Here is a 61,363-nt window from a genome sequence, read left to right as displayed (position 1 = left end):
GTGTACGAGTGTTTACATGCATGAACTACTGAATCACAACAATGCCTACATAGGGGGGTTGATTCGGCTAGAGCTAGAGATCAAGTTATAATAAATCAATAAACAGTGACATGGCTTTTTTTCTGGTGTAGAAATATTTCTACAATCATATACTTCTCTCTGGAAATTGGGCACTTTTGAATAGCAGAGTCGTTAAGGGAGGGTCGAACATTAAGTTACACGATCGCGATCGACACTGCAGCTCGGCCAATGCAATAATTACGAAAAGTCTACCAAATTGACTAATTAAAATGTACATAGAAAACGAAGAGGGAATCCAATGGAGCGTGGGGCTTACAATTGCTACCTTTACATACCAATATAAGCTCAACCGTCCACACAGAATTCGTATTTGGGAAACGTACGTCAAGCTGAGCAGAACGTTATTACTAGAAATCAGTTTTTGGGAATTGGCATAATATAGAACTTATGTCTAACTGGGGTGTTGGTTGCAATTGTCTCCCTGTTAAGCTGACGTATCGGCTGGGCCATTGCTTTCTTCCAAAGTTGGAGTCGTCTTTACGCCCGCGATCCCTGCACATTTTACCGTTTTCCCTCGTACCACCTAATGCATAAACCACTAAACGTTACAACCGTCACCAATGATCCTTAACAGCTAGGATAATCTTATCAGGGGTACGATAACGTTAAAAGAAAGAAAGAATTTCATTGCTCAAGAAAGACTTCCATTGCTTAGAGCGATTGGTTTGTCATCGGGCTGGTGGTGGGGAGAATTTTGCTGGCCGCTGCTCCAGGTGAAGATTTACCCTTTCTGTCTATGGTTTAATTCAATAGTTACTTCGAAGGTAAGCCATGCGTACTTCGAATGCGGCTATAGGAGTGTCCGCGACTATTTCTGGTGCGGTCGAATTTATTTCGAGGACTTACAGGTGAGCAGAGTCTGCAAACGTAAGTGCCTGAGAGGTCAAGCTCCCCAGCGTCTGAGTAACACATCGTGTGCAGTAACCACGAAATGTCATTGGACGCCTAGGTTCCTGTAGACCGACAAATTGACTATCCGGTTTCGAGGCAAAGGCCACGTGTTATGTTTCTACTAGCACTCTTATTATTAAAAAAATGGACATGCGCCCTGTATTCACTATGATTGGTATGATCAGTTATATAATTTTCAATCATATCAGATTAAATAAAGTAGCTAATGTCTCTATTTTTTTTTTTAGTGAAAGGCTATTTATCTATCGTAAGGCAGTATTACCAAAGCAAATAGTAGGACAATTGACTTTGTAGCGCATACGGATCGGATGCATGCAATTTTTTTGCCTTTGTAGAAGGCAACACTATTCAATATACTAACGCCACTTAATCAAGTGGTATGTAATGGGATCAATTTATTTTTGCATAATAACATAATAACATGTATGTACGCATTAACGTAAAATGTGTTTCGTTCGTTTGATTTTAATTACTTTGCCCTGCCCCATATTATTATTAATTTTATATCGGTGATTTAATTTATATATATATTGGTGTTATTTATACATATTTAATTTATATATATTGGTGATAATCGAGCGAAGCTGGGCATATTTCGAAGGACAGTCTAAACTATGAGAGTGGAAAAAGTATTTGTATCAGCACATCTTGTCGAACCGTTCATTCATGAACTATCGATGATTCTTTCAAGAACTCTGCTTCCGCACGACGTCTCAGGATTATTTTACTTCCCGTTTGCATAATACGTCGGTGTCCTTATTTTTTTTTGTCCTTCTTAAATCCAACCTGTTTTATCTTGTTACCACTTCGTTGGCTGATTATATAGATAAGTAGTAGAACGTTAGAGCGTCACCGTGCAGCCGCGCTGTTTCAGAATTTACCGCCAATATGTCATACAGGTATGGTAGTTTATCTTGATTATGGTTGTCGTTGTCACTTCTGCTACTGTGATCATTGTTACAATTGTATATACCTACAATTGCGTATCGTTATAACGTTCTGGATCGCGATGTTTGTGGTCGACCCATAAGTATGCCTTTGCTGTCGAGAAATAGGGCCCAGATTGAGGAAGTATCTCTTGCTATGTACTCTGTATTCTCGGAACCGGTTCCGTTACGTGCTACAGCGCTTTACGGTAATTTTATATTGCTGCATAGACGCTATAAATCGGCCTGATCGGCCATTTTCCCGTTCTCACCTCGTTTCGATTTTCTGACCTGTTCTATGTAATGTAGCAGGCAAAAAAGTGACTAAGATAATTCAATTTGATCGCGCCAATTACATGAAAGAAACTTTTGTAAATATTAGACCTAACTCATTTCGATTGATTGTCTTTATTGAGGAGCATTTGAAAAGCGTCAACGGCTCACTTCATCGGTATGCATATCTTCTCAGCTTACAATTATGCTTAAATATGTCTATGAATCTGTGAAGATTAGTCGAATCTAAACAAAATAGTCGTAATTAAGAGATGGGTCCCGGCAAAGGCAACGTATACAGAATCACGTTAAGGTTACGCGGTCGCTTCAGCAGTTCTCGAATCTGTGATGTCCGTTCCTCAGTTAAGCAGCGCTTCAAACGACGGATTTATCCTCGCGTTTCTTAACTAGCTGACCGGCGCGCTTTTGTACTGGGTCCCTAACCCAGCTCAGGCATTCCTATGTCTAGTGAACAAACACACGATCGTTGCGCACTCACAGAGATGTGTACTTTTTTTGCGGGAAATAGCAAAGCCAGGATGCACCTGAAGCATCTAATCATAACTCTGGGCATTTAAAGCGTATGAGCCGGTTGTCCGGTATAGTATTTCCTTCAAAGTCCCTCTTTCAACCATAAACTAGTGAAGATGCTTGCGTTCTGTAAAGGAAATCATATCTTCCTTCGTTGATTTATTGGCTGAAATGATTCTAGTGCACCGATTCGAACAACAAATGATGATAAAATTGATGAAACTTGCTAACTTAGCCTGAAATACAAATATCGCTTTGTTTCTTTCCTTCGAAAATCGTACGCAGTACAATTTTCGCTTCTATATAAAAGCAATTGTAATCTTTGGGATCGTTTATAGCTAAACCATAGACGATTACAGTTCACACATGGTGATCACATTTGTACCCACAGTGGGTGTCTATGTGGAAGACCAATATAGTCGCCGTCCTGTCGTAGACGCTGTTCACCATCATCATCATCGACTCTCATGGTAACAAGCATTAAAATCGCTTGTCTAATATTCGATAGTAGCACGTAGCCTTCAGAAAAGTGCGACTTGTGCGTGAGTCTTTCGCAGAAATCATGTCAACCAGTACAGATAGCGATAATGGTTGTAGCGCAGTTGTTTAGGCGCTTCAGGACGCGGCTATGTGAAACAAGCTGAATCAGTCGCTGGGAGTCGCATCAGTCAGCCGATGGGGTGACTAAGTGAATAGGGGGTTCGGTAATGCGTTTAAGGCTTTCGTATTATTATGATTAGTATTAATCTGTACAATATGTTGCCGAACAGTACGATCACGTTCTGGTTTTCTTAGACGAAGCCTAACCTATCAGAAATCGCCTTCCTAACAAATCCGAGGTCCGGAATCACGCAGATAAATGGAAGTTAAATAGGAACCACAATGGATTTCGTGCTTGGACGCTAGTCGTTCAAGGTGAAAGGGGTTCAACTTATAGCGACAGCAACGTACGCACCGATCAAATCTTTATTCTTCGATGAACAAATCCGCCATATCTAAATCGCCTGTAGCAAATGATCTGAGTTTTCCAGAGAGAAGCCTTCTCAAACTTTGAAAGTCTCTTCCCCAAAATCGGGTCCGTAGAACTAAACGGGGTGTAGCAAATCTTTCTTCAAATAAACGAATTCGAGTACAGGTAGAGGCCAGGTGCGATTTTTCGTCGATACACACGAAAGCTCTGCAACAGATCTTGCTACCAAAAGCGATTTTACTCATTGCTACGTTAGCTGTGTAAGGCCATTATAGACTCCTTCGTCTCTATATAGATACAGTAGTTACCATTGCGCAAAAAGAAGAAGTTTCACACTGCAGTTACCTACAGCGGGGAAAAAGCTAGCCGTAGCAACGACGACTCGACCGAATCAATGAACAGGCAACATCTGCCCTGTCTCAAAAATCGCTAGTCACCGGCAAAAGTTTAAGTTGTCGCATTCAACGGCTATCTGAGACCGACCTGATGATTCTGTGATACAAGCAATGAGCAACAACTGGCCAGCTTACTAAAACGGAATGATAGTCAAATAATAATAACCCGTTTCTGTGTTGTTAAGTATATTGCGGGTGGTATAGATAGTGTACCTTGCCCTGATCTACCGCAACAACAGCAGATAAGTAACTGATGAGTGACACACAGTAGTAAGCACATCCAGTAAAGGGGGCTCGATCAGTCTATATGTCGGTGGCTTGGTCGAGAACTTCGCTGTGTGTCATAGATAAATGTACCAGGATGATTCGTTTCTAATAACAGTTTCGCTGCGGTATAGAAGGCATACATCTAAAAACATGGCGAACACAGTTTTTATAAGGAGCCGGATGGTTAAGACGAATTCAATTCTGGTACTCAAACTAGCTTTCAGTTGACATGTGGCAACGCAGACTGGAGATCTATGTGGCTATTTAGACTATTGCTGATGGAAATTATCACCGTTATTATATAGTGCGGTATAATGATTAACTTACGATTAGCGTAACGGCCAATGAGTAATATATAGATAATTACCATAAGCCGTATTAAGTTTCTACGTGTAATCAACAAACAATCATATGCGGATAAAGTGGTCCCAGGAGCAATGTTTCAGAGCCCATATTTACGAGGCTACTAACCTCGTATTAATATGACCAGAGACCATATGGGATCGTGTGTAAGTAAACCCCTAGAAGTGAGTTGTTGTATGCTGTATAGATAACAAAATGTTAGCTTTTTTTATGTTATTCTTTTAGCCCTCCACTTTATCGTGCACAGGGGTAGTTAGAAGTGCTGGTCGAAAAAGCTTGCTCAGCTTCAACATGAAATCCCGGACACGGCAGATGGACACAGCCCTGGCCGGCCATGCAATGTAGTTAAAGGCCCAAGATAGCAAACAACTTGTTAACTAAGCAAGAAGGTTAGTTTTAGAAATGAGCCCATTGTTAGACGTTGTGAATGTATGGAACTTTACGAAAATTTAAAAGCCTGGTTCGTTGTGAGGGTCGAAAAAATGTGTCTTCTCTTGAGAGCAGCAAGGGCTATGCTTAACTCTGTAGGACATAGCTAAGGCCAGAGATTCCGAACAGACCATGATTGCGTTTCGGGGCTCTGCAGCGGTCTTGTACAGTGGGAAATCCTGGTAAACATGTAGGAAACGATCACTAATGTGCTTCGACTGCGTCGACCTAACGAGGCCATCTAACGACGAAGGCCCGATAGACGAGGCAGAGCTACCTCTCCTCATAGCACCGCCCCTTTTTAATTCAACCTAATCATTTATAGCTATTTTTTCCATTGTTGACCGGAATTGCGCCTAAAGGAATCGTCCTGCTGCTAGTCGATAATGCGTGGTGGCGTTTCTTTTGCTTTTGGCTGTATGGACGGCGTCGCCTCGTGCGGTGTAACGTTATCGACTAACAGTGAACAAAAACAGCGTATGATCCAGTAAGTGCTGAGTTCAGTCATCGCCCACAGGCCCAGCTACCGCCCACCGGGTCGCTGTGCAATGTTCAATTAGAATAGAATGCATTCAAGTGTTGCGTTCAATTGTGAGTTCTAACTTTTCATGCTGAATTCATATATTACAAAACGGCATGCAGAGAGAAACTAGGCTATATACGGCGTCGCCCGTGTCGAGCCATTTCACCTTGACGGTCCGTTACAAATTTACCTGCCAGCACCACAATTTTAAAGCCAACAAATCGCTTCATCTAATACAACCCTAGTAAATACTTCGAAAGCTGCCAACGCTTTCGTTGACAGCTGTGGTAGGAGTGTTTAACTGACCACACTTCTGACATGGGCCTAAATGAACGCTTGTAGAACTATCAATATTTTTATTAGCTGGCCAACCTGCATTACGTTATTACTTAGTGCGTTATATATATAAACGTTATATGGAGTAACAGGCACAATAGCAGATTGTTACTATCGCAGATTTGCAGAACACATATAATTAAGGATACAAAGTTAAGATTGACACAGGTCATCACTATCTAGTTTTGCGACTACCTGTACTACGTATTAGATTAATTTTTAAGTGTGAATACCACAATCAAAGGCCTAAATAGCATTTGACTTGCTTGGGATCTCTGACTACCTGATTGTGGTAATAAGCATAAATTACGCTTTTTTTTTGATATCTTTCTTCTAATTCATTCAATTGAATATTCTAGCATGTCCATCCTTCCCTCCTGGCAACACCGCACAGTATTGGCGTTCATCGGCACATAGCCTAATTACTGAGTACGGTTTCAAACCTCTTGCATCCTTAATTTTTTCTAGTGTGCCTTTATTCGGGTATAATGTACAAGGCGGTCGCTTAGTGTCAAGGGCGGCGTATGTCTGTTAGTATTAGATTTTTTGTTTACTAGTTAGTTTTAGGTGTTTTTTTTTTGGTGAAAAGGAAAAACATATAACATAATATTACTAAACTATATTATATATACTATTTTTGGCAATACTATAATCGCATCAGAGTACAACGTTTTCGGGAACAAGATTATGATTTTTGCATCCGTACATTACAGCTAAATGAACACTATTAAGAAAATTATGCAGAGATCGAAACAGGTAATAGCTTTAAAATGTCATGCCAAAGCTCGCTCAGTTTTTGTGGGGGGGGGGGGCATTGTCCCGGTGGAAAACGATGGCCACCCTAGTTGCGGTCGATCTTTCCCAATGGCTTGTTGTAATCTTCTTCATTGCTGGCCCTAATCAATCATATTGCAATGCATTGGCAACTCATAATGTACGAATTTTTCAGTTCCAATCCCATAAAGTACAACGAGTCACCTCTTTTGGCTACCGATTGTGAAGTATTTGGTCCATATTTTTGTTACATTTAATGTCCTTTTGGTCATCCATGATCAACTACTTTAGAAATGGCTAGGGTTAACATGACTTGACCAATGTGGCACTCTTTTTTTGTAGCCAGTTTTTTCAAATGGTTCAAAAGTGTTTAGCTTCTTGGCCAACTGGTCGACCGCTATAATGAGCGTTTCCTACATCGAAATTTTCAGAATTGTCTTTCGGACGGTTTTTCCGCTAGCGCATTTTGGTCGTAGAAGCCACGAGTGTTTTTTTCACAGGCCTACGCAGCATTTGTGCTTTTAAATATTTAAATTATATAAATGTTATCATAAATCATAAATTTTACTTACCCTCGTAATAAAGGCATTTCAACGATGTTAGTACATACCTTTTAAAATCTCCGACGCCGACCTAATGCGACCTATGTTACCTTTTAAAGCAATCTAGTTAGAAAACGGTCAACACCTTCTCGAGAAGGCAGTATCTATCTCTATTGACAAGTGAACATTGCTTGCCGAACTTCCACGCCGTGAGCTGCACTTATATATTTAGAGTACGATACGTTCCGGGTAGCAATTAGGGCAGCTGACGACAATAGCTTTCACTATTTGTGACCAAAAACGTCGACAAAGAGGCCTTGAAGACAACTTGCGCTATAAAACAACATAAGACAATGGCTTGGCCGTTTCAGGCAATCGTATCGTTTTTTCCTTTTTAAAGCATTGTATTTAAATTGACCCAGTGAATATACCGGCGATAGATACTTTCTCAATACAATGCCTGAATTTCAGTAGCTCCTCGTCTCTGTATTTATTACGATACAGTATAATTATTTGTTTATTAAGAAGAAATAACTTGAAGCGTGTTAGTTGCGTGGATTTAAGTTGCCCTACGGCTAGACCTGGTCTGTTAAGTGCAATATTCATGAGCGTTTATTATAGATATTTCCGACACACTCCGAAAGCGCGAAGGTGAATTTGGCCTTACCAGCAGGTACCTAAGGAGGCCTTCAACTTATGCTCAAATATAAAAAAATAACCATATATTTTAATAAAATCAGCGCATTTCGTTACCATTCGATCCAGACATTTAAAATAACTTAAATTTGCCATGACTAAATGAGACAAGTTGTCACCGTACGCAGTTAATTCGTGCCACGTAAGATGGCTTATAAACAATGCCATGGGACCTTGAAATTTCCAGCGGCCCGCTTCTTATTAACAACTTCTCGAGAAGGACGATTGCCTCTACGAGGACAAAAATAAAAAATAGTCGACTCATCTGTCGAGGTCTAGCAACTTTCAAGGCCTAAGCCACATACGAGATCATTGTTACGGCTGTACTTGGGTTTGCAGCCAGAGTTAGGACGATCGACACCATCGCCTAGGCGTTCTTCGCTTCTCCTAAATAGTCGCAGTTGAACTACGGATCGATCTGTGGCTTTCGTTCAACTGCTTGACTCATTCCGGACCGCCGCCTACTCCACGATATAAACGGCGCATCTTTTATTCGCATGCGTATAATACGACTATTGGCTTTCCGTATGCACGAAACGTAAAGATACAAAATCCCCTTGAACTCGACGTCGTCACTTACCGATACAGCGACAGAGTTGTAATGTCGGCAAGAGAACTGTACACTACTACTTACATGCTTCATGTGCTATTGCTATGGCCGCTGCTGACCGCCTGGACCGGTACGTAAGCCTGTCTCTTCGTAGCCAGAAGCAACTTACTGAATCTAGGAAACGGTGGCTTATGGATTCTGGCCATACATATATATGTATGTATATAGAAGAGGGGCATGTTCGATCGATGCATGACATACTTAAGGTAACAAGCGTCTTCTATACTTTTAAATAGGGACGCATGTAAATCTGAGCACGTATCAATACGTTATACGCTTTACTGCCATTGGCGATGTGTACAGCGAACAGAAAACATTACAGTTGCGTTCATTTGTTCATTCTACGCGCAAAGGCACGTATCGTCATCGATTGTACTGTAACCATTAATCAACGCTTCTTCTGTCGTCTGCTAGTCAAATAAAAATTCAATTTAGTACCGCCAAAGCGACAAGACCTATTTAGACGATAACGACGTTATCCATTGTTCATATTATTCAGAACTCCCGATTTTTCGAAAATAGGGGGTAAATTCTCGACCTTAAGGAAAATGTTATGCACTTATTTCTGTTTATAACTATGTATAGATGATAAAAGAATTATTTGACATTAGAAGTCTTCGGATAAAATAAAGCATCACGTATCTCATGACCATAATTGGCAGCAGCTTGTTAGAAAGGCTTCTACGAGCCAAGTGGGAATATCCATTTTTTTCCAAATGTCTCGAATGTGCCAAGTACGACTGTTTATATTCTAGGCGTTAATACTAGAACCAGCAGAAGCGAGTGTTTTTTTTTGACAGGCAGCCTATTTGGTAACGGGATTGTCATATACACGATACGTTTTTTTATCAATAAGAAAAAAAAAATCAGTTGTTTAAACATCTTTTAATCAGATCTTTTAGAACGCTTTTGTGACTTGCGTGCGTTCTGTTCGGAGTAGCCTTTCAAGACGCTACTGTTTAAAAATCGGTTTTGTTCAATGTTAATTAGAGATATTCCTTCGTACAACTCTGGCCAGGACCGAATGATGTAGATAACGACAAGGGTACCTTCGTTTACCATATTTAACCTGCAAGTACGAGCGTATATGTAACAGCGTCTTTACGCCATACATGTAGAAAGCGTATGAGGAAGCACACTTACGTAAGCGGATGAAGTAACGCCATAAAATAGCGCACTGTAATCTGCCCTAAGGTAAAGCAAAGGGTCAAAGTCGTCTCGATAGGAAAAGAGTAGAGCTTTTTATTTGTCTTATAGAGTCATTCTTCCAGCTTATGACGATCATTGATTTGTCTCTATCGTTGTACGTACTCGTTAACTCGTCAACATCGTTACGGCTTTAGGGAAATTGTATTGACCAGCTATAGTCTGAAGCCCGTAGCATCTGACTACGTCCCAACAACAAAAATTACAAATTTAAGAAATCAAGGAAAAATCCATTCACGTGTGAAAAGACGACAAACTTAGTCGTGGCAACTGACTTAAAAATCAGTTCATTACTTAAATGAAAAAATAAATATTGCCGAGAAAGGGTACGTATTTGCCCCACGGCGTGCGTATGAGGATATTGTGATTCAAGTCCAGCTGGGAGCGTCTGCAAATAGCAAACGCTACGTAGATGAATATGTGTGCGCTGAATATTGTAAAAAATTTTGTGTCTGTTGACAGTTCTGTTAAGTTATGCCTGAACACACAGTAATAAACTTAACGAGATGCTGGGGCATGGTTAAATTTTTGATGGGCAGGCGTATAGTTACGTATTCTTTGCGTCCATCTACTATTCTGTGTCTATCCTATTGGTGATGGTGGGTATTATTGGTAGCATTCGTGTTACCATATCAATGTGTCTTGACTTATTATATTGTTGTTACTACTTATTATATATTGGGCCGAAAATCACTTTTTTTCTCTCGAAACGGAAATAGTAACGGCAAATCCGACAGTACCTAAACAGCAGAAGATCTCAATATCTAGCAGTATAACTTTTTTGCTATGATGGGGTTTTATTAGCAACCCGTTGAGAAGCTACAGTCCGATTCGTCTAGCGGTCAAATCCATATACTACCAAGCCAGAAATTATATGCTGCTATAAAAACGGCAAAGGTGTACCAAACGTTAAACTTAGCGCTACTGAGAAATTTTATTACTCACAGAAGGGTAGAACTCGGCGACGCCAGTAGTTGACGCGTTAATTGGTCCATCATAATTCCGATTTCGACGCGTTCACCGTAATAGAAGCCTTTGGGTTTTCTTTTTGATGTCTCAAAGCGCGAACAGCGTTTTTGATTTGGGATTTTTTTATGCTCTGCAGATAATGCTGGGTCATAAAGGCTCAGCTCGAACGAATGTCCCAGGCGTACAATAAAACGACAAACGATGATCCAAAGTTTGATAAAAAAAAAACTTCGTGTTGTACTAGAGGCATCATCGTCATGTAAAACACACGGAGTGTGAGGTCTGATTTCTTGCGCAGGATGCTGTCACGCAGTGTTATTGAAACTTGTTGTACTTCCCAATCATTTTGTGCCCTGCGACAAAAACTCATAATATAGGTCATTATAAGTTGTCTATTCATACCAAATTAGTTACTAGCTACTGCTATTGAGAACGCCCAGAAAAAAAAAATAGATAAAAGTCACTTTCGATGTTCTCCTGAAAGCTCCTAGACACCTCCGAAGATGTAAACTTTATTTATCGTCAATTCCCCCGTCCCTGCTATCGCTTCTAAGTAACATACGCTTAGTTCCATTTGTAAAACCAACTTCTACAAAAAATCGCTACCAGTCATTTGGAAAATCGACGAAGTTACCTTCGTACATTGCCGCTTTCAGAGTTTCCAACTGACACTTTGCTAAATTAAGTTGAAATTCATATTGTAAGTCAACACAGCTTTCTAATAAAAATTCAATGGAGGTATCGGGCCGAACCGGAGCTTCATTGATACATGAGCGAACCCGCATTGAAATCAAAGTGGAATAACACATAGATTAACAAAAGATAACTATTAAAATAGTTTTGCAATCCAGCTTACGCCTAATATTTTCGAATAATAAACCGAAAGATAATCTTAAAATTGAGATATATCGGTATTCAGTCAAACGTTCAATATAGCTAGCCAAATAGAGATACTAAACATGATCTTCCTGACGAAAATGTAAACAAAGAAATCAAACAGATTTTAAACCCAATAGCTTTGAAGTCCTTCCACCATTTAATAGTTCTTTAAACGGCATCGTCGTTACGACATATACATATAGTGCGGGCGTTGTGAAGTAGTCTTAATGTCTGCGCCGTATCTAGTAGATGCCGGCTAAATCAAGCAAGTAAAGGTCGAGTCCCAGAAATCGAGTCGCACAGAGACCGGCAGTTGGGAGTTTCTCTTGTCGGCCACATCGTACCACGATAGCCGCCATCAATAGTAACAACACCTTTGACCTTGCAATTACGAGTTTCATCATCATAATCTCGATGTTGGATGGAAAACTCGTCGTATTTCAAGTTGCGGTGTGGCACAAGGACACAAAGTGACCTTGACTCCCCTACCGACCACGACGAATGTGAGCCAGGATCTGTTAACTTTAGATTCACGTTCCGCTGTCTTCGAGCTCATACACGAAGCTAAAAATTAATGTTACGCGCACATATATATTACACACGAATGACGTCCAAACTGTCGGTCTATATATAGTGTGAGAATATGATGCAGTTTTCCCACTCTCTCCCCTCCCCCTCTCCAAAAATACGTTTCTCTTTTGTATTTTTGAATTTTCATATAAATATTAAACGAATTGTCCTACCGGTTCGTTAGCGGTCAGTGGTTGAAATCGTGCCACATAATCACTTAATAACAATCACAGGCCTCGCCAAATTGTTAGTAATACTGTAAGTATGATCATTCGAACGTCTGTTACGTTCGTTCACAGACTCCCATTTTGCGACGTCGCTACGTAGCTGGTTTGCTTCGCTCCGGTAGTTTTACGCGAATCAACGGCTGCCACCTTGATCAGTCTGCCTGTACTTAAACGGTACGTAAAAAAGCGTTAGTGCCAGACAGTCACTATGCATATTATATCTCTCTATCCAAGTGACGGGCTGCTACTGAGCGCTAGCTGATTCCATAGATGAACGAATGGCGTCCGCCCTATTCTGGGGTATCGGGGTACCAGCAGCCCTCGCAACAATAGAATGCCATTACGATTCGGATGAAAGAATGAACTAATGTTTAGGATGCTAAGGTTCAAGCAATTATAAGGACCCGTAATGACAGCAGTTAAAAAGGCCACCGTTTACACCAAAAACTAGCCCTGATTACAAATAGAAAGATATGTTCTAAAAGTGAAATGATAACTGGCAGACGTATGTACGTACACCAGATCATATACTCGTTGGCCATTATGAACTGCTTAGTTTAAGCCCAGACATAATCAACTTCGTTTCACTGCACTAGCTATAGAAAACAGGAACTATGCTACAATGAATCTTAATGTGAAATCTATATAATGTGTATTGATACTGGACGAAGTTTATCTATCAATACTTTGTGATATTGCGTATGTTCAGTGGTTAGCGGCTGCTATCTGTCAATAGCAGAAAAAAGAACTGGAAGGTTTCGACGCTGAACGCGGCTGAAGTTGCTGCGCTTTGAATGCTCTATATAACGGAGCTAGCTTATGCCGTCTTTTTGACGAGCTCTCATAGGATATTCTGCCTCATCCGATCCTGCTCGATCCATAAGAATCGAATGAACTTGTCATTGAGCGCTTGTTTTCGTAGAATGTTGCCGAAAACCTGTCCGTTATATGGGCACCCGTTTCATCACAAGTTGACTTCGGGCTCGAACGAGGAACGCTGCTAAGATTTAACACATTCCCATCTTTAGAAATGCTTATAGCACAAGATTGTGTTTATTTTAGTAAACAAAAACACTCCTTGAAATTGTGAGGCACACAAGCATTCGGGCAGCCAGCTTTTTTGAGTCGAATATAATTTAAGGAGAAGATCTTTCCAATTTACAGAAATATCTTGTTCGAGCCGCCGCTGGTAATAACCGTCAAATCGTCCAGCTGTCTCGTTGGGAAACTTAATTTCTTTCCGGCTTAAAATGTCGAGAAAATTTAGAGGCTAGCTTATATCTCTCGGAACAAGGTTGGTATCGTAACCTGCGATACGGTTACGAAAACGAACCTACCATGCATTGAATAAAGTTAGATAATAAACATCAAAGAGGCTTTCTACGGCTCATAGAGTGTGAGCCACGCGTAAATCTACAGTTGAGTCAAGCTCAAACGACCCTGCAAAGCGAGCAGTTTGCCTATCTGTTTCGATATGGCATCACTGAACGAAGAAAATGAATAAGCAGCTAGGTTTGTGTCACATTTAATAATTTACGATGATAAAGCGCTATCCAAACTACATATGCTAAGCACACAAGCAAGCAAGTCTATCTGCCAAAGATGCGGATGTACCTTTGTAGTGACTCTTTTGTATTCAGTAACAAGTGTCTCAGGGAAATCGTGGACTGTAGGATAGACCATGTAGATATATAGCACAGCACAGAACTGTGCTGCAATAAATTTAGGGATCTGCCAGCATTCATAACCTGTACCCAGTCATATGCCCTCAGCGGGACATGGTACACCTTCTTTGGCCCTCTTCTAGATACATCGAAATAATATTCGCGCTAGCAGCTCGCTGTTTTAGATCTCCTGATGTGAGGCCAACATCCCCTCTGTGACCTTCCGTCACTTGGGTGGAATCATAGTCAGTCAGTGATTTCGTCTCATCCAGCCATTGGATACGTAAACCATTTTACTGCTTAGTTAGTTAGTTAGATAATTTACAGACCCGTGTTTTTTACGTGCAGTTAAGGATCGATAACATGCTAAGCATGAAAATGCCAGTGCCAGTGTGTGAGCAGAGCTAAAGGAAGCAACCTTAAACAGAAGCTACGGTAGCACAGAGAAGATCGATAAAAATACATTCCACCAAAGAAGCTCCTAGCACGCCGCTTTTAATCTAAAGTAGTCTGCCACGTTCAAGTGCCAGAGATGGACCATGGCGACCGCTCGTCGCACAGGCGTCAAACGTAAAAACAGAAGAACAGAATAATCGTGCGTTGCTACGTAACTGCCAGTTGACGGTACCAGATCCCTTCTCCTTGGTGAATGTAGGCTCAACATATATAGTAATATCCACATCATAACGCACCAACTTCGATAGATACCCGCCAAGCCACGTATACGTGTATATGGTCTAGCCTTAACTCAATACAACGCTTCATGAGTTGTAGTCGCATCCCCGGCCGCATTTCATCTATGAATTCCTGTTTGTGCCGCCCGCTTTCCTCTACCCTTACATTACACTTGTGCTGGACGAACAGCAGTGGGATGAAGTGCCAACATTTCATCCCGAGGCCCCGCCGACATCAGGGGTCGGTCATCGGGTCAGCAGCCTTCAATGGCGACAATGATGATGACTACGACAGCAGCAGCAGCAGCAGAAGTGGCGGCCGAACGACGGCGAGCGGAACCAGCGAGTAACGGTGTAAACGGTACACATATTTGCTGACGCGGTATCATAATTTGGACAAGGCTAGTAATTAACAATTCGCCACACAGACTCTGATGATAACAGTACAATATTTTAACGAAAAACAACAAGATTGTCATCTTCTGTGCAGTAACAACAATAGAACGACGATAAGGATGAGGATAATAATGTTCTTGGAACAAGAGGACGACAACGGCCACGAAGAAGAAGACGTTTGAAAGGGGAGAAGGCCTGTGGCGATGCCGCACGTGCTGCTGATGCATGCAGAAGGTTATGAAAGCAGATGTCAGACTGTTGTCTTTGCAGGCAACAGTTAAAACAGTAGCACAATGGGCACCGTCATACCTCCAGTTTAGTCTGCCATGGTCGCTTTTGTCGCTAGTTTTCCTGTTCTATATCGGCCGAACACGTAGCGTACCACAGGCCAGGCATCGGTGACATAATGCCGCTGTCGTCATGAAAGATCACTGCCTCCGGACCGCTAGAAGCCTTACCCAGATCAGCACGATAATATCACACAGTTATAGATGAAATGTACACTGTGCATTGCTATTAATGGGTATTTTGTTTTCTCGATAACATTGACAGTACTATAAAAGGGCACTTTCCTTAACAGCGCATAAATATATCAAAAGGAGGGAGTAAGCGTTTTACTCATCTAGCTAGCCACCTAGTTCATCCATAGCAATACTGCAGCATGGCGCCACACTACAAACGCATCATACTGAATGAGAAGTATGCCGAATTAGAAAAAAAAATGGGTTCAACGATCTACGAGTGCTCCGCACATACCCATTTTTTGCTAGGGCTATTAGCGTATAGCCCTCTTCAAGGGCTAGACGAAAGCTTTGCCACCTTTGTCGAAATCCTTCGGTTCGACCCTTATTGATGGCCACCGCTTGAACGTTCCGCGCATCAATATAGTACTAATAAGCATAAATATATTAGTTAATATTATTACTCAGCATTGTTTCAAATTCGAACGAATGTTTGATTTCATAATATAAAATAAATAACAACAAACAATATAGTTACGGATATATTTATTTATCTGCTTATAATCAACACTGTTCTCAGTAAAATACAAGCTATATATATATATATATATATAGGTGTATTTATCAACATTTTTACGATTTTTTTAATCGGTAACATTTATTTTGTCACTTCGCTTTCAACATATATATGTATATACATACATATATATATATATATATATATACATGTTGGAAAGGTAAAAAAAAGGACGAAAGGCAAGACGAGAAATTACTGTATACTACTGTGAGCAGAACCTTACAAGAACAGAGAGTTTAGGCGTGGGGGGCGATAAATTTCGGGGGGTCAAGTGAATTTGTTCGATAATGGTTCTTGGATTCTGTACGGAAGCTTTTGAATATATTAAAACTTGCTTCTACATGCTCAAGGTCGCATCTGATCGTTCTCACTATAACGCAATAATACTACCTACACCTGTTCCTCTACTCATGGGAGCCATATATATATAAGTATATATATATATATATATATATATATAAGAGGGACATTTGAACGAAACGATTGCTGGTCTCAAGTGGCAACTCCATAAAAAAATAAAGCGAGAAATAGTCTTTTAGTTCTAAATGTACGTGACGCTGGCTCGTTTACGGTTTCGAAAGAAAGCGTTGGCTCGAAAAGCCGTCTCATGTACTGGGCACAAAAGCCATATTGGGGTCTCGGTAGAATACGATTGATTAAAGCTAAGCTAGGGTACTGTTCAGTGAGAACCGCTTCCAAGCTTTAACTTTGTGTAAGTTCGATTGTCCCAAGCAGATCGGAAGTAAGTTAACTACTAGTTAAGCTTTATTTGATGGCATTGTCTTTGCTACTATCGACTGCGATTAGCATTTTTGCTGCTCAAAGCATCTGTTTACTTAGTATAGTTAAAACTTTTCAGTAACCGAAAAATCAGCTCGAGGAGAATGTTCACCCACGAAGCCGAAACGAGATAGGAGAGAACTAAATAAACCATGGCGTTGAGAGATATATTCAAGATACGCTTTATTTAACCTTTAAATGTGAATGAGCCGTTGGCACTGCTGAGACTCTTCATTGATACCATCGTACATAAAGATGCTTTATCATTAAGTGTACCATCGTCTGTCCTATTGTCTGCCGACCTGTCTGTATAGAGTGTTGATAAAATGTGTTCGAAAACGATGGACGGGTAACTGTCGAACGCGCACCGCAGTGATAGCAGACAAATCATCTACGGTTCACAGGAAGTGATGACAGTTGACATCGCCAACATACGTACCGTTACGCTTTCGATTGATTGGTCAGTGTGGCGTAAGCAGGTGGCATATACTTAGGCTGATGGTTCATAGGCGTTGCGTTTAAGGCTTATGTTGAGTGGCGCTGTTGATCGATGAATAGCGATTATGACCACATCATGGCCAAGGATGTTTTTTTAAATGTTTGTTTTCCATTGTTGTCACTGTGTGCGGTACTGGACCTGATGACAGCTACTGGCTTGTACGACTATAAAAGCATGTTCCAATAGATCTATCTGGCTTATGAATCTACCTAGAACGCGAATTTCGGCACCACCGTTCCACGCATTGTATATTCCAGATCGCTCAATGTAACTTCGTTCGAACGCTTCGCTTTTTTCCTGAAAGCACCTAAAGTAATCGGCGATGATGTCACTGCGGTCCGAATTTCTCGGCGTTTATGGATCAATGAAGTTCCTAGCTCAGGCATAACCTCTCCATCAGGAGCGTCACCCGGACGTAATAATAGTCGATAACCAGAGACGGGTTCGTTGACAATGGCGGTCATCGCATGGGTGTGTCGAGTTCACTAAGTCCCTAGTGTCCCTCCGTTTGGCTACTTGGCCGTCGATCGATGACAAAATCACAAATTATCGGCACTTAATCGGCATTGTGGGTTCCGACTATCGGGGCACGTTCAAAGGATGACTGACTGCCTGGTGGAAAGCAGCAATTAAGCTCTCATTGAAGGCTTCGGAATGGTTGTACCTTTCTGCTGGCTAGTCAAAAGGGAATATCTACACGCAGTCTGATGATGCCATCAGCGCCTCAGCAACGAACGATTTGATCGGAAGCGTGATCTATTCTAAGCGTTATGCACATGGCAGCGGACCCCTAAAAAGTTGTAACGCTTTACGACAATGCTTATGGTGTTCAGCTCGTCGAAACAAGGAGTGATACTTTGTCAGATGGTAGTATCTTCATCGTTCGATAAACGGCAACCGGACTAGATATCGCATGGCAGCAGACGGCCATTGACCTCCCTGCTGGTCGAAAACCACTCAGACCATCGCGTGACAATTTCATAAAAACCAAAAAAGCCGTTTGTATGGTCGCCGCATAACGTTGGTAAATAAATAATTTTCGAGCGGCTAGTATACTTGCAGTGTTACAAATGGAACGGTCGGTGTCCTAATTAACCAATGTATTTACCCTTTTCCTCAATAGTTTATCTAGAGGTCAGTCCTTCAGCTGGTCTAGAAAAGGTAGAGCTATACTTGTGAAGTAGAGTAAATCTGACGTTTCGTAAATACAAGTGAAAAGTTAGGCAAAACTGGAGGCGCTCTTGGCCTGATTGATATTCTGTATTTTATCTAATCTATAGAGCTACTATACATAGATGTTCTACGTAGGTATTTGTATAATAGATAGATTTAGCTCGTTAATGAGGCCTCAGCCTAATGAGCGTTATACGTCGCAGGTCTATTAGCGTCGTCGACTTCGTATTAGGTCATTGTCGCCATCTATTATGTATCTATTACATTTGCCTTCTGCGGTGCAGTATTATACCACGGCTATGGCAAATGGTGTAAAGGTGTGATTGAATTGTCGATTAATTGATTAGCATGAATGAGGGTCATCAGCATTTTATTCTATCTAGAAGACTTTTTGATATACTCGAATGGAGAATGATCTGCCAACGATTTCGGTCTTCGTGATGGCTCAGCGACAAAGGTTTGAGCTTGAAAATCACCCACGGATGCTTGAAGAGCCTGCGTATTCGTCGTCTTGACGACGTCCTCTTGCGAAGACGCCTGCGGCTGTAGCGAGATGTGCCCTTGCTGAGCTTCGAAGTGCAGGGGTAGTGGTCTGAACTGCACTGGCTGCTCCTGCAGCTGGGGGTGAAGAAGGGGCTGTGACTGAAGAAGTTGAGCTGGTTGATGTTGCAACTGGGTCGACCGAATTACATGTGGTCCGAGTTGCGACACCGCTGATGGTGAAGGGGTTGAATGAAACAATTGAGTTTGTGGGATAGACCGAAACTGGGGAGGCGAACGCGTTTCGATATGCTGCGGAATAGGTTGGGCGAGAACTTGGTATTGCGATGATCGACCATGGGTTAGCAGGTGTTGTTGAGAGCCAATGTTCAGGGCCTGTAGAGGTTGCTGCAAGTTGGGTGGAAGTAAATGCTGCAAGCTCGGCGCACCGCCTTGCAAATGCTGTAAAGAAGTATGCGACAATTGTTGAGTCAGCGGTGTCTGTAGCGTCTGCGAATGTTCCTCTTGTAGGCCATGGGCTCTTGCAACCTGCTGCGGAGCCGACAGGTGCTGCGGGGTTGTTTGAAGTAACTGAGTGGGTGGGTGCTGTTGAGTCTGATGCTGTGGCTGAAACGTGGCCACAGGTGGCTGTTGGTAGTGTGGGGGAAGAACCTGCGAAGGAAGGTGTTGCGATGGATGTGAGGGTGCATGTTGTGTAGAGGAAACTGGAGCTGCTGGAAATGGCGATTGCGGAATTTGAGGAGATTTCGCATAGCGCTCTGGAGTGGTGTGAATATGTGGTGGCTGCGAAGGTGGAACGATAGAAGGAGAACGCTGTTGATGATTGGAAGGTGGCGCATCCTGAAGAGTTTGTGGCTCTTGGAAAACGCCTGGTCCTTGATTGGTTAGGGAAAAGGGTTGCAGCGAAGGGGGAGGGACCGCAGTTGGAGGATCATTAAACGTTTCTGGAGACAGTGAAGCTTGAGGCGAGGGTCCCTGGATGTTGTCTGGGGATGTTCCTTGATGGTAAGCGATATGGGGTCTAGGATGTACGCGAGCTGCAATTTGAAGCGCTGACTGGCTATGTAAATGCTGCGAAGCTAACTGTGTAGGAATAAATGCTGCATGGCCGCTAGGGAGTTGTTGCGATACTTGCGGGGGTCTCGTATAAAGTGGCGCTTGGTGGTGGCGGTCATGTTGGGGCTGATGATGTACGTTGGCCTCGGCATGTTTAAAACTAGCCTCCGTAGTCTTGTACTGTTCAAAACGTGGCGCTGGGACAGTCAGAGCTGTATTGGTGAATTTGCTAACGATTGCCTCTTGGTTTTGGAGAAATGTTGGCGCTTGCTTAGCGAAATATTCTTGCAAAGGAGTTTGCGGAAGGCCTGAAGGAGAGCTAGCTTGAGGAAACTGTACGGGTTCTGACTGGCGATAATATCCAAGGTTAGGTGCTGGTGCGTCGTGAATAGTTTCAGGTTCTACGTGGTGTCGAGGAAATTCTCGCTGTTGAGGCACGATTTTTAACTCCGGACGCCTCTGCTGATCGATTGCTTGCAATGGCACCTCTTTCAAAGGTAGTTGGATATGAAGCGGTTGCTGAGCAAGCTTCAATGCCGCAGCCCGTTCAATCTCAGTCAGCTTGGGATATAAGGGAATCTTCAGGGTTTCCGTGCCTGGAGTTGCTTGAAGAACGGATTGAAACTGAGGCGTTGCGGGCTGTTTAAGACGTGTTTGGTAAAGAGGTTTAGGTTGTAAATGAGACGGCGCTGACGGGTAACTCTGACCTATTAAACCAGTCTGAGAACCACTTGGTGATAATTGAGGGGTGGGCTTATGGACAACAACAGCAGTTGGCGTCCGACGTGGCGGAGCTACAGGCGTAGCTTGGTCATGAAGGGAAGCCTGGACTGCCACTACGGAATGCACCACCGGTTGGCTAAGAGGGCTAGGCTCTGGAGATGCAGTTTTTGGTGGCCGAACTAGCTTGTAGGCTTCAGAAGGACCGGCCAGCTTTCCTGGTGGGGGTAGAAACCCAGTAACTGACGAGCCTTCGAATAGCGGCACTGGTTTAAGATCACCAACTGGATCGTCGTATACAACAGGTTTAGAACCAGTGAGTGGTGAGTTAAGTTCCCTTGCCGGTGTTCCATCGCCATGCTGAAGAGGCTGGCGCTTCTTTTTAAAGATTGGTTTCGCCAATCTTCGCCTTACGGGAGGAGCGTGTTCTGCAGGTACGTAAAAAACAGTAGATTGATCACGAATGGTCTGACTTAATTCCAGTCCGTTTTCCGTGGTCTGGAGACCTTCATCAGAGTTTAGGTTTAGTTTTTTTTTGCGAAGGACTTTTCTTCGTGGCAGTGACTTTTTCGGTGGATCATCATAAATCAATCGATTGGGCGGCGGGCTTTTAAGAGGTGCTCGAACGTATGCATGTACAGGCCCATCATACATTTTTGGACCATTTGGTAGAAGCGTAGTTTGGTACATAGAAGAAAGAATGTTAAATTTTGAGGGGTCAAATTTGGGGGAATTAGCTTGAAAGTTCTCTTTGCGGATTATTGACGGGTGACCTTCGGACTGCTTCTTAGTGGAGCTAATTCGCAGCGGTTCGAAGGTTGGCGAAGAGTGCTGTACGACAGTTAAAGGTGTTTGTTCCAGGTAGTTGTTAGGAATCGGGATGGGTGCTTGATACTTCAGTGGTACCACCAAAGGTCCTGTTGGATCATAGCGTGCCACCTTCACTGGCCCCAAAGGAAGAATCGGGCTTTGCATCGGCATTGTGATTGGAGTTCCGATTATATTAAGAAGAGGCCCGATCTGAATAGCCTTTGGATGTGGCTTGTACTCAATACTTTGAGAAGCCGGGCTTGAAAAGTAAACTGATTTTCCTGTTTCATACATCCTCACCGGGCCGTTCGGTAACACAGGTGCATGAAAGGACGACGCTGTAAACAGAGAGCCCTTAAGCTTCACTGAAGGCTCGCGTAGCTTCACTGAAGTCTTGACAGGAAGAGTCATAGGCGAATCCTTGTCATCGAGGAGTACGATCGTTGGCCGTTTTTGCACAAGTGAAGCTGCAAACAAAATGAAAATTGTGACAGGTTTGATTTAATTCATGGCGAATATCAATTGAATTTCATCAACCTCTAACAATGTTTTTTGAATGAGTCCTAATAACTTAATTATGGCTGCAAATCAAAGCATCTAATCTAGTATGTGTTTTGATTGTTTATTTGCCTGTGGAATACTTTCATATTAAAGTTATCCCTGTTGCATCACTTGGTGGCTGGCTACTTGAGAGCTCAGATTAGTGCTTTATCAGAGCACATAAGTAACAGTTAGTTCAAAGCTAACATTAGCGATGAAATATCAAACATAACATAGATGATAGTTTAGAAGTTAGAAACGTAGTACTGCCTTCGGCGCAAAAGGGACAATTTTATAAAATAATAATAACCTCTCTTTTGATCGTCTTGATTGCGTTGTGATTGTGAGGGGCATTCATTGATTATTACCTTCGAGTATATCCATGATCGAACTTAACCAAAAATATGTCTCGTGAGTATTCAGGAAAGTGAACGTCCATAGTCAGTGTTGGAAAATATGACTAAGGATCAGAGATGGACTATATAGAAACTTTGCTGAACGCACTCATTTTAACTTGCGCCTATAAATTTTGGTGGTTAAAGGCTGTTGCTTAATCTATTATTTTCCAGTAAGCAGACGTTATCTAGGAACTATCACTCTGCTGAAAGGTCAACATGTGTCTACGCTCAAATCGTTTCCGTGCTATCTATTCAATTAATAAGCAAGCTGTTGCATTACCGCTATAAGAAACTTGTACGAATGATCTCTTCTCACGCCTAATTCAATAATTTACCTGCAGTCTGATGCGAGTTAGTACCGGGTTCGTTCGTTTTGATTTGTACACGAAACCCATTTTCATCAGCAACGTATTGGACAACGCGCTGGCGGCCGTCGGCATCAGTGAATCCGTAAGAGCCAATTTTTCGTCCGTTTCCATCGCCAACTTCTTTGTGAAACTTGTGCGACTTATCTCCATCTCCGATTTCATAGCCAAAATTGTAGTTATCACCATTTACAGGTGATGGTGCAGAGGCAGCAGGAAGTGTTTCTGGCCGGTTCCTAACAATTTTCTGTTGAAATATGAAAAAATCACTTTGTCAGTCGATTCTACTAGGCTGTTACGGATAAATCCGATAAACCTTGATACTGAATAACTTTTGAACTACGCGCCGTTAGCAGACGGAATGTGGCTGGTGAACACTTTAATCTTGCAAGTGAAAACTGATTGAAAATATCTTAGACGAAATGAGTTCGGAAGCAATTACATGTTTTAGTCTCGAAAATCAACGTTTAGTGATCAAGTTTTTGTTTCTCGAAGGCCACAACGTTGTAGAAATTCAGCGAATACACTAGGTAAAAAGGCCTTAAGCGAAAGCAAAGTACATGAATCACCAACCGCTTCAAGAACGGAGCTTGTAGTGTAAATACCATCGAAGAGATGACCCGGAGGACGAGAGCGCGTTGCCGAAATCGAGAAGGCTTTTCACGTAGGCAGAGCTTGGAGTCTAAGGGCCCTATCGGCCAATATTGGCATTTCACATGTACCGTGTTCTAAAATTACTACTCATTTTACAAAAAAAAAATCGGGAATTGAGTAAAAAATTATTTTTTCGTGAATTGACTCCAAGACAGTTAGAAATGTGTATGGTGTGTTACACGTTGCACAGCTTAAATCACTATATAGGCCAAGCATATCCCGTTATCCGGCATATCCCTCTCCGAGAAACCATAGAGTGAAAGAAATTACATATGGAGACACAAATGGTAGGCTGCTGAGAAACTGCTGAGACAGCCGGATCAGCTTGTAACGACTTAATGCCCTATTAAAATTGACTATATATTGCCTAGTAACCCGTAAAAATGTACCCATAATGTATTCAAAAACCGACTGTTACTAAATCATAGGAACTGTACTGTTTATTGCAACAGCATGGGCTCTAAGAGGTTCTAAACCTTACAAAGGTACCAGTGACAGAATTTCTAAATTTTAATTCAATCAACATGCTCTTGTAACAGGCCCTGACGGAACAGGTAGACAGAAAAATTGCAAAAATACTAACTTTAGCAGTTCGACGATAACTGTTTAAAATATGAGTGCTTATAAAAAAAGAATGGGAGAATTAATTTAACGGAACGCAGTCATGTAAGCGAGGGGTGATAGAATGGGGCTAAAGAAGGTGCAATCGAACGGATACTTGACAATAGAAGTCCCGAAGATGCAATCGAAGGAAACGTTTTTTTCGACCGTCGAATCCTCCCTTGGAAAATTAAGGAGAGTTAGTTTAAGCTTCGCAATGCGAACCATCATTCTAGACTAGACTTTTTGACTTAATAACATTGTATAACTGAGGCCTTAAGTCATCAAATAAAGGAGCGAAAATTACTCCGCCATTGAATTCTCTTTGGGCTGTGAGTATCATCGAAAAGTAAGTTTCAATGTGTAGGGAGTAGGAATGAAGGTGGTCTGCTTTTTAGTAACAAAGCAATTTGCTTTTTAATCACAAAAAATATGTACTTCATATAAGCAGTCTAAAAAAGTGATGGCCAACAATTATTTTTGATAAGAAACATAATACAGAACAGAGAAAATGGATGGACCGAATACAGGGCTCATCAGAGTTTCGAGGCTACTCTTACAATGTATGTTGCTGTGATTTTGTCTCCGTTTCATTTCAGTGTCGTTGTCTGGTCCACCGTATTACAAGGGCACTAGTGGCCCCAGTATACGTGCAATTATTATAATAAATAATTCTACTAGTTCATATATTTGGTCGTCTTCTCGTAATTGTCGTCGGCGGCTGTTGCTTTAGCCATTGTTACTTCCCTACCTTCTTTCACTTCAGAATATAAAATAATGGCTGTGGCCAAAGGACATGACGCATGTACCGCATCTGGGAACGCATCAGCTTAAACAAAAGAAGTCATATCTATCCCTGTCGTTAATAGATTTATCACCACGGGTGATGCTTGTCCATCTGTTCAATTCTAGGGTTCATTCTGAAATCGGTCTTTTTCGATGACTTGTATCCGACCGATATAGGCTATATCTTGGCGGATTTTTTGTAACAACGGCCACAATGCTTTGCACGCGGTGCCTTTTTCTCGTTGATGCTGTTGTTATGGGATGATTATCGCCGCTTCTTTAACCGTTATAGTGACTATCAGATTAAGTTATTGCTGGTGTACATATATAAATCGAGCTTTATAAATTTCGGGCAGTTATGTGTAAAAATAAATACGAATAAATATCAGCATCTCGAAGTGACATCTGCTGATAACCTGATCGATCGATTGATTTGAGGGACAGTTCTTAACAAAAAAAAACATGGGCACCTCAATCGATCAGTCAAATGCACATTTCGTTATACAGTGATACGAGAGCATGTATACGATTGAAAGCCTGAGCTATATTAAAGTTCGAACTTACTTTCGACAAAAGCCAAACTGTGTAGTTCCGAATCCTTCTATTTACAAGAGAACGATGTACCTCGCAGCTCCTTCTGCGAGGCGAAACAAGGGCAGTCTTCGCTACAGGCCATGCCTCCGACCTAACGCATAAGTGTAGCGCGACGCCAACAGCATAGATATTTCAATCATATGGATGCATTATTACAAAGTGGTCTGTTTCATCCATGTTGAAATAGACTGTGTTTTTCTATGAGTTAAGACAGCTAATGCATACCTACGTCTAAACCGAGCCAGCTTATGCGGCGAAGATGACGTACATTGTTGTGGAGAAGTTGTTTGGTGCGGCTGTGCCCGGCGTGTCGTGAAGGCGCGGTAACTACATTGTCACTCAGTATTGCTATCATTGGCATTACGATGATCATCAGCCTGTGCATTCTATCCAGCACGTTATATATAAGATGACAACGTTTCAATGTTTAGTCCTGTATCTCTGGCAGTCATAGCACACGTAATATTTGACAATTGCGTCTGATGCGGCTGCTGCTGTATCTTCGTCTAATGTGTGGTCAACCTGAGACTTAAATAGGTGCTATCTTCTTTTCCATCAGCCGAGTTGAGTTCCGGTAGAATGCTTCGCCTTATTTGTATTATTGTTTTGGATTCGCATTGGTAGAAGTGTAAGTAAGCAGTACAATACACGCACCATGGACGGTTGTGCAGGCTGTGTCTTAGGAGGAAAATTCATTTTTCTATGTATTATGAGAGCCAAAAAAGAATTGCCCATTGCATGGGCCACCCCTTGTTGACGGCGGCCATCATTCGTCCGTTCACCTGTGCAGTAGGAGGAGAAGGGCCTTACACTGCCCTACAAAGCTTCAAATAGAAACAAGCATATCTTTTTACTATCTTTTGTGTTAGTAAAAACGTCTATACATTACCTCTAGCAAAGCTGCACGATTCGTTTACCACTACTGTGTAGTCTTCTAGAACAGCGGCCAACTTTTCTTTCATTCAAGACCTACCGATATTTGAAACAACGGCAAGACATAGATGTCGATGATGCTGACGGCAACACGCTTTTTAAAGCGCAGCCACGATGAACAGATGATTTACGCTGATTAATGGCGTGTGTGAGTTTCTATTCGGAGAATTGAAGCTTCGAGTAAGATTTGCAGAACTCTGAGGCTAAAAATAATATAACGGACCTATTGATATTACCGGAAATGATACCTTCCTTCACTATTCTCAATATCGTGTAAACATAGTGTATAATCCTTCATTCAAGTTCTTCCTTCAAAGTTCTTCATTTGTCAATAGGTAAATTGCGTCTTAAATTTGACGTAAATGGCTAATAGTCCGCTTCTTTCATGCCAGGTCAAAAGCATGTATATTGAATAAAGGGTCATAGTTATTGCACTGTTTATTATAGCGCAACTATTAACGACAACATGATCCTATATGGCTTCAGGCAAATAAACAGGATTTAAGTTATAGTTTTTTTGTTATTTGCATTCGCTAATTCGCGGACTGGGGTCAGTTCAAAAACACATCATAATAAGATTCTGATACAGCATATAGCATCCTGTTCCTAATGTTATGTGATTCATGGTAGCAAATAATGGTGTGAAAACCCAAAGGAAAAGAAACAGTAGAACCGTTCACGTAGCATAATTTGAAAAGAAAAATCAAAGGCTTGGAGAGAACCAAAATTACACGCAGACACCTAGAAAGAAAACGAGCGATGTAGGGTTGCCAAGAGAAATTATACTGCAAATATAAATAAAGCGACTAGACTGTAATGAACGGTTACCTAAAGCGAGAGGGCGGAGAGATGATTATTCAGTGTCAAAACACTTAGAGAGAGGAAGAAATAAACTTTCTTTTTAGTGTTATGAGCAGGTTAGCGGAAGTATTGGTAACGGTCCGGTATTATATAAATTAAATCAATAAAATATCTATTGTTAGAGAATCTACGGTAGGCTGTACGATAGCAGTTGGATTAAGGTGCTCAAAGGCTTTAGACACGTCGGGGATCATCTCGGCCTTTGCAGGGCCACTGATAACGTGCGTTCGAATATCGTTCTAAGGACGTGTTTCATAAAATCCCATGAGGGTGTGATGAAAAAGTTGCTCTTCAAGGCGAGATTGTAGCTGGTTAGGTATATGGATATGACTTAATATTTCTATGAAAAATAAGGCGTACTTTTATTTGTTAGGTTTTTGCCCTTAGAAACGGGAATTAACGGTTATTCTAAACGCAGCTAGGACTGCAGAAGTAGTAGGATAACCCTCACAACGGCGACCAGGCGATATATGATAACGGTTAGAACCGTCAGATGAGATTGCACCATCATTCGGGAGGCCTATAAGCTAATCGCTATACCAATTCGAGTGATATACGGTACGCCTGGCTATGTATGTATAGGGAACCATTAGCGGCACCACAGGCGGCTGATATATATCCTGGGCAATTTATTCAATAGTAGTATATAATAGGCATATATTTGCTGTACGTCCAGACGAAAATCAACGCCCGAAGACACACCAAGAAAATTGTCTTGGAACATGAGCTAGAAGGTCCTAGAAGTGGGGAATAATCCAGAAAATTTTTCGTTATCAGAAAATCATCAACAAAGACCGACTGGCCGGTCTGATATGTATTGTACGAGCTGACTTGACTTAGCCTACCCTCCCTTCAATGGCTGCAAGAGACCGTCGAACTAAAATGCTTGACGTGAACGCATTTTTATTATGGCTTCTGGGTGAATGACGAACTCCTTGCTACGTGCTGCCACACGCTTCCGAAGTATGAAGTCGACTTTGTTGAAATAGTACCGGCTATTATGGTAAAGAATTCTCTAGCGATCAGCTATTATATGTGCATCGCAACAGGGGTCAAGATCACGAAACAAACTTCGGCCAAAAAAACCATACCGAGCCCGGCTTCGAAAGAGATTTTGCAGATTAGAGAAAAATTGATTAGAATTATAATCATTTTTTAATCGTATCAAAATTTCTAGCATACGTTGATTGTACTTTTGGGTACGATTTTATTTTGGGTTATCGCCTAAAATGGTCCAGTATCTTAGTCGTTAGTAATTTCTGCGTGTGCTCCGATGATGGAGTGTCTTTGTGAACATCATACCTGTAACACACCGAAAACTGCCATCTTCGTTGCTGTTCATTCATCAGGTCTTGTAACCGATTTAGCAGATACGGTACAGTGTGATTTATTATATAAAGACGCTACATAGCGTAAGTTATTATCACTATTATAGGTACCGACTACTGCGCTCCAATGTTGTACTTGTTTTCACTTGCGACTGAATACTTCAGACATTGAACTGAAATTAAGCCTTCACTTGAAATACTCGACCCCATGTAAGCATATCCAGATATATCCAAAGCACTAAAGTGGACTATAGTATCGGCGACTACGCTGAAATTGCAAGTTTTGCTTACTGCTGGAAACTGTTCGTCAGGGAAACAATGACTCTTCTACTGACTAATGCTCATTCATACATGCCACAGCTATTTGTATTAAACAGGACTATATCATTAGATGTTCTATCGAAGTGTCTATTTCACGGATAAGCCGTAACGCTCTTCACGAAGAATTAGTAAAAAATGAAATTCTATTTTCTAAAAAAGTGACAATAAATAGGTTTCTTAGGCGTAGATGAATCAGTGAATGAGTGCCATGATCGTTTCGTATCTACGAATGAAATTCTGTCGTTGCGTTGAATCTTCGTACGCCAAACTGGAACTTCTCAGTGCCGCTTTCGTCAGTCCGTTCCTCTTCGCCTCAGTGCACGCACATGCACATCTGAGCAAACGTTATGATCGAGGTTAAACGACATACGATTGCCCACGTACAGACCGCACTAATTTCCACCACGTATACAATACATGCAGCACGAGCCACTGCAAAATATCCTTTATGACGCTACTCGAAGACGCGTAAACAATGGAGAATAGCAGTAGCGAGCAATTGCATCAAGCGGCGGCTGGAAAAGATATTTTACCTACGACTCCTCGCTATTTGTATGCGATTGCTCATTATCTTGGCTTCGCATACCTTAAATCGATGGATATAAAGTGCGATAAAATAAGCTTTCATTTTTCCAATCTTTTTCGAAGAAATCTAACGTATCAGATATTGGCCACGGTCAACTTGGCCGTATCAATCAATCAAAGAGATATCAATGTATCAGTGTGACAAATAACATACATACAGGATTCAGGAGCATGGCTTTGAAACACAGGAACTGCGGCTGTTATCAGCGACATAACCTATCTCCTCGACTTACAGCATTTTTACGTCTTGTACGTTGATTAATATGCATCACAGAATGTATCTAGCGGCTAAGGATAGAATTTCGATACTATAGAAACACAATACGTAACTACAGGATGAAGACCACTTTAAACGGCACATCCTATATCAGACCACAGGGTCAGAAATGTTTTTTTTTTTCGTTCAATTGTATTTCTTCGTATCTTCGAGCGACCTTTTTCTGACTTCGACGAAAATTAGACAATGATTTGATTCTCGGCCTCGCTGGATGCATCGCCCCGTAACGTCCGGTGACCGGTCCGAGTATCGCTTATACTTCCGTTACGGCAATCTTCCGTCACCTTGGATCGGTCTGCTTCAATATCTGCTTTACCCCACCCAAACGCCACTGTGACAAATCCCGGACTGCGCATACTTTATTCGTTTTACATTTTGCTGACATAACCAATACAACTTTTTGAGCCTCAGATTTCCGTGATTCTACAGAAAAAATATTTCCTGGCAAACTTTCTCGTGGCATTTCGAAATTACGTACGATTCAGGAAAATTCTGAAAAGCGATCTGTGTTGTTTGTGTGCTTAACACACCGCTTTCGATAGCTTAGACACACATTTTTATGTACATACGTACACCGTGATTTTCTGAGTAGCAACAAAATCTTAATATGAAACTTGAAAGCGAAACAGACAGTCTACATCGACGTACGTGCGTACGTTTTATGAAAGTGATAAGAACGCCTGAACATTTACCAGGCCCAGGGCTCCTCCCGAACATCTGTGCCCATTGTGACATCACCTTATTGAGAAGAACTTTTATAATTAATAATTCAATTAAGTTAACGAAAAGTGTTGTTAATGAAATATGCATAGGGACGAATCAGTGTGAGCGAATAACCGCGTAACTATTGTGAAACAAAACTTGTCGAAATGTTCAGACCGTTCAGACCAACTGGATAGGTTGGAAGTTCTACGTGTAAAGAAACTAAACACTGAGTAAGGTAGCTAGTTCAAACACTTCGAAAACGGACAGGAGTGCATCGAGTACGTCCGCATCCATTAGAAAGACTGTGACACAGATGTGATCGCGCACAGTTGTGTGTCAACCGCTAAATAGTCATAACGGACCTCAATTGGCTTTGTCATATCATTTTGGCCTGTCGTTAACGCCAAACGGCTTATGGTAAAGCTAATGCCGAAACAACTGAATGTCCGTGAAGAACAGTGTCAGGGAAAAATGTTCAGACACTTCTAGAGAGGCTAAACTCGCTTGAACACGTCATCACGATTGACCAGACGTGGACGCAAGGGACGCAATGATGAGGCGACCGAGACCTCATTCTTCCAGTATCGGTTCAAAAGCGGACCTCAACAAAGGAAGCTACACGATCCGAGTTTAAAATAAAGGTGCTCCTCTCGGCTTCCTTTGACTATCGAGGGTTACCCTATCAGCATGCACGCTGTCCAGCTCCATGGTTACCAAAAAGTACTATCAAGAAGCTCTAAAAAGATGACACGGCTGTGTCTGATGCAAGAGACCAGAACTGTAGCTTAACAAGTCCTGGATCCTCCATTAGGACAGCGTGCCGGAATATATTTCAGTACCCTTACAGCAGCTTTTAGGCAGAAGCAAAAGCTCGGCCTTGAGTCTCGTATTTACCAGATCCAACCCTTTTTTTTTTTTGTTTTCCCCAGTTCTGATTTTTGAAACGTAAGAGGAGTGTGAAGGGAAAGCGTTTCGGGGAAAAGGAACAAAAAATCGCTGATCCGAGGATCGAATTTGAATAGTGCTTTGAGGGTTGGACAAAAATGAAAAGAAAAAAAATACCTAGCAATTTGCAATAAGCGATTCATTTATTTTTTAATAAAAAGATTACGTTACAGTTAAGATGTCAAGTAATCTGTTATATAACAAACAATTCAATAGAAGTCTGTGGTGAAATTTTTTAAAGTACGCAGTCAACACCATTAACACAGAGTTGCTCAGGCGGAGCATATAAACGTATTGTCTATATATATATATATATATATGTATATTATGATTAAAGCGTAAAGCGCATTCCACTGACATGGATACAGGATTTGTTATGTCGAGGAGCATACAAAATATTACCTTTTTTCCTTCTTTCCCTGTTGCTGTTGGCGGTAAGCTTTGAATGTCGTCCGCTAATGATGTTTTCACGTAAAGCAGTAACAACAATAGTTTTAATCTCATCTGAAACAAAATAAATTTTATATTATTACCGGATTACAAACGAATAGTCCAAACGGATCTATGCGTAGAACAATAATGTTCAAATCAGATATCGAAAATTAGAGGTAAACAATTGAGTAAAGATGAGATTACCGCCAATATAACTTTGTGGCATTTTCGAAAAAGTAGCTTTAAAAAATTGCAGGTTGCAATTTGTACGTGTACGTTCTGCTATTCATTTCTGCTGATCAAGGCCCCACGTTACCAACTTTAGCATGAAATATATAAATATGAGGATATCTTAGTACCCGCGAAACTAACTGTGAAAGTAAATTGTTGGGCTCGCTGTGTTTATTATTTGATGTATTTGAGTATGACGAACGCGTAACGAACCGTACGACTTTTTCGGTTCGGAATCAGGTCATATCGGAATCGACCTGCCTGGTCGACCTACCGCGGCAATATGGCCTCTGTTAATTACTAAGTCATGGTAGACTCATTGATTAATTAGCCAGAGGGCAATTGTACGAAATTTATTTGAAAATGTCGCATCATCTATTTACTGCCGACAGTTTCATGTCTACACGGATCGCATGAAACTGATTTAAGCAGGAGCAAACGGCTTAAAATAAGGACCAAGGAAAAGGAAATGATAATGACCTAGTGCCAGGCAAAAAAAAACTCATGGAAACCTTCCATTATGAATTGTCCTTTCGCACGAAACGTCACAGCACTCCTACGACCATTCTTCACATCATCGGTGAGACGAACCAGCTCCAAGTAGTGGCAATGTTTGGGTAGATATAGTAGCTACTTGGCATCGTATATACGCTAAAATGCGGAAGATAAAATCATCGTCAAAACGCACAATTATTTCCATAGATTAAATCACAACTGTTTATTCTTAACATTATCTGCCGACAATTAGATGACCAGTTCTGTATAATTACTAATAAATATAACTTTGTATGTATTAGAAGATATTAAGAGCTGCAGGTAAGATACTCCTGTTGCCATACGCATTAAATAAATAGCGACGGAATATGCCTGGCAGTGCTAAACCGCTCAAAACTCGTTACTTCATCGAAAAATGATGGTAAAAAAACTGCTTTTTTTGATGAGCAGCTCGATCATCACAGTAATCGACATATCTTGCTCGTCTTACGCTAAAGTGGACCATCGCAATGAGATAGATAGATATATCTGTATTACTTGGCGCATATGGGAGTTGCAAAATCAAATCTCCCTTGCTGAACGCTATATTGAAATACATTTGTACGAGGATTCGAAAGTCGTTTTATACTTTCAATGTTAAAATCAGTTGACACATTTATCTTCTTTTGTACCTGTCGTTGTTTCATTGAATAACGGTTCGACGCTAACCGCACTCACTACGTTTCGCTCACTGCTATCATACTTTCCACTTTCAAATGTACTATATAATACAACCAGGAGCGTATATGGAATCAATAAAAGAGCAGGAAGTTTTTTTTATTTTCGTAGGTAGTCACATAATTGTTCCTTCAACGTTTTCTGAGCTGTCGATAAGCGGTTATTGACGCCTTCACTTGTTAACGTTCACAGTAGAATAAACCAGTGGTGGTACGTTGCGCGGTCATAACCTGTTGTAACAGCACGTGTAGAAGTGACGAAGATCATCAGACGGACCACCTGTGAGCGTTTAGGCCCCCCACCCCGTACCCCTCTTCCCAAGCTGCGTTGGCTGAATCGAGTCGGAATATTATAAATTATACATTTTAGATTGCCCTATTAAAATGTCGATGCTTATCTCCATCGGACCATTGCATCTTATTTTTATTATTATTACCATATTTTTTTCTCTATTTCATTATCTCCGCTTACCGATATTGCTAATGGGCGGAAGTTCTTCACTGTAGCCAATTAAATTACGACTCTTTTCCCTCTTCGATGCGGAAACAACTAGCGAATGTAATGGAGTCCCTTGGACATGGCAGTCTTACTGCTTATTTAATAGTTTAAACGTCTATAACGAGATCAATCGTTTGTTCTCAGCCAAAAATGCTCTAGAGACGTGAATTTTTAATTGCGCTGCGTAGTGAACGAAATATGTTCTCTGTAAACGCAATGGACACCGATACACGCCATGCTAAGCTCACTATTAAGTTTATTAGTAGATCACTGCATGGACAAGTAAGCCATGTCACGTTATAGTTCGCGTAATGCACTCGATAGCCCCCTTTCCCCGCTGAAACAGCCTTTTTCCTATAAAAACAATAAGCTTTTTAGTAATCAACGCCTTCACACTAAGTAATAATAAAGGGCTCTATGGGTATCTTGATTGAGGTGGTAAAAGTAAGAAACGCATGTGTCTTCAGCTTCGCTGTGCGTGTATCAAAGTTTTCAAAGAAAATCCTATTTGACATTCTGGATTTTACGTACAATAAGCCGCAGCTTGTCATCTTAAGTACGGCTGTAGCTGCTGTGAGTGACTATGTTTGCTAGGTCTCACTATTTTCAATTTGATGAGATTCGGAACTTCAACTAGAGCTGTTCACTTGGCTGGTTTTACTTGCCATCTGCGGTCAGATTTTATGATTTAGCTTTTTATTAAATTATATATTAAATAAATTATGATGACCGATTGATCAGTGCCTTTGCTGTGTACACAGCATAGCACCTGTACTCATAACGACCCTTCAAGGATTATTCAGATTCTACCTGTCTTAGTAATCTGTTGGTAAACCGCACTGATCGAAATCCAAGATAATCTATCGTAAATTACGCTGATCGGACAGAAAATACAGTTACAAACATTTACAAACGAGTAATAGATAAATGTGACTACTTAAAATTGCAGCTGATAGGTAGACACGAAGTGTCAATAACCCATGCGTGCTGAATGACATCGTCAAAACAATAAACCTTGGTATTATAAATGAGACGCTTACTATTCCTTTATCTACGGAAACCTTAAAATATTACTAAAATGAATAGATTCAGCTGGCTGGTAGGCGGTGCGCAGCACCCCCCTATGAGGAACGCCACAAAATGCGTGCCCCACCCAAAAAAACTTCGCCGCTTTGTACACACTTAAATTGAAGATGGCCGTCGACAGCGTGACGGTTGCTTACTACGTCGCAGTACGACGCCCTTCTAATGAAATCGGCATTGTTTTTTGCCGTCCTTAACCTCTGTGGGCAGAATCGCGTATCCAGAGACTGGCAAAGTTAGTTCGCTAGTTACGTCGGCGGATTCATACCGAATATCGAATAGGACATTGTTTTAATGTCAGGATAGCAAAAGGTGGTTGCTTTTTGCTCAATGCGCCTTTTTGGCTTCCTCGGGCAACACCCAGCCCCTCCGGCTACAGAGTCAGTCAATAAGACACACTATTCAAATACTGAATGCCGATCCCAGCTCATCGGGTAATGTTCGCATAACTCCTACAAACTATTAAGGATCTCAGCCATATTAAGCAACACTTGCTTTTTATGAAAAGCAACGATTAAGCTCATAAGGCTCAGCCTTGAAGATCGTTCGGGCCAATCACGTCCTACCACAATAGGTCGAGTGGGCCATCTCCTAGTCCACTTATATCCGGCGCTTCCTTTCTCTGTTTGCAGATTTGCCGAATGTGTAACATAACTTAGTAACGAAAGTACAAGAAGTTTCACCTGACGATAAATAAGCAGTCGTTCGTTATCGATTATCCGTCACCGTCGGGTCTGCGTATTAAATCGATCCGCTCATTTTTTCAGTGCTTCCTTGAGATGTCGTTGACCAGTCTCTGTTGTGATTACTGTTTATGGTGTGTTGTAGTATATGTAAATAACATCCATGTGCGCACTTATAAGTCTATCAGCATGAGTCCAGTATATATGTGCATGTAACGATGGTAATGAGGCTCTGAAACATCGAATGCATTACATTGCCACAGTAAGATTTTCACATTTTACATAGTGGAAGGGGACCGCGACAGGAGGGCCACTACGGGGTACAGGGAGGCGCAGAGCTCCCATCAAATTCTAATAAAGAATAGCTAATTCTTTGGGCACCGTTTACAGAGGTACATTTCACTTTCTCTTCATGATAATATCATTACTGTATTTACATACGGTAAGTTTCTCATTATCGAGTGAGTGTTGGTGAGATGTTTAGGTATATCTATGCACCGATTCAAGAAATGAGCGCGCCCTTATCGCATGCACTCGAGTAGTACTATTCTCATTATTGATATTAACTTTCAAAGCTTCCTTTATCATAGTTGCGTGGCCAATGAATCATTTGTCTCTACCGTACATAATGGAAGACGGCTGCGACTAGTGATGTCTACAAATATAAGCTGGCAATTTTGTGTAGTCTTGTTAGCATTTGTCTCTGTTGCAATAAAGATGCCTCATCATCAATGGTTTCTTTTGATCTTTAGAAAGGCCTCATTTGACGATGACGATGACAACTCAAAAATGGATTGCATGCCAGCCTTTCTAAGCTTCGTAAGAAAAAAGGAAATCTTTCTAGTGTCGTTACTTGAAGAGCCGCTTTTGTACTATTTAGCTAACGCATGTAAGCACTTCTGAGTACGGCCCACGAGACGCAGTCGAAACGCGGGCTGTTTTTGAAGACATGACATTTACCAGGACGTAGGGATATTGTTACATAATGCCTTGCTCACGAATCGATGTTCCAACGGCATCGATTGTAACAAAAATGAAGTACTAGTGGCTTCAGAGCCTTTTAGGAGTAGGATGCGGTCAAACCATGTAACCTTATTTTGAGGAAAAGCTCTTCCGAAAAAGCGAGCTGTTCCTTCTTGCGGCAGGGGGCAGCTGAGGGCCAGCGTAGACAAAATAGACCAGTAATCGTCGTTGTGACTCCCGAAACCGTCTACGATTCCGGCTGGAAATATAGTCGTCTATTTATCAAATGTGTTGCCCCTTCTGCATTTCCGTCAAGTGTTGTTCTTTTTTTTAGCGTAATTCAAATAAATCGGAGAAAATCCTTCTAGAGTTCCAAGTAACTCCGAGGTCTGTCGAATAAGGGCCGTCCATGTGACGGTATTATCGCGAAAGAAGTTTACTTTTTATGTTGAACTTTGACTCGTTGTTCAGGCACCGCGTATAAAACGGTTAATACGCAAGAATTTGCTCTTTAACTACATGGAGCGCTGGTCTAATTGGGACCCATTTAACAATTTCGCGACATTGTGTTAATTATTAATGCCAGCCTATAGGTTATCTGTTCTATAGAATAATCCTGCGATTATTTCACTGCGTTTTGTCTCTGAGGGAGATAGCCGGACAACTTCACAGCGTTCTGGCAGGCAAACAACAATTATATTGCGACAATAGCGGAATAGTGATTAGAAGTGTGGGTGCCATGTTTGTACACCAACGCACATTATTATAGCAGCGCCAATTGCAAAAAGCGACGTACCAATGATACAACCATTACGTAATAAAACTACGTAAAAATTTCAGCAATAAATGTTATTATACGAATAATACAAAATCAGAGAATGGAAGAAAACCATGAAAATAAAGAGCAGTCTAGTTGTAATAGTAGTAAAGATAATCACACCGATGATAATCATTGTAGTCCTATGAAGAAAATCTAGCTGACACAAGGCTATCGCCTCCGTGTTTCGTCGCCGGACGATCCAGAGTTTACCCTATATAGATAGATAGATAGATAAATACTTCTTGAACAAATAAACAAGCATTCCCTGTCACGACCACCCTGTTCCCATGGCTACAATCACGTTTGCGATTTACGGTGACGGGCCTATCTGTCTTTGTATGACGTACGTTTCACCCTAACACGCGCCTGCACTCAAACGCTGGCTTCTAATAGCTATGTTTGTTCGTCATTCGTTGAAGTGAGTCCTTCTTCTTGAGTTTCCTGCCCAATGCTGAGAGACATGCTTTAGGCCATACTTTCAAGGCATGCTCACTGCTTATCGTACGAAGAACTGATACAGTGGTATTACCTCTGAGCGATAAGACTGATGACTAATGTCTGTGTGCGCGAGCAATCCGTAACATCACTGAGTATTTTATTATTCTTGTAATAAAATGAAGAAAACTGCTCTTGAAACTATAGCACCTTGATATTACTGTGAATCCCGAAATAAAAACTTAAATATAATTGCTCTCGAAGTATTAGTTCGGATCATATGAATTTTAGCATCGGACACAAAAATCAGACAGTAAAAAGTTCGTTTAGAAATATTTCATTCGAAAACTCAGTTCGTTTTTTACGAGATTTTTTTGACTTTAGTGAAAAGAAAAAAACCCAGCCAAAAAAAATCTAATGTCAGTCTAGGACAAACTGTTTATTCCAGGTAACTGCCATTTCAACTTTCGAACTTCACTACTCGATGCCGTTTCTTGCCGTAAAACCGTGATTGCGCTTCGTAGATAGTTCGGTGAATGCTTTTAATTGTTTAGAGTTTTACGTTCGGCGTCACCATTACGTATTCGAACAGGCGGCTGGATGCCAGCGTGACACAAGATTTGTTTGTTACGCCTCGATTCAAACCCGGACCACAACACGTCTCAAACATTGGCAGGCCAATACGTTATCCATTGAGCTATCACGGGTTCAATGTAAACGACCCACTCAGCACGAACAGCGTTAACACACGGTCTTAACTTATTAGGAGTTCCTTTCAGCGACTGATCTTTATCCTGAAAAAACTGTATCTTTACGTACCAATAAAAAGTCCATGAAAAGATGCTATCGAGCCAAATCTCAATGCGCAATTTTCTACTTTATTTCTCGGCTATATTGTTTTTGACTCTAGGCTATATTGTTCTCCAACTGTAGCCAAAGTAGATAACGACTAATACTTTTTTTGATATCACTATAAATATACCATTCGATTCGTAAAGCCGCACTCGCTCAAAGTAAAACTTGCAAGATCCTTCGCCCGTGGCACAATAATATTGTTCAACTTATTTTCACAAAAATCGGGGTTCAAACCACTGTTTTTCGTTTCTGTTCATAGCTTTTTATTGGCTCTAACTTCGGGACGACTTTCGGTCGAATTTGCAAGGCCTACAAAAAAAAAAACATATAGAAACTTTAGCTGACAGAAAAGTTTTGCAAAGCTTTATGATTTAAAGACAAACGTAAAATTTGATGAAAATTCCATAGAGCTACAATTCATTTCAGATGATATTATCATGAACGCTGAAAGGCGATATCGGTCCCGATAAGTTTCTTTTCATGTTTTGGCTCGTACTTTGACGGCAGCTTTCGCTCGGTACAATATGCCTTCGGAAATATCAGATGTTACAGTTTTTGTTAACTTCACTCGGGCCATTGATTGAAAAGGCACTTAACGTACGGGTTTCGCTGTAGCAACACATAAATGGAATTGAACGAATACAATATTTCGGTAAAAGGGGGGGGGTATGCCGCAAAACTTCATTTCCAAAATTGCTTTGTTCAAGTTTACCTTATTAAAAATGTTTAAAAACACACTATATGTTGTAAAATAGGGGGTCGATTGCTCTGAACTATCAGACACTGGGTTTTTCGATTCTGTTAAGTAGTTTACCTGACTGATTTTGGGCATTTAGATCAATCACCCATAGGGTACATCTGCACCTGAATGAAAACAAGCCACGAACCTTAAGGCAAAATTTTACATCGTTTATTATTGCAATTCTCTGTACGACCGCAGTCTGACCCGATATAGTTTGATAATAGAATTTATGTATTCATAATAAATCGTAGCCAATCAGTGGCTATGTGGTTGGCATCTAGTGTATGATAGCGAAACAAAGCAAGATCTAGCCATCAACGAGAAGGACCTATGATGATAACGATACGACAATGATTCTATGGGCAGAAATGAAAGCTTCGCAAACAAACAAATTCACTTTCTCATTCGTTCGTTCGTTCGTTCGTTCGTCTGCTTGTCGAACAGGTCGACGTGTAACGGGAACAACACACATACACGTTGCTGGTATAAACATGTACATAAAGTATAAAACCGATCGGTATACCACGAAGCTACTTACGATGCCACCCCGGCGGGGGCAGCGGCATCAGCAGCTCGTTTTTTTTTTTTTTTTTTGCAATATCGAGCTTTGTGTACGTGGGCGTGTCGTCTTGTGTCTTGCTTTCGTCGTCGTATCGTAATAATAATCAGCAGCAGCTTCTAGCTGCGGATTTCATCCCAATATACTTCTCATTATTACGGCGGATCGAAAAGCTAGAATACGAGCCTACCCCTATAAACAATGTCTTTTCTGTGTAACTTGCATAGCTTCGTTTGTTGTTCATAGGTAGATTTTGCCCGTAGAGTACGAAACAGCTGCAACAAAGTGTGGCCGGAAAACTTAGTAACAAAAGTAGAATTATAGTTGTATCGTTTTCTCCATAGCTAACACATACCGGTCTCTTGATGTCTGACAGCCGTGGAAGCAGCCGTAGGGTATACATAGAGTACATACTGGAAAACACAAGAACTTAGCTTAGATTTCAGTCACCGTTGACAAGCTGCCCTTAGCAAACCCGCAATCACTTTTTCGTAGATACAATACACTATGATGGGCAACAACTCTTTGTTTTCAGATTTCTCTGTATTATATTATTTCAGTTTCATCTCGCCTAGTTGGACTTAAAATGTAACTTTTTTTTCTTCGTCTTGGTTTCTTTATCTAAGAAAACCTATTCTAGGTCACGAAACGTGAGAGTGGTTGGTCAGTCAGCCTATCGACGGCCTGTTTAAACCTATCTGAAGCTTTCGAGATAGGTCAATCTGTATCAGCTGAGTTCAGTTATCAATATACCTTTCGAATGAATGTTACAAAGCTCGAATATAAATATTGAAAAAAGAACAATTCAATTTATCTACTCCGGCATAATGGTATGCCAATTGAGTGATCGAAGGCATGGATCGACCGCGTTTCAGAAGTTTTAGCTGTGAGTGCCACATCAACACAGTTAGGTCAACAAGTACTTTAAAACTTACGGCTTTAGTAACTTACGGTTTTTGGCAAATGAAAATCGGATTAAAGGCAATAACGGCCAGAAATGCATCGACATCTGTGTCGAGAGGTCAAACCAAGATGCATGACCGTGACTCAGTCATGTTGCATTAATTACTTTAGATTGTATATTAAGAGTATTTCTATTATCGGTTATTGATATGGTATATTAAAAGAATTATAACACTGCCATTCTATAACTAGGATACAAAGCTTGCTACAACGGCAAACGCTTCATGACTTGCTGAAGTAATTATCGTTGACTTCAATTACTGTATCACAACCGTGTCTGTTATATAATTATACAGTCTATTCGACCGCCATATTGATTCTATAACATGTCAAGTAGCCTATGTCAACTAGTGACGCGTGTGTAACGTATATTTATGCAGACTGGTCTAATTTTAATAACGCCAGAAGTAAATATGCAGAAATCAGGGCCTATTTTCACGGCCTGTTTGTCGTATCGAATACCCGCTCGTTCAATATCATCGGTACCAGAAGAGAGTCACCTTTCCCTAGAACTCATTATGGAAGAGGTAGGAGGTTAATTTACGGAGTATCAACAAGATTTGCTATTTACGTCAAGCGTTTATGTCAGACAAATATAAATTTGCCTTCATTGCCTGCAATCGACGATCAATGTTAGTGTTGATAAGGCCTTCAGTAAATAATCTTTATTCGTCTTCATGGGGCTGTCGAAATATAATTTCTAAGATTTTCACGAGGCAAAGCAGAAGACTCACAATGAACTGGGATATTTATTAAAAAAAAACATTTGTTATTAGTGTAGAATTTTGACGCACAGAACAAGAACTACTTTCGAAAGAACAAGTTTTTTCCATTGCTTGAGGTCCCGTAGATGTTTGTGATCTTTGTCTATCGCTAGCCCTAGATTGGAGTTTGCAGGATTTCTTTATTGTGCGTTACGTTTGAGCGGTATATCAATAGGCCTAGGTAAAGCAATATCGCTTTACTTACGCTCCGGGAATTTTCTGCTTAAGGACTTGGGACCGATGCAGGTTTTGACAGAGATTCGTGATCGAAGCAAGTCGCACTTATAATGGATAGGACGCACGTGACGGGGATCTACGAGCCCATAAAGTGCGGATTGACGGCACGTGTACAACATGTTATTTCACACGTTATGTAGCTTATAAATAAGTATTCATACCTATTTTATTTAAACAACTTAATTTAAATATCCTATATGCAATATTTTCTAAACGCAGAAGTGGGTTAAAGAAGAACGTGAAAGATAACGTTTACCAGAAGGAAAGCGGCTAGTGGTGGCGTCATAATAACAGTCGGTCCACTAAAGTCTTCAGATGGAGTTCTTTTCTAGAAATCTGTGTGCACCTGCTTCTATAATTTTATGGTGAGTTTTTTAATTAGAACTCTACAATAGGAGGCTTGATCGATTGAGTAATTTCGATGTTTGGTTCCATTGGGAGCTCCTCTAAATTTAACAGCAAATGACAAAGTATGGTGGCAAAATGTTTTTGTGATGCTGTTTTTTTCAGTTGCCATGCCCTTTAGCAATTAAGTAAAGGCATGAGCAATCTTATCTTTAATTTATTATTCTTTCTATTATTTATTATTATTAAAGTTAATATTTAACCTTTGCAAACGTTTACCCTTAGAAGCTCTTGTAGATTATAGGATTCTGTAGTTTTTGGCTTCTGAACTATTTCAATCTACGTCGTACGCCAAATACACGTTTTATTCAAATCTAACCAACACAAATTACGCATCTTTCGCCTGCCGATCTTCGAAAGCCTCGCGGTCACGTAAATCCTGCGGTTTCATTGAATCTTTGAATGATTCTTTGTACATGCTTCACAACAATATAGTCTTGTTTAAGATTTACAACACGTTTTCGTTTTTCTCTCCTTTGTCGCGCAGAATCATACAGCTCGAAAATGACACCGTCTAGGCACATCGGCCTAGATCATCACAAATGTTTCTTGTGCAACAGCCCCGTGCCTCAGCAACAACTGTTGTAAATATCCATATATAAGCAATCTATTAGAATTGAACTCATCATGTATACATATGATGACGTGTACACTATTTCCGCATGTACACATTCGTTCTGCGTAAGGCAGAAAAGTTTAAAAGTTCATTTTTGGGATGTTTCAAATTGATGTTGACCGGACCTAGTACGTAAAATGAGGTTATGGGGAACGCCAGTTACCCCAGAATGTTATCAGCCGAGTCAGCGACTTTAAGTAAGCAACTTAGTGATTGCTTCTATTTAGAAATTTCTTGTACAATATACATGTATGAAAAAAGCTGAATTGGAAAAAAATTTTTGGCTGAATAAGTATGTTTGGCGTAACATATTTCAAGAGCAGGATGGTGAAGCAATTGTATTTGTGCTGTTTTAATCTTTTTCCAATTTTACCTCTGTTTACGGTTACTACTGCTGCTACACGATCAGTAAATCATAATAACAGCGCAAAAAAGCAGCTCGGACGCTTCCTAAAAGACGCCATGCTGTAAGATTATGTCTTGCTTGTGCTTCTTTGAGGCATACTGTAATCTGGACACAAGAACACTAATCATGAAGACGTAAAAGAGCACCCGTAAATTATTCTAGGACGAGTACAGTCCTTGAGACAACAGACCCGTGTCTTCACATACGGCTCAAGTTGTGCCTACTCAAATGCAAGTTATTTGCCATTCGTAACTACAAGCTGTTTTTTTAGGCGCGTCGTCCCTAGACGTCAAGCTTACTAATAGCTTTAGTAACACTGTCCTAGCTAGCAGTCGCATTCAAAGGTGAAGCTTTCAAATGAACGTACGAGAACTTTGCCACATTGTGCTACAAAGTGGATCCAACTATATGGCTTATCCGTAGGCTACCATTTACTCAGAGTTAACAGACGTTACGCACGCACACTGCGTCGTGCATCACTATGCCGTATATTTTTTCATTTTTAATCAATCAGCTGGACTCGAAATATTATAAAATATATTGAATAATAAGATTCAAAAGGTTCGTGAAATATTATAGTGCCAGGTCTAAAGGCGTGGAGCCTGTTGGTGGTATAGTTCATTTATTGTCGATCTTCCGTCCCCTTTGCGACAATCGAAAGTGATCGTTCTGTAACTTCGTTTCCTCAAAAGGGGCTATCATAGAGTAGAAAAAAGGGAATGATCTTACCATAGATTCTCACATTCTGTGAACGATGATTGCTCATTACTCGTAAGTTCCTATTGAAAAATACGTTAGAAAATATGATCGTTGCTGGTATATTCACATAAGTTGCAGAGATTTCGTTTTTGTCTTAGCAGTTCTATATCCGCGCGTTGACATACGCGTGAGTCTATACGATTGGATCCAACACCGAATGCACCGGATTTTTCCAGCCAGTATGAATCGTTTAATTACCGTTGCCCCAATTTAGATATGGAGCCCAGGTCTGCTTAAGATTTACTACGAAGTGACGGTTACGCATGAGGTCTTTTCAGAGTCCTAGCGTGAATCGGGAAGTTCATTACGAAACCCATTAACACCTTGCTTAACATAAGCATGACTGGCTACACCTGAACGGCTTACTTTTGTCGTCTGCAAATTACGCAACATTTGACAACTAACGGATCTTCCATGCATTCGGATCTAGCCATTAATATTGAATTAGTTAAGCTTTGCTTACATTTTTCTACCCGCCCTCGATCTAAACATCGTTCTTTAGGCCTAACTACTTCTAAGTATGTAGTTAGGTACATGTACAATTGCTAAAGCTTTCGTATACGTAATGCTGTGCTTCCACATAAGATATGGCGTTTTCTAGCCGGAAGCGTTGAATCATACTTCTCCATCTAGACCCCAAGCAATGGAAAATTCGATTTGAACCCCTACATTGATTCCCTGCTATTAAGTATTGTACTATGCTATGCTTTTACATTTTTTTTTTCGTGCTTATGGCCATGATACCCATCTGAATGTGTGTCAATAGCCGTTTAAAGGTAAAGTCGTCTAAAAAACATTTTGGTTGTGTAAACAGTCCCAACAATTAAATGGCAAGAAGCTATTCGATAATGTTCGTTTGCACAGCTACTACCGTAATACAGAATATTCTTCCCCCAGTTCATGCACACTCGACACATGTGCGTCACTAAATTGCGTTAACGTGTAACGTATGAGATAATAGTAAAGTCATAGTAAGTAACCCCCGTCGGTCGATGATGCTGCGGCACACCGCATCAGAGGGCGTATCGCACGTAATATTATACAAAAAATCGACAGAGGCAAACCAATAAATAATGGACGAACGGAGTAGTAGATGAAAGCTTTATAAGCAGCGACATAAAATAAAACAGTTGCTTTTATCTTCTGGCCAAAGACGTGGCCTTTATGTCGTCTTTATCGGTTAGAGTCGTAGCATAGCGCTACCGTAACCGCCCGTTGCCCACTATCCTGCCGCTGCGTGTGCCTTTGCCAAATGTCGTCGTCGTCGTCGTCGTCGTCGTATCTTTCCTGTTTTGTTGTTGCTGACCGCTGCGATTGTCGCCGCTCTGCATTGCGCAACAGATGTTGCACACAGCATCATCAACAACAACAACAGTAAAAATAAGGATGCTTAATGTAATAGTGCAAGCCCATTTATGTGAGAATATGTCTTAGTATGCTTGACAATGTCGTGATGAAGGAACGTTTTTATTTTTGTTGTTATTGTGATTGCTGCTTCGTCTGCTCTGCGGGGCTGATTGATTAGCAGCACCAGCAGCAGTAAAAAAAAAAAGACCAAACATACCGTAGCTGCCAAGTTCCTCGTTATTCTTCGGTGTCGACGATGAGCCGCATATAGAAATTGAGGAGGCCGTGTTTCAATGAAAGCTCACATGTGAATAGCGTCGCCCGTAGCGCTAGTACTAAGAATAATTGACTTCGTTCGTTTTATAAGGCTTGTATAGATGAACTTGAATGAAGTTAAACTCGCTATTATCGGTTACATCACTGTTAGAGTCTTCTTTGCGATGCAGCAGGTACCATTGGAGCGATTGTTACTACTTAATGGGCGAACCTTGACAGATTTGATAGTATGGCATAAGAACAGAAGTACCCAAGGAACTGGTTCGGCTGCGAACGACCCGGCTCGGTGACTAGTTCACTTTTGTGTGATTCCAGCTTCCAGAACTTCTTCATAAGATTGGTTTTTCTTCTGCTGTCGCATAAACACTATACGATATATATATATATATATATATATATATATTACAATGAGTTACACAATCTCCAGTGTTTTTGTCGTTGAGCTCGTTAACTATTATGTAGTACATTCAAACTCACTCACAGTTACGGGCCGATATGGCGCTGTAGGATGCAACAGATATATAAGTGTACAAAGTGGTCCAGGTGGGATTTGTCGACACGTCAAATACTGCGTACATTCATCAACAAATGAGAAAAATAAATATACATCATTAACATTTTAGATTAATCGTCCACGTTAAACTGGCTCTTTTTTTCACTGCAACTTTAGGAACCTATTCCCGTAATACCTCGAATAAAACCAACGAAACGTTTCCGATAAGACGTGTACACTGGATTTTTTTTTGCTCATTTGCAACATTTGAATTGATGAACAGATGATCAAAGGTTGTCCATTCACTGTATTTGTTAGTGATATACAACTGTTTTGTTGTAGAAACCCGTAAAGTCTTTTCGCTTTTAGCCCTTCTAAGACAACTCGGATCACACGCTCGACCAGCGTTTTGCACTGTCGGTATCCTAGAGCCGTCTTAACGTGTTCGATGTGATTTCGTCACCCAGATCACGACAACCGCCTCTCGGACCGGCACGAGCTGGATAAGGCTGGCACAGTAATCGACCATCACTAAAATTGCACATTTTAGTATCGGTTAGCTTTATCGGCTGAGATTTTGAGGGGCCCACGAAGTCTACCGCAACCCTATAAAAGGGGCGTTCCAGAGTTGGCACCGGGTGAGGACATCACGTTTCCCTGAGTCACGGTTACACCGCTAGCAGACCTCACACCGGACCAGCATCTTCCGAATCCGCATTGCAAGCTTGCCCTCTAGAAAGAAGGCGTTGCAACGTCTTGCGGTTTCGAAACGCCCCGCCGTCTTCTTCTGGTTTTTTCATCTGAGGCGATGGAATGTGGAGCTCGTCCAATGTGGACCCGGTAGACCGGGCTACTGCTGAACACATACGTTTGAATGCGGGATTCTTCTTCAATTTTAGCTATTATCTTGCCTAGGCGAAAGTTCCGCGCTTTTTGAGCCTTCTCTAATTCAAGGAGGCCGCTTTGTACGAGCGGTACACTCGACGGCCCAGATCGCTGCACAGTACTAGGCCTTGGAAAAGTGGCATCACTCAAATGGGGGCTAACGTAAACCCCAATGCCCCTTTTCTTTTTAGTTTCTCTAACGCGGTTCCAGGTCCTGGCGAAAGTGGCGTACAATGGAGCTGTCCGTAATCTTGGACTACAACAGCCGCAACAAAGTCTTTCACGTTGACCAGAACGTATAATCTTATGGGAAGCCCTCAAACAGCTCTGTCTAGAACTATGCTAACGTTGCTGAACGCCGTCTGCCCCATGGCCGTTCGAAAAGTCAGCAACAAGTTTGTCGATTCTGCTAGACATGCGAAGACAATAGTAGAGACCATCTATCGAACGCCGAGCATTTTAGCTGCCGTGTGGAAGGACCGGCGCTGGAGCAGATATGATCATGATGTCCGCGTACGGGCAGGCAACGAGAGCTTCGAGCGTAGGGTCTGCTTCCCAGTTAGCGGCATTTATGCGTTTGTCAAAAGTCGATCGGCGCTCTAGCCTCGTTCATAATGAGCGGCAAACACTGTTGTCTGACTGGCGTCCAGGATTCGATCTGCTGCAGCTGCCAAAATAACAAACTGCTACTACGGTTCATTCGACTTAGCTTTGTATTTACTAAACATTGGAAAAACCCTATCAAAACGTTCCTGCCCGAAATCAACGATCTACATTATTGCCAGTAATTTTCATAATGCTTTTTGGTACCGCATTTACCTTGGGATTATGATATATGATATTAATGGTCGCGATAAGCATCTTTACAATATATACATATATATACAAAATGACATTTGGGACATATCTTGGAGCGCTGTTTATCACACTAGAAAAAAACGAGTTCTTCCTTTTTCCCTGCGACGGAAAATACCGTTTCGTGGTTGCAATTTTAACGAAGAACTGTTACTATCGAATGTTTTTTTTTCTTAAACAAATCCCTGTCAGGACCGAAAACTGTTTTTGTTCTCCTGAAAAATGCGCACCATATTTCCATCAGGCAAACTGAAAGATCTTTAATAACCTTTAAATGCTAAAAAGAGCTTGAAAATGTATTAAAATAGTTTAAAAAACTTCTTAAGAACTTAAAAATAACTAGTAAGTAGGTAGTGAACTGAAGATGTAATCGCGTTTACAATGGTCGTGTGTGACTGTTAACAATAACTCTACTGATGCATGCAAAACACTTTGTCGAAGTATCTGTTTTTGTTTAAATACACTCCTTTCGTAAGAGATGCAAGTCAGGGAGAAATTTAGATGTGCCACTTTATATAGATAAACTCCTACGATGGTACCTAAAAATAACGTTTTGGACATCTAAAAAAAACCTAACTAATTAGGAAGGAAAAGTTTTCAAGTATCAGCGATGATAAAGTACACGGAGAAAATCTAAATGGTCAACCATCTCTATCACCCCATTATTATGCTTACGTACGTAAACTTGCCAGATGAGATAATGTTTACGTAGCAAGGTTCATTTAATTGTTCTGCAGCTCTTCAACGCCAGCTAGGAGCTAAGCCGGTTTCGATGAAGCGAAAGTTGAATATACATAAATTAAGTTAAGAGTTATAGTATAAACTAAACTTCACCGTTAAAGTAATTGTCTAGTACATTCGCTCGTCGATCATAAGAAAAGCAGTGCACGCGTAACGCTCCACCATGATGTCGGCTTGCTCGGCACCCTTAAATGGCGTTGAAATATCACTTTTGGAGGTATGTTTATGCCTTCAGATTCGGTTCGGGAACTCAGCTACTCGAAAAGCTAAGTGGCCACAGAGTCTTGGCGAAAATACTAGATCTCATAACAATACTATGATATAATGGCAGCGGTCTTTTACCCTAACAAATAGGGAAACTATTCAAGGGAACAATCTAAGTCCATTATTGTTATTACTATTTTTTGGCTTAATAGAAATTTATTAATAATCCCACAACAAGTCAAAAGCATTATGTACGCGGATAACATTGAACGGTATAGCGGTAGTCGATTTCATCAAATTGTACTATTAGGGCTTGGGTCACAAATGTTGGCCTGGAAATTAACACACAAGAGGCTAAAACGATTAAAATTGGCCACGGCGATCGATCAGCAAAGGCTTTGCAAAAAATAACTATACCTTCAAAGACAGGAGCAGATGTCCATATGTGAGGAGGTGCTAAGCACGAAATCGTTCGGTGTATGTGAAGGCCTCGTGCCTGCTGCATTTATTGAAGATCGATATAGTTTTTCAACGAAAACGGCACTAAGGCTTTTTCTGGTCAAGATAACACCATAGTTGGATTCTATGGCATCCAGTTACATTGGAAGCAACTGCCTGCGGCGCATCTTCGATCTCTGAACAAAACAATCAAATCTTTCTGCCGAAAATGTACGTCTGGATCTTTCTTCACCGTCGACAGCAGATTGCTAATACAATCATTGAAGAGGTACGGAAATAGTTAATGTCAACATTGGGATTTTCTATAAAAAAGTAACAACGAAGAGTTCTAGAAGAATGCTGCACATCGTAACTACATTTAGATCAGCAATACGCTTTATAAACGTACGAAATGAAGAAACGCAAACATACGAAGCGTTAATTGGCACATATATATATATATATATACATGTATATATATATATATATACATGTATATATGGTGAAGATTAGTAGGTTAATTGAAGTACTGACGAACCGATGCTATGTAAAACAATTTTCAAACGACCATATGACGAATGTTTTTCTTGGTAAAGCTGTAGTGGCCTTAGTTTGATCAGTTTATTAGAATAGCACAAGCTTGCTTTTTATTATCTCTTGAAATATAAGAAAAAATTGAAACCGTAAGTTAATCTCTTTACTATTGAAATTGTAAGAACATACCTTACAATTTCAGTAGTTTGCCGTCGGGATTGGCATACTTTGGATACAAAGGGCTTTAATATTGAAGGGCCTCTACGTTTCGAGTTTTACGTTACTATTAGGCATTCTATCAGACGATTGGCTCCCAGCCCGAAACGAACCGTGCGTCTGGGCTTTGACATAGATTACGATGTGTACCTAAGATTAACGGGCAATACGTTAACTGTTGGGGATTGTAGGAAAGGGTCAAAGTTCATTTATTTTAAATGGAAACGAGTGCTTTTCTAAGTGAAAGATAAATAATAGATTTTGCTAGCTTTTGTGAGCTAAAGCTATTAATAGATTTGAATCGTTTTTTAGGCCAGATTCGGCAAATCTTGTTCTTGCAGTGACAGCGCATATTGAAATAGACTTGAACGCTTTTCCTCTTAATTTGCCCACGTTTGGCATCGTACCGGCCGACTTTGAGTGCGCCTAATTTTTCAGGACACTCAGGATGTCTCTGATTGTTTACAGCGTTAACATACTTTAGAAGATATTAGTATGTTATTAAGTTGGTTTATTTTATCTTTATTCATAACAATGGTAGTATCTTTTCAAAAAGGTGTGATTTTTTGAGAAATTAAAATGCCTCGAGTATAGATTTGATTTTTTTGTAATTACAATACGAGTTTGTTTTTTATGTTGAGATGATTACTATCTTATGGAAGGTGTTCAAACTCTAACGTTTCAACCCCTTTTTATGTTAAAATATCTACTGTTGTTATTATCTATGACCTTCTGGCCTTTGGATGGTAACTTTGTTGCTGTAGGCGTCTATCGTACGGAAGTCAAACCTCGATTTTATGTTTAGACAATTTTTCTGTTAAGCGATTATGGCAACTTCTGAAAAAAATGGTAATTTATAGGAGTAATGTCTGGTGAGTATGGTGGATTACCGGGAGCCTTCAACCTTATCTGCTGCACTTCTACCAGAGGTGTAAAAATCAACGTTCTCCACGTAACATGAGCGATTCTCTATTAAATTAGTTATTGCCTCGTTCAATGATTGTGAGTGCCCGACTGGGAATCATAGGGCTGCAATGGATAAGAGCTGCACTAGACCACCAAGTGACCAAACTATTCTAAATGATGTTCTATTGCCATCGTTGCATCTACCCATTGACAGAATCATGTGCGGTTATCGTAGAAAAGCAATTAGATCATGGGACACACATTGTCCAATATGTTATTATTGTTATTACCTTATTTCTTTAATAACCCGCAGGCTTTGACATGGAAAGGCTTCCATTTAGAAGCTCCAGCGCAATACGTTATTCATCTTTTTATAGAGCCTCCCACGAGACACATCTTCCACTTCGAAATTTTTTCCAGCCACTTTTCAAATCAACGGCTCAGATGCTTTCTATAGTAGATCTTTTATCGAATACGAATTTTGCGCAACCGGCTGGTAGCGTTTCAATGTGGAACTTAAATTAGGACACCCGCTGGATTTTCCAGTTCTTCATGACCTGCTAAAAGCTGGAACGACCATGTCCTAGTGAACAGTCTCAAATCCTATCCTAAATACAGATAGATCTCAAAAGCACCTATACATTCAACAGAAAAAACACGAATTTCGGCTCCTGTACAGGGACATTTTTTAGATATGTTTATATGTGGATTTTTTAAAGATACTCCTTGAACTTACCTTCTGCGCTATTGAATCCTGAGTAAATAAAATCTCGTAAGAATCCAGCAACGCCTAACACAGACACACTGCACAGTAGCGATAACAGGTTCAGTCCTCTGATTTCCAATTTCGCCAGAAAGGCTCTCTTTTGCAATATAAAGCGCCGATTGACATGCACAAGATCGCCCGTTGTACGTCCTCTTAATAGGACAAAGTGTCCACAAAAGGTAAGATCATCGCGGCGGTATTACTTCAGTCCATGTTTCACTGAGAGGTATTCCGAAGGAAGCTTTCCTGGTTGCACTTTTGGTCTGGCGGCAATAATTACGTATTGGAATTTATTAGAATTAATAGATATTTAAAAGTAGGACTTCTTTAAATCTCTGTAAAGGTGAGAAGCTTAGAGATACCATTGTATAAAAGTAAGCACTTACAGGCTGAGGTAGGCAGTGCCTTAGATTTTCTGCAACCGTAACTATGCCAATAGTACTAATCCTTTGTCTCAATTTGGGGAACTCATTGGGACGCAGGCCACTTCATCAGTCACTGATGAGAGGCTGCAGCACGAAACCCTTTTTGTGATCCCTCAAAATCGCATTGTGGTCGGCTCTGTTTGATGCAGTTAACTGCCGTCCGTCCTATGCCCTCCTGTGTACGATCCTAGGGACCTGAGCGCTGTTCGATTGCAATCGTAAGATTTAAAGGGCATTTAGGTTGGCTGTACAGTTGGCGGCGTTGCTTATGAAACAATCGAACTCGGGGACAGAGGGTTCGTACTCAGCATTCGCATAAATTGAAAACGCGCCGGGCATCAGTAGCAAGACAGTTGCAACAATACTTTATACGTCAGTGCGCGCTTTCCCAGATGCTGATGTTCATGTCGAACAATAGCTGTCCATTCGCTGACTACTTTATCGTTTGTGTTTGAGAAGCGTTGATGTTTAAAGCGGGCAAGTGCAGGTCACCCCAGGAGCGAGTTTTCTGCGCCACGACGGGAAGGGCCGGCCTTGAAAAGAAGCCAGTGCCAGCCCTTGCCTGCATTGTTGTTGTTGTCCATTCGTCAGGAGAACGCCAACAACAACAGCTCGGCCGACAGCAGCAGCGTTACGTGCCACGACGAACAGGCATCCCTTCGTCTTTGCCGTCCGCTGCTGCTGTTCCTTGCACTGGCGACAGAGGTAACCCGCTCACCCTGGCGTGAGCTGTACAACAGTTCGCGCCACTTGCCGACGACAGCGCCATCTAACCCGATAGTTAACGACGATTTGATAGCTGACTCCGTTAGCAACGCCAGAAGCGTCCGGTGTGCGGAGACGAAATGCTGAGAGCCGCTGCTGTTCCTTCCTGAAAAACGGAGCCGTTTCGGCCAATTGCTGCTCAGGTCGGACAGCCTCTGATGCGGCCAACGAAACGACGACCACAGTCGTGAGGGGAAAGATGCGCAGAAGGCAATGAAAGCAGCAAGACCGTTTCAGAAAAATACTTGGAGGCCAACGGCGATCGATTCCTAAGACATTGACTCTGCACACATTTAGTCAATGAACGTAAACGATCGAATGTTATACAGATAACAATTTTTTTCGAACCTAGGTGAGTAACTATAAACAGACTAATCTCTATCGTCAACCTGAATGTATAGTAAACGTTTCGCTACTTATCGCCACTTGAAGCGCTCATCGATTCTACTCATAGATAGAATGTGAGTGTTTTGAAAAGTGAACTAAAGAAACCAATTTTTACAGAATAATTACTGATCTCAAAGGGATATAATATATCGTCACCATTGATCTTCTAAAGTAATCTTAATCGGGTTAGTAAAAGTCTTCAGTAAATTATATGTATTGGCCTGTATCTGTATTTTTCTTCACAAACCATTGCTGATGACGAGCTGAGAAGCGTTGATGGCCTTGGCAGGTAACTTTGTACATACTTTTTTTTGCAAATTCATTCGGAAACTGTGGTTTGCCCGCAGAAGCCGCTAAAACCGTTAGTTACGTCATGCGCTTTAGCGACAAATGTCTCGAGCTTTTACGTCCGGTCCTGCAGTCTTAACTAAGCATCGCCTAGGCAGCTCTTGTGGGTTTTCACATGAATGGGTCTGTCTCTGGTACATAAGCCGTCAACGCTAAAGCAACCCAGCTCTTACTGCCATTATAAACGTCTTCACAAATGATGGCCGTATTCAACCCGCCGCCATAAGCCATCATATATAGCGCACTTCAGATACGCGCTTACAATGACGGTATCGATAATGGCAACAGAGTGAAATCTGTAATACGGTTTGTTATTTTACGATTATCACCGTAATGATACTAACAGTATCTAGCAGCATTGCTTCGTAATAGAAAAGACCAATCAGAATGACACCACGATATTACCTTATATATCGTATTTATCAATATACGATGCGGACAACGTGGTGTTATAGCGTTAGGCCACTATATTTTTAACCGCATACATATAATATTATAAAGCAGACAGATTGGTAAAGTACAACCCTTAAAAATGAGATGCTAATTAAACGCTTACATAGGTAATAAAAATTTTCTCTATTTTATACAGGAACATGCATTTGTATTCACTGAAATGAACTATAGAAGTTTTCTATTGAGCTGATAAGAAGAGGCTAAGGGACAAATTTTCGAGCCTGCAACAAAAACTATATATAAACGACGTACAGTGGGTGCAGCTAAGTTCAATTGAGCTTTCTAAATAGACTTTCAACATCGTAAACTAATGTAGGAGAGGGGAGCTGGCGATTTCGGTCAGTCCAATAGACATCATGTTCATGGCGTGCAATATTCTCACAGGTTCCATTATGAAACTGACAGACAAACGAGTCCAGCAGGCTGATCTATGGTAAGTTCCTTTCGAAATCAATTGAGAAATCAGAGTTGGGTGTATCGTAGTGAGCTAGGGTAGTTCTGCTCGACCTGGCTCAAAGTGATGCATTCAGCATAAGGTCTTTGCTCTGCCTAAGCCCGTAGCCATCCAAGCCATGTAATACGTACATTTTTTTCCGGATCCACGTTTTAAAGTAAAAAAATGTTCTACTTATTTTCATTTCAATATCTAACTCACTTACCTGTATATTATGTTTCTCGTTGTTTACGCTGCTCAAAAAGCGGCATTGAAAATTGCTTGTTCAGATGCGTCGGCGTCCTTCTGCCTGTCGGGTGTACGAGGTTGCGACTAGCATCGAAGGTGCCATCACCAGGCGACATCGTGGTCGTACGTTAAACCTGCGATAATCCTTGAAGAGCGACTCCATTTGCTTTATTGCTCAATTTGCTAACTGGTACACTTCATCAGCAGCTCTTGGGTCTAGCCATTGTAGTATGAATACAAGATCCATCAGATACATTCAATGTTAAGTAAAGAAATAACTAGGTAGGAGCTGATTTAGTGAAGGACTCTCAGAACAACCTAGCAGCCCAGAGCAAAAAAAATCTTAACTAAGTTCACAATTTATGAGAACCCCGGTATTTAATTGTCACCTGATTTTCTAAATGTTCTCGAGTATGCCTCAGTTATTTAAGAGGAAATCTCTTTGAAGAATACTAAATTCCGAATCGGAATCTGATTATGCTCCAGATTGGTACGTTGAGAATACGCGTATGTTTTTTAATTTGTTTACCATCCGTTTATTTTGACGCCATTATTTTTTTTGAGATCATAAAAATCTTTAATAGATCAAGTATGCGCACGGGAGGGGAACATAGGAAGAAAGCAGTTTCGCAACTCTTTCTGCCTAGAGATTTCGTACCACTAGCCCATAATTGAATTTGGCACGATACTGAGCCTGAAGGATAGACAAAGACACAGCGTACAAAAAGCAGAGTTAAAGCGTTTTACCGTACCTGTTGACGAACGCTTCCGTGAATCCGCCTACATAGGATAGATATGCTCGCGTGTATCTATACTGATCGTACCTTTAGTGTCTCCCGGCAGGGAATCTTAAGTATACTCTTAGCGATAGCATGATTATTGGCGGGACTGCTGATTGGATTTGTACTCTTCTATTCGTAATCCAATAAAGCCTATCTTAAAAAATCGATGTTTTTTATGATTACGTAGCTCTATTAGAATATCCTTGCAAAAGTTGTCCTTCCCTATGGTGGGACCATAAACTAACGCTGTTAACGTATTTCGTGTTTGTTTTGACAGCTTTATCAGCTGCCCGTGTATAGGGATTACTTCGTACTATAATACTTTAGAAATTAGTCCCAGTGCACGAGTGTTACTAGGTTATCAGCAAACACATTTATATTTAATTCAGTGCGGAAAAAAATCACTTTCAAGTCAAACATTAACTTTTCAATATGTGTCTTTTGTCGAACCAATCACTTTTGAAAGTTTTCCCTTTAAATGTAACAAATCTTCTTTACTATTGGGCCTGAGGTTGTTAAGTTGTTGTACCACATAGACTTTTCGGCCGCAGGCCGAACAATGGCGAGACGCCTAGACAAAAATATCTCGTAATTTTTAAGGCGCAAACTGGCAGACATAACTCAAGCGAGACGTACGATGATTGCACTGTTACGTGTTTCCCTCACTTTTAAATAGATGTACACAACCTATAGTCAGCTATAGGCACGCTTAGATAGTCAACCCTTGCCACGACGTTGTGTGACACCTTCCAGTAATTCCTTTAGCATTGGAACTACGTTTAGGCCTACAAGAACGTAAACGGATTTTTAATTACTTAGTAGATAATTAATTAGTTAAAAAATGATAGAACCTTTTCAGACAATATACATATATCGCGTTGAGAAATATAGCTTATTATGGATATTTAGCTAAATTTGAAGAAAACAAGCAACCGATGCCGGTGGTAGCATCCGTCAATCAAAAAATATTCATTTGATTATACTAGCGAATGTACAATTCATACCTACTATACGCGCTAGATTTAGTCTAATGGTTCTCAAATGCGTGATATTTAGGATGAAAATCAGGAATACGGTTTTCCTATATGATATCATCGCCGCCGCTACAATCCCATCACCTCATTTAAGCTATCCAACCTTAAAATCTGTATTTATCGGTTACCTGAAGTCGACCTCGGCCTCCATAGGTTTGTTTTGCTGTCGATATACTTTCTTATTATACAACATTATAGTGTGGCTAAATGTTTTTACCTTATCTTACCCTTGTTTACCTTTTCTTCACGGAACGCACGCCAGCAGAAGATCGGCGTGTGTCACATACCCGCCGACAATTTCCCCCGCGGGGGGTCATCAACAGAGTGAAAAAGTTGAGAAAGGTAATGGCAAAGGCAGAGACGAAAGGACCAAAACTCAAGGCAGACCGACGCGTTTGTTGTATTTGTTTCGGAGCTATTTAGGTGCCTACGGATACGTATGCGCACCGTGAGAGTTCGTACAGCTACTACCGTATCGTTGGTAATACTTTTATTAAGATTGAGATTTTACCTTACATTGTTGGAAGCGGGTTGTCGTTCTTCGTCTAGGTTGTAGTCTACGTGAAGCAGTACTCTTGAGGTTTTGTCTGTGATATCGCTAATCGTCACAATAGGAAGTTGGAAGTGAACCAATAAATCCTTCATGCAACCACCGTATGACCGCCGCCCACTGTGGCCTAGCTAATTGTTGCGTGAGGATCGATACGCTAAAGTAAAATTTTGATCACAGGCATACAGGTCAGCGGATACATTACCACGGCTTGACAGGCTGCCACGACGCTTAACGTATGCCTCGTATAATTTGCCTAGGCAACTGCAAATTGCAAAAACCGCTTGTTGAATGTATCCTTTTGGAATAGCAACGAGTACTCTGTCTCTGTTAGGTGTGATTTTGGCAATGTTTTGGACCACTCCAACTAACTTCGTCTACGAATCGATTCTGGGGTTGTGATGAGGTTCTTGAAAAAAGCCGACCTCGATGTCTGTTTCTCCTGTAGAAGCGAACGAATCGTTCGGACGACACGGAATCAGTCTTAGAACTCTCGAGGCCGTCCATTTTGGACGTCGCCGTAAATAGCGACGCTTTTGTTATTGCCAGTTCAGCCGACTGCTGCGATTCTAAATGAGGTGCACGAATTCCTCTAGCCACCTCGTCTCTTGCCTAGTAGAGGATCAATTCCAGCGATGCCGTCTAATCGTTCGACTATCATGCAACAAGTCGGCTTGTCGCTGTTATTAACAACGAGCGTTGGGCTGTCGTTCGCTCTACGCTCAGCTAGTCGTAACGTTTTTTTATTCACTAATTAGCACTATTATGTGTGCATTATCATCAGAGTAAATGGAAATACTTAACTGAGATAACTTTTGACCCCTTCAAGCGCCGTAAAATACCGTAGGATATTTCAGTTTAAAACTTCGGTGTGTAGGCCCCTGACAGAATACAGTCAATGTACAAGTTAACAGATAGAGATAGTGTTTATCTCAAATTAACTTACATCATAGGTTAACTTGATTATGAAGTCCTCACTATCATTTAATATGCAGTTCACGACTTCATATCTTATAACTTGGGAGCTATATGAAAGCATAGCGCCGACCACAGATATGAGCTACTATAAAACAATGTTTATTAGTCTGCTAAACTCGTGTCTGTCTTAGGTTAGGTTTCAGGGAGTGCAATGATGTCAACCAACGAAACGCAGTCTCTTCTGAAGTACCGTTTGGCTTTGTGTCGAATACGTCGATTTCATATTGACTAGTTCGATATCATATTGTACCCCCTAGAGCTTAAAGTGTGCATGCTTCGTGTCAGATACTTTTATCGAAAAATATTATCTCGTTTGGTTAGAAAAACATTTTTATTTTTCTAATTTTTTGACCGTCCAGAATCTTTACTCATTCATTTGATATCGCATTTCTTATGAACTGAACGTCGCAGCCTGTTACAGAAGAATAGCAGCACCGGTGCAACGTTAACGCCACTGCCAAATTCTGCTAATGAAATAATTTTTCGTAACGAATACTTATTGTACCTGTTATGTCCTGCTAGACTGTAGGTAAATCAGTCCTAACTGAAATGGCAGATTCATTCCAGCAGCGTCTATGATAATGATATTGCGGCGCGGTTCGTTTATTTAATGTTTGGAGATACAAGCCATAAGAATTCTAGTTACGGCTGTAGTCTATTCGCCATTTAGACGGTACACATAAGTAAGGGATTTGGAGACCTTCGCTCACTTCATTCAGGCTCACATTATAGCTACTGCAATGTTTTGGCGTTTCTTATCGCGATCTTAACGTATTTACTTGAGTACACCGGCAGGAATGAAGTAGGTGGGTCCATGGATGGTACGGACGCTGGTAACTGAAAGCGTTAAATAGACCGATTATGAATGCTAACGGTGAACGTATAGGGTTGAATATGTTCGTGATGTAGGAGCGGCGGTGAACGCTGTAACGGGCATAGAATATATGGGAGAAGCTAGTCTCGTGTTATAAGAAATGGCGTACACAGAAACTGAAGCAATAGCACGAGCGGTAAGATTTGCCGCAAGGGAAAACTTGGTTTGAACAGTAAAGCCGTTAGCATAATACGTGAGAGCACTGGAACTTCCAACCAGGCCATGGACCTTTGACATAGCAGCAGGGTAAGCAGCGACCTAAGCTGCATATAGTAAAGCTGGACCTTCCTAGCTAGCTGTAATGGCAGCGGTAGCAGAAAACTAAATAGCAGCAGAAAAGAGTAAGGACAGTTACTGCCGTGGAGACTTTTAAGACGGGTTCGGAAATCTTCACTGCCGGAAGGGATACAGGGGCATAGAGATTGAGGCTGTTACATAACAACTGCGACGTGATTTAGTGAGTGCGGCCGCAGAATAGGTAATACTGATAGCCGTGGCTACTCTTCTCAGCGCGGGAATGGCGGAAAGAACAGCTAAACAAAAGCCACTAGTAGTGACGATACAGGTGGCCTGGGTCCGGATCGCGCAGTTACTCAATCCATCGTCTGCTCTAGGCGTACGCGAGACTGGTCGCTATTTGAATATAACAGACTGGCATACAAAGCCTCCACAAAGCAACGGAGTAACTTCAAATGAGTCTTCATAACACACAGCTGCAGGTTAACGATGGCCCTTCTACTTGCCACACTGTCTCTCTACCTAACCTGTAGGCAATAGTTCATGCAGTTACCATCACTGGACGTAAAAGGTGGTATGATTCGCAAAGACACAAATAGCCGATTTCTAGACTTTAATTATTGCGCTACAACTTGGTCGGGTGGTATATTTCAGTATAATGTTGCATATTTAGGCGCATAATACTGCTATGCTACAGAATACAATATCTATCGCTTATACATAGAGTGGCCCTCGCTGAAATTTTGGCATTTCTGACGCGCTCAGATACTGGTAATAAGCACATCATTCATAGATCCATTTGCCAGCATCTTTACTCGCTGATGGCGACAACGGTGCGGGAATCGCGTCCCGGAGTGTCGTAACCGTTGTCGTAGCAGCAGTCCGAGAACCGGCGACCCCCCAACGATCACTACGAGAACCGTTATTACAACGGCGTCAGAAACGAGCAAAGCGATAAGGCGGCCTGTGCCATTTGTCTACTAGGGCCAGCCAGTCGCAGTCCACAGCCTGTTCTTACGCCCCCTCTTGTTTTGCCGCTGCTAGGACTAGCGAGTGGTACGGTGTTATAAAATAAATATGAAAAGGGCAGCACGCAGCTCGTCGGTGACATACTAATCTGCGGGGTTATCCGCTGTCGAGCAGAGCATGACTACCGCCGGTTAGTGGTGCTCCTCACGGATCAGCAGGAACATCGATGGACTGATAAATGGGTGTGTTTCACTCAATTCGGACACCACATTCATACGCAAACCAGTACGACAGATACACGTATTTACGTGCACTTAATATCGAAACGAGCAAACAGAGAAAGATCAATAGCTCTATATAAGATATGCCCATGTGCTCCCATGTTTGCTGCCTTTGCATTGAAAAGGTAAAGTTAAAAGTAATCTGATGGAAGAGAATGCTGTGTGGCACAGAACTACACAAGCCTATATATATATATATATATATATATATAGGCAGTGAGTGAACCGAATAACCATGTTTGTGTATTGGCCACTGCCGTTGTAGCTATACGAATATTCATTAATTTCTGTATAGCTTTATCACGGTTTTTGTACGCTGCGCAGCATTAGCTACCCTAGATTCTGCCACGGCTCAACTGTTTAGTGTACCTTTCCTGTCTTATATCTTAAAGGACCTAAACGAGTCGGGAAACCGTGAGACTTTATTTGTATATGCACATCTTGGATTAAAATGTGGCAAGCGGAAAGAAAGTCGAGCTCATATGTTGCAAACTGTCAGATAATGAACCGCTACGCCGCCGTCTCTATAACTCCCGTTAAAATATTCTATCTATAAAAACGGCCAATTCATATATACTCATTGAGGCAGGCT

The 61,363-nt window shown here is 41.1% G+C and overlaps 1 protein-coding gene and 2 long non-coding RNA genes across 4 annotated transcripts; 2 read left to right on the top strand and 1 right to left on the bottom strand.

Moving 5' to 3' along the window:
• The first annotated feature begins 714 nt into the window (after positions 1-714).
• LOC111272327 (uncharacterized) lies at positions 715-38,895 on the top strand. The gene is made up of 2 exons (XR_002687468.2): positions 715-929; positions 38,488-38,895. It is a non-coding gene; the product is annotated as an uncharacterized LOC111272327 (long non-coding RNA).
• On the top strand, positions 12,441-16,207 carry LOC147751874 (uncharacterized). Its single transcript, XR_015315705.1, has 2 exons — positions 12,441-12,653; positions 14,492-16,207. It is a non-coding gene; the product is annotated as an uncharacterized LOC147751874 (long non-coding RNA).
• Positions 17,190-52,900, bottom strand: LOC111272326 (uncharacterized). Of its 2 annotated transcripts, XM_086973237.1 has the most exons (5): positions 52,393-52,900; positions 51,977-52,269; positions 32,085-32,186; positions 23,064-23,340; positions 17,190-22,257 (listed from the first exon to the last, which is right to left on the bottom strand). In XM_086973237.1, exons 3-5 carry the CDS (start codon positions 32,184-32,186, stop codon positions 19,079-19,081), a joined length of 3,558 nt encoding a protein of 1,185 aa, XP_086829363.1. In that variant the 5' UTR covers positions 51,977-52,269; positions 52,393-52,900; the 3' UTR covers positions 17,190-19,078. The 2 variants fall into 2 exon arrangements, with proteins under 2 accessions (XP_086829363.1, XP_022709462.1); XM_022853727.2 differs by having other exon boundaries at positions 51,977-52,900.
• Positions 52,901-61,363: the final 8,463 nt, after the last annotated feature.

Source organism: Varroa jacobsoni, unplaced genomic scaffold, assembly GCF_002532875.2.
Source record: "Varroa jacobsoni isolate VJ856 unplaced genomic scaffold, vjacob_1.0 contig02036, whole genome shotgun sequence".
In the NCBI taxonomy this organism is placed as follows: Eukaryota; Metazoa; Arthropoda; class Arachnida; order Mesostigmata; family Varroidae; genus Varroa; species Varroa jacobsoni.
This window is presented reverse-complemented; position numbering and strand designations above follow the sequence as displayed.

What these genes read in the sequence shown, in the direction of transcription:
- LOC111272326 (XM_022853727.2), bottom strand. Translation starts at nt 32,186, where the DNA reads ATGAGATTAAAACTATTGTTGTTACTGCTTTACGTGAAAACATCATTA. An exon ending in CAGGGAAAGAAGGAAAAAAG is followed by an intron (nt 23,341 to 32,084) that starts GTAATATTTTGT and finishes ATATTTCAACAG; the next exon opens with AAAATTGTTAGGAACCGGCC. An exon ending in TAACTCGCATCAGACTGCAG is followed by an intron (nt 22,258 to 23,063) that starts GTAAATTATTGA and finishes TTTTGTTTGCAG; the next exon opens with CTTCACTTGTGCAAAAACGG.